Below are 72,089 nucleotides of genomic sequence, written 5' to 3'. Positions count from 1 at the left end.
ATATAAAGTGCAATTACAATCAGTGTCACAGGTTACATAGTTGGTAAAGGCGCGGATAATCTAAGCAAAAGTCTGGGCCCTCAGTGTGTACCCGGCCCAGATGTCACTGAGATCCAAAATCTCTCCTAGGAGTAATTTTTTATGACCGACCTCCAGTAAAACATTCCTTCCAGAGGCCACTATCATCTATCATGTCACGTGCGATCTTGAAGTCAGTTTTATCTGATGTCCTCAGGGGAGCGTAAACGTCAGCTCTGTTCAGGGACGGCGTGCAAGTAAATTGGTAACTGAAGGTGGAACAGCCAGAACTCCCATGATGTTCCACTTTAATGAAGAATCAGCATCCAGGTGACAGAAAAAAACACTTTCACTCTTTCCTGAAATATTCTCCAGTTCTTATTGTTTGATTTGGTTTGGTTTTTATTATTTTAATATTGTAATTATAGCATTCATGGTTATAAATAGATAATATTTAATGCTGGGCTGATATTTGCTGGCCATTACTCTCTTAAAAACCTAAATATGTTAGGGATTAATGAGAATAACAGTTGTTTCCCTGTGTGTGACTGACATGCTTGACAAAAGGGAATCCCCATTTTCTTTTTTTCTCTGTCAGAACACTTTGTCTTCACGTGCTGTTCTCTTCTCGCTCAGCTGAGTCCTGATAACCTCTCCATCATCAGAGCACTCTCAATTGTTTATTGTTCCCAAATGAATCAGATTCATTCAGCTTTAGTTCCGCTGCATGTTGTTCTCCAGCAGTGGCTCCAAACCCCCACTGACTGTGCTGTTCCTACAAAAACACAACGCCTCCAAGCCACGAATCCTGGAAATCATAATCTTTCCCTGTAAACTATTCGTATAATCCGGACATTCTGAACCAACCTCTTTCTTGAGACATCAACACTGATTCAAAGGGCTTTTGGGTCAGGGGAAGGTTACTGTGCACAAAGCAAGGCACTAATATTACCAAGGCTTGTTGGTTGAATTCACACTGAGTCAAAATCTTTTTAAGTCTTCCTCTCAAATGCTTCATGTTGAGCTCAAACTCTACCTATAGACCATGTCATGTTAAATCATATATATGGTGTGCTGTAAAACCCAACACACACGAGGTTTTAAACCCCAAATATAATGAAAGCCTGTCGCTGCAATGAGGAGTTGAGTAACTGTAATGTTAAATTCTCAGCACTGCACCACTGAGCTTCCAGCTGTCCAAAACAGAACCGAAAGAGGCAAACATCACAGTGAAAAGAGAGTTCACCCTCTGTCAATTACTAGAAAATAATCTAGTCCTTATTAGAGTTTGTAAAACTAACGATAACCCATGATCAAAATTTTGCACTGTAACCAACTTCAGTAGCAATAACTATGAAGTAATGCTTTTCTCTGTGACTCTATCAGTCTCCTCTTGTTGTGGAGGAATTTTAGTCCACTCTTCTTTACAGCAGGCTTGGGTTCATTGAGGTTTGCAGGCTTTTGTTTATGCACAGCTCTCTGAAGGTCCTGGCAAAGCATTTCAATCAAGTTGCGGTCTGGACTTTGACTGGGTAATTGCAGCACATTGATTCTCTTCTTTTTCTGCCATTCCGTTGGAGATTTTCTGCTGTGCCTGGGGTCACTGCCCTATGGCATGACCCAGTTTGGTCCAAGCTTTAGCTGTCGGACAGCTGAAGTTCAAGGTGGACTCAGTGACTTTGAGGTGGCCAGGTCCTTTATTACATCCTGGTATATAAAACCTTACAATAAAAATGCGGGTGTACTTTCTTTTTGCCACAACTGTATAATATATACCAGTGTCCACGGTCAGAGTGTTTATACACCTTAAAGTTGATATTTTTATACTTTCTCTGTGAAGTTTGTTTTTTAAAGTCATTATACAGTGTGATGTAAAATCATACTGTACATCTGTACAATCATTCCACCAAGAAAAACCAAAAATCAGTTCAAAGAAACCACGTAAAGCCCCAAACTGCCATAACATTCATGTTTATGATGAGTGTATGCGAACTTCTGACTCCAACTGTATATCTAGCCCTTCAGTAGATTTATCCACTGAAGCGCCATCATAAAGGGTCTCAGTGGAAACGTGGCTGTCAAGAAAACATTCTTAAGAACAGGAAGACAAACTGAGGACAGAGCTTTGGGAACGTTTTTGGATTTATTGCTGAAACTCCCAACTGTGTCCAAATTTCAACCACCTAGCTGTTGATCTGAAGTGAAATGGAAGAATTAGGAGGTGGTCTCATTATTCCATCCACTTTGTACAGTGTACCAGCACCTCTGGCAGCAAAACAACCCCAGAGCATGACTCTACCACCATCATGCTTGACAACTGATACAGTATCTTTACTCCTCCAAACAAACCTCTTAGCATTGTGGCCAGACAGCTCAGTCTTTGTCTCACATGACCATCAAACTTGTCTCAAGAAAGCATTTGACTTGCCCATGTGGACAGCTGCAAATTTCAGTCATGCTTGAAAGTGTTGATTTTTAAACAGGGGTTTCTTCCTTGGCCGGCACCCTCTCAGTCCATGGAGATATAAAACTAGCGGTTTCAAGTTCATAGCAGACTTGAGCCTTGGTGGTTCCTGAGTTGTTCCCGAACATGCTAACAAATTGTCTTACATCTAATGGTGACAGTTTGACCTTGGCAAACTAGTAACACATCAAAATAATTTGTACTTATGTGTAATTGTTGGAACTGGTGATCTTGGAATTTTCAGTTGTTTAGAAATCTTCAATTCTTCAGAGATCTTCACTGAGATCTTTGGAATTTCCCACTGTTCCGAGTATTGGTCAGTCCAGTGAGTGCTGTCAAAGATATCCTGCTTATTAACGAGAAGTTAATAAACACTGGACTTGTCAAGTTAAAAGACAATGTGGAATATTTAGCACCATTTACTAAAAGATTAAGTAAATGTACAAATTTATTGTACATATTTATGGAAATACAACGGTTCAAAGAACACATTAAAATCTTTAAAAATCATGACATTCATGGTCATGATGAATGAATGTAAACGTCTGACCACAATTAAACTTTGTTTTTATCCTGTTATTTTATTCTGCTTTCATATTTTCATCCAAATATTTTACAATATTCAAAAAGCTCCTTATTTCTGTTTTTACCTCTCGAATTTCCTGCAAAAATCAATCAAGTTATGTCAGAAAGCTTGTGAGCTAACTGCTAACATTTTTAAAAACCCAAAACACATTCTGGCTATCTATCTATTTGGCTTTGTGCAAGTTTGTTGCAAGCCTCACCTTCAGCCACCTATTGCTTGTTGCCTTGGACACAGTTGCAGGCAGTCAAGCATGACAAGTTTGATTATCTCTGAGTTAATTTTAGTTGAGTTTTATTTGTTTGAGGACACTTTGGTTTGTTTTTATTTTAAACACACACAGATTCCTTTGTAGATTATGCGGGACTCAAACCTGCGCTGTTGTGCACCGTCTCATTGCTTTGAAATACCACATGCTCCCATTAGACCAACTTCAGTGCTGGTCAGGAACACCTAGCTGAGAGACTGAAGCCTAGAGAGAGCTAGAGTGAAGCAGATGGTACAATATGTTCACACTCCCAAACAAATCATTAAAAAAAAACAAAAAAACAAACCAAATCATGGAGTCATATTCATTAAAAAATCTGATGAATTGGGTGGTTTTATTCCATAATTCTGTCAGTGAGCTGCTCCCTGTTCTACTGCCAGATTCTGAGTTAAATCTTCAGGAGCTGGTAAGATCGACGATGATGTCAAAGCCATGAAGCTCTTTAGGTACCGCATGATGTGAATACACAGCCCCACAGAGTGAGGCTGGGTCTGGGTCCAGACATTTAAACATTCACCAAATGGAAATAATCTCCCGATCAGTTGCTTCAACATTCATAGGGTTCCCATCCAGTTTTGGTTCTTTGTTTCCTTTGAGTTTCCCAATTGAAGGTTAACCTAAAGTTCGTCTGAGCAGCATGGGGCTACAAAAATTGTTCTTGGAGTGTAATTAGATAAAAATCTGCTCTTATGTAATAAAGTTCTGTCTGTCCCACAGTGCACTTGTTCCACAGTAGACTTCCAGAAAAAACAGCTTTCCTCTGCCTGGTCGAGCTGGGTCTGATTGTAGCTTGTTGTGCCAAACATGCCTCGAACTCTCTGTGAATAAAAGCAACCCATTACAGCCTGCCATTTTCTGGCCAAGACCAGGCTGCCAAAAACAAAACACTTCAGGTCTTCAGCCGGTCAGCAGTTCCTAGAATCCAATTTAATTTTGGACAACTGCCTAAATACAGACCTAGGCGCAACTGGCTGTTATGGTGTATGTCGGTCGGAGAGTTTCAGAGCTCCAGACTCTTCCAGAAGACTAGATCTTGATTAAAGAGGGTGATAAAACAACTGCTTGGAAGATTAGAGGAACGATCTAATGCTGAAACGGGGCCCCGAGACCAAAGAGAGCTGCTGGACATCATAAAGCATTTTATTCACTGGCTCAAATTGAAGATGATATTTATTTCTTCACCACACACTGTTTTACTGATACCAGCATCTTAAATAACAACACATCCCAAAGAATCTACAGACCAAGAATTACTCTTAACCATTACAGAAGTTGCCCTAACAGATATTTTAAAAAAGAAACACAATCCAAGACAGAATGCTTTCCTAAACCTCTTCAAGAGCTTTTCATGCCTCACTTGAAAAGCAGTTTTTAATGGCTAAACATAACCAAGTGGGATATTTGTAATTAGTAGCATATTTTTAAAAAAAAAAACAAGTGAAGGATTTATGGAAAAACTACAATGTGACTTGAACTTGGGTCACTGGTATTAAAGGTCAGGTGACTTATCCTCCAACAACCTTCCAACTGTCCTCCAACCTGCAAATGCAGAATTTCTCCTGATTTAAACACTTACCTAACCTCACTATTTTCAGTCTGTTTCAAGACAGTATTTTCAACACTTTGTCAAAGCATTGCTGAATCCTTGTCAAGCCAAAAGCTGGAAATGGCTCCTTTATGGCTTATATGAAAAAATACAAGTACATAAGTATATAATTCACAAGCATTGCCGGGAGTTTTCTGCTTTCAAATTAAAAGTATTTAAATTACTCAGTTTGTAATGTATCGTTGTTAGCTTCTCTGTATTTTCTTTCATTTTATGACAGATAATGATTTTCTGTAAAGAACAGCTGCAAAAACGAAGCAGAAGAATCACAGCTGTCACAGGCAATGAGCTTGGAAGGAGAGGATGTGATCCAGAGATTATTAATGATTATATGCAGGAGTCAAACTATTTCCTTCATTTTGCTCTAAAACAGATGTCAGAAACGAGGGTCATCTTACAATCAGGTCACTGTGTGGTTTGTTGCTGTGATTTTACAGGGAAAAGTGAGCAAACGAGGAAGCTCTGGTGTTACTCAAACTACCATCTTTCTTAACCACAGTTATGACTCAGTGTATGAACCACATAAATCCCTGTTTGTGGACTCCTAAATGAGACGCTGGGTGACTTTGAGAAATGCTTTAATGCTCTAACAGACATAAAGGTGTGCAGGAAGTTGGGCATTAAAACTGGTCGTAGAAAAAACCTAAAAGTCTGAAACCTTAGTTCCTGTGGAGGCCCAGAGAGGCAGAACAAGAACATTTCACACTGTCAAACAGGTAGCAATAATATTTATTGCTGGTGAACAGAACCATAGCTTCATGGTGGTCTGGTAAAATCCTCATTATTACACCAGTGTACTGCAAATTTTTAAAAGGAATTTAATGGCATAGAAGAGAAAAAAAAGGTATGGAAGCAGTAATATGTACTCGTCAATATGCTTTCATCATATCATGACAATAAAAGGTCCTTTGGAAACATAAAGACATGTTCTAAACATTACATCTGACGAAGGGTGGGCTAGACATGTTAAAAACTTGATTAAGCAAATGAAAAATGTGTCATTTTTATGTCATGGTTTACCTTAGAAATTTTTCTAATGCTTCAACTTAACCTGTGGACAGACATCAACCGGGCTTCCCTCACATCATCTCCTGAAAAATGAAGGCAACACAGAAACACCAAACCTAGTTCCTCCAATAGCCATTTAAGGCTGGCTTCAAATAAAGAGTAAAACACCACAGACTCCCATGTTAATGTTGGTCTTTGTTGATTTCCCCCTTCATGATCATCGGTTTGGATTTTGTTAAAGATTAAAGTTGGGGCTGTGGTCTCAGGTACTCTCAGTCCCGAGAGATCAGTAACTCCCAGCTTGTTGTTTGCCAGTGAGCATCATTACCTAAGCTCTTATCTTTTTCTAACCCTAATTATATAGTTTTAGGCACTGAAACCTACAACGTGAGTAGAAAAAAACAAAAATAGAACACAAAGGATCACAATGGGACACAAACCAGCGTCTCCTGACTGTGCCTCTGCTACAGCCACCTTGAGCATAATGGGGAGACACAGCAAGCATCTGATGAAACTGGATGTCTCATTAGCATGTATCTGTTAAGTGATAGCTTCCCACACCACCCTCGTGTCCAAATATGGTAAACTGTGGCTCCAGAAAATCAAGCTTGCAATCAGCATAAAGGTAAAAATATCCTGAAGTCACAGTGGCTGTGTTCAAGTACATTTTCTCCATGCTTTTGTCACATTTAAAGTGCTTAAATATGATGATGTGAGCCCCTATTTTTATCTTGCTTGAATTTAATAATGCTCTTTGTTTCTGGCAGTTTTCTTGTTCACTAACGCTCGGTCCGTTTTTCCATTTTTTCTGTTCCCAGCTGCTTTTCTTTACTTTCCTGCGTCTTTGTCCCAGTCCCACAAGTTTACTGAGCTGCGATGCTGCAACCAGATCAGCAGCTGCTATTGTCACCATTATCGATGGCACCATCTCGTGTGAGCACAGAGGAACTTTTCTGTCTTTTCACTGATAACAGGCTCGCTGGATGAGGTCTCAAAGAGCTGCAATCGGAGCAACCACTCTCATCCTTTTTATCCGATTTAATGAACCCTTTGATCAGCACTTGAGCATTCACCTAGCTGTTTTTATTTTTACATAATACACAAGCCAATTAAATTCAGTTTACACAATCAGATCATGACTTGGGATTTAACCTCCCAAATCCTCATGTATTTTCATGTGCATGCATACAGCGTCATTCTGCTTTTTTCTATAAAGTATGCACAAAATATTATGCTTAAAGCTTCAACTTTTATTCTGGAAGCACAAAAAAATAAAAATGAAAAGAGAAATAAAAGTTTTTGTGAAACATTGTTCACCCGACATCTGGACCACTCAGAGGCAATCCAGGGGTTTCCCATAGTGCTGAGTTGCCAAACCTTCTGGTGCCTTTGAAGTCTTTGGCATATGTTTGCATCATGTTGGGATCTTGTGTAACATGATTAATGGAAAGATTCTGGTAAAAACCTGCTCTGATCCATCTCACTTAGGATAGTGTAGCTCTCATATCTAGAAATATGTTTGTCATGGTATATCAGACAAACTGTTTGACACTTTGCTGGTTGCCTCCCCCAATAAAAAAGCTTACTTGTGCAATACAGTACTCATCGTTGAACCAGAATCAGAAAGATTAGCAAAAGCAGTTTGTTCTCAAAGGATATCCCACCAAAGATCAAGAACATGTTGTTCTCCTACACCCCCCAAACACCTCAAGACATGCAAAACTGGGTAAACTACCAGTGTAAACGCCTTTCTTTATCTCCAGTTTGTTTCTTCCGTATATAATTTGTCTCTTCCCACAGACAGTTAAACAGTGATGTCTGCCTCCAGTCAGAGAAACTCTGACTCACTGCAAGTGGAGACCTCTGAACTTCCATAACAGTGTAAGTGCTGCAGGTTGTCTTTTATCACAAATAGTTTTCAATCGATCGATCAAACAGGTTTTTCCTGATACTGTCTTGAACATCAGCCCCTCTGAGTATGTTCAAGTCAGAATCAATCAAAATTATTGAACCAGTCTCCTCAGCTTTGGACAGAATATAATTTGCATATTTGGTGGTTGTGACAGATGCCCACAGTCACCTACACCTACAAACCTTGCAACAGCTGCAGAAATCCTTAAACTTAGTTTGTGCAGCCTCGAGTAAAAATGACTAACTGATCAGTAAAAAAAGAGATGAAGTATCAATTTGTACTGACCTTTTAGATAACCCAAAGGCATCTTGCAGTGGAAGCTATGCAAAATGTAAATAAGGACAGAATGTAATGACTTGAAAATGTCATAAATCAATATTTTTTCTTCACAATAGTGCATAGAAAACATCAGTTCATGGCTCAGGAACACGTCCAGTCCATCGTGCCATTCTCAAATCCAAGTTAAAGCTTTATCATGCAAAGAAGAAGCCATTTGTGAAGACCTCATTTAAAATGAACTGAAGCAAAGTGAAAAACTGTTCTAAAATCAGACCATTTAAAGATCCTTTCAGAAAACATCCTCCAGACTAAAGAGGTGTGGAACCATGTGGTGCTCAGTCCTTAAGCCTGCGTCTCTGATGGTAAGGGCATGCCTCAGTGCCTATGGAACTGGAAATGCTGAAAGGTATATACAGTATATGTTTCAGAGCAACATAAGCTTCCATCCAAATGACATATTTTTCAGGGAAGGCCTTGCATATTTCACCAGGACAATGCTAAACTACATGGCTTCGTAAGTGCTGAGTTTGCCTGCCTGCTGTCCAGAACTTTCAGACATTTAGCAAACCAAGAAACCAAAAGAGGACTCAGGACTGTTGAGCAGCCAGAATCCTCTATCAGACAAAAATGGGACAAACGTCCTCGCCCAAAGGACAGGGAGCTAGTCTCCTCATTTCCCAGATGTTTATTGACAGTTTTTAGAAGAAGATGGGATGTTAAACAGTGGAGGCGTGTCCCTGTCCCAACAGGACATGCTGCTGCAATCAAACTGAAAATGAGCGATTATATTTTGTTTTTAAATGGTACATTTTCTCAGTTTACCATTTGATATGTTGCTCATGTTCTACTCTGGCTGAAATATGGGTTCATGAGATGTGCAAATCATTGCATTCAGTACTTATTTACATTTTTCACAGCATCCCAACTTTTTTCCAGTTGCGTTTTTGTTTTATAGCACTTTGAGTTCTGATATGCGTTTAATTGCTCAAGTAACTTTCATTTCTTTCAAAATTTGTCAGGTTGTTCACTGTGATTCCCCAAAGGTTGGACTCTCAATGAGGAGTTCTACTGTAATGCTCAGAGGCTGTACTGTAGGTGAGGGACCTACAGTACATACTGCAGCTATTAAAAACATCGTGGCTTTGGAAACATGGTCATGTGACCACCTGTAGAGCGTTAGGATGAAGCGGTGGGAGTTGGCCGGCCTCTGCTCTGGCCTACTTAGCAGCTAACAGTGAACAAAGGAGCTTCAGATTGAGGTCAGTGTGTCGCAGATCTCCTCAGGTGGCCCACACCAGCTGGTCGCCTTGGAAACCAACCGGTTCTATGGTGGAAAACCAAGACCTGAGGGCACTTCTTAGAGCAGCTAAGAAGCACCAGCAAGACCAGCTGCTAAGTGGTTACTGTACTATCTGAAAGGATAGGGAATGAAACCATGTGCACAAAGCTTTTCTTAACCTCTTAAGCCCCAACGCCCCCTGATACGGGGGCACAAGGCAGGAGATCAGTTAGGCTTGGGGCTTAAGAGGTTAAACCTCTTGAGGTTTCTTCCCAGTCAGACTGTCACCACCAACACCTAGTTTTTCCCAAGCAAACCAAATTTGTGTGCAGGTTTCACAGAAGACTCATATCTAGTTGTAGACAAGAAATGACTTACATTTCCACCACCTTGTGCAAATTTTCCAAGCACACAGCAGATACAAGGCTGTGCTGAATAAAAAAATGTGTTTGTGTAATGTTCCTCAATGTAAAATTGTAAAGACTTTGAATATCACATCATCTACAGGACATAATATCATCTAAAGATTTAGAGAATCTGGAGGAATCTCTGTGCACAAACAGCTGAAAATAAACACTGCCCTAAAAACAAGCCATGATTCTGTCAGGGAGATCACTGCACGAGCTCAGGAACATTTACACAAAATTCACTGTGCCATCCACAAATGCAGGTTAAGGCTCTGTCATGCAAACAAGAAACCACGTGGGAATATGATGTTATTCTGTCTTCTCTAAACCTCATTTAAAATTGACTGAACAAGTGGTAAACTTAGTTCCGTGATTAGATGAATCAGAATTTGGAAGTCGATTTGTAAGATATGTACTAAAGAGGCTTTTAATCAGCACTCAGTTCAAAATCCTGTGTCTCTGATGGTATGGGCATGCGTTAATCACTGTGGGATTTTCAGCCTGCACATCTGGAAAGGCACCATCAATGCTGAAAAGTATACACAGGTTTTAGAGGAACATGCACGCTCATCCCAATCAAGTCTTTTTCTGTGAACGTCTTGCATATTTCATCAAGAAAATGCTAAACTGCACAATGCATCTATTACAACAATGTGACATCATGAGACCAACTACAGAGCACTGAGAGCTGCTCTGGCCTACTTAGCAGCTTGTGGTGAACACAGGAGCTTCAGATTGAGGTCAGTGTGTCATAGATCTCCTCAGGTGGCCCACAATAGCTGATCACCCTGGACACCAGTGGGTTTTATGGTGGAAAACCAAGACCTGAGGGCAGTTCTTAGAGCAGCTAAGAAGCACCAACAGGACCAGCTGCTAAGTGATCACTGTACTATCTGAAAGGATAGGGAATAAACCTTGTGCAGGAAGCTTTTCTTAAACCAGGTTTATTCCCAGTCAGACTCCCTTTGGTGACTACATGTAACCAAAAAATGATTTAAAAAAGAAAGTAAAAACCAAATGAAATTTGTGTGTAGGACTCACAGAAGACTCATATCAGGTGAAAACCTGACAGACTTTTTTAAAGTCTGTCAGGGTTTTAAAGCCTAGCTAAACTGTTTTGTTTCTTGGGTTTTTGTGGGGCTACAGAGACATTTGGAGATTTAAATACTCAAATTTCCAGCAGGTTTTCAAACCCCTGTCAAACTGTTCTGATTACTTTGTGTAACATGGGTTGTACTCAGTGGTTGAGAGGAGCAGTAGTAACACTTAGCAGGACAGTCAGAAAAACTCTCGATCACACTGGTACTGGAAATTCCACAGTGCTTGTCCTTTAATGCACACTCTCTTCGTCAGCCTTACAAGGCCCCGTTGAACGGCTGCTGCGCATCATACATGAAGCAAAGTGTTTCTACAACCTGTAACATTGCAAAAAGTTAAAGAGTTGAAAGATATAAGGTCCGTCCGAGTATATACACTCACATGCAAGCACGTTGCGCTTATACACCACACAGAGGGCAGTGGCGCATACTAGTGACATCACTAACCCTTACCTTACATTGTCTTAAAGAGACACCACACCATTGTGACTGTTACATTTGACCTTGCAGTGTTTCTGTATTTCACCACAAGGATGGCCAGAGTACACGCTGGATCATTTGTACTTGCTGATGCTGAAGCAAGAAAAGTTGTGGACAAGACCTGTGTGTATGTGTTGTGGTAAATACCACCTGTATTTTGATTAGGTAATTTTAACCCTGGGTGCATAGACAACAGCATCTTTCTTTAAAAAAAAATAAATAAGAACAAGTTGTGTCTCGTTGCCCTGTATCTGCTTGTCATGTGGTTGAAACATGAGATTATTAAATGAATGCTGATATTTTCTATCTCACAGTGGAAAATATGTTTCTGGCTCATCACAGACACAAAGCGACATTCATTCTTCCCAGGAAAACAAACTCGTGTAACCAGGAAGCTAGGACAAAAGTGTTGTCTGCTCCTTTTCAGTACATTGAAGCAGTTGGTTGAAGTCGAGCCAATTCATCTGTTTCATAACCTTTGCGGACCATGAAGGAGCATCACATACAGAAAATCTGGGTTTAGAAAGAAGAAAGAGACCAATGCTGAATTGTTGGATGAAGGTCTGCATAAATAAGCATGTTAATGAGGATGCAATAGTTTCCCGGACATTGTTACAAACCAAAGCTCAGTTTGATGATAGAATTCAGACATCTTTACCTCTGTTAAGGAGGTTGTGATTTTGGTAGTGTTTGTGTGTTTTCATCAGTCTGTCACAGTGATAGGCAGTTACGCGCAATGCGTTACTGTAATCCAATTACTTTTTCAAGTAACAAGTAAGGGATTACTTTTGCAAACAAAGTAATTAGATTACTGTTACTTTCCCTTTAGCACGTTGCATTACTAAACCATGATTTTGTTTGCCAGTGTGTTTCTCATGACAATGACGTAAGCACGTGCGACGTTCGTGGCAGCAACTGACGTGTGTAAATCAACAATGGATAATATATAGAGTGTGGGGGAGAGTGTGGAAGTACTGACCTTACTTTGAGTTTGATTCTGTAAAAAGTGACAAAAACCTTAGCGTCTGCTGTACAGTCGTGCAGTGGGAAGAAAACTTCTTTTTACAGCGAAAACCCCCCAGTATACTTCTAAGCAAGCACTGAGCACGCTGCCACGGGAATGTGAAATTCACAGAGAAACCCCCGGATCCCCCCACTGACATGACCGCTGTGGCACCGGGCAAATCGCCACCTGCTCCACTCCTGCTAAACAGGTGAAAATGGATTTAGGAGCAACAGGACTCGGTGCCACTTAATCTTTGATTTTATTTATTTTCTGCTATGTTTTACTTGCATCTATTTGAAAGAGTGAGTGTAAGCACAAACAATTATTTTATTTTATATGCTGATAGGCTGTGTGGCAGGCAGGCAGGCAGGAGTGGTGGACCCAAAATTCAGGACTCTTGGAGATGGGACTTAAACTCAAAAAGCAGATTTTATTGCTGGAAAAAACTCCTGATAAATTACCAAAATTACTCACCAAAACAAAACCAAAAATCTGAACATAGGCATCACAGACTGAATTGGAATAGCAAAACTGAACAGGAGACCAAAACACAGCATGTAGAGGGTACAACACAACAGAGAACAAAGGAAAACACAGGGCTTATATACACAGGGGAGTAATCAGGGAATGGGAAACAGGAGGGAGACACAGCTGGGTGAAATTAGGGCTAACGAGACAGGGGGGAGTAAAACTGAACACACTGACATCAGTCATGAACCTTCAAAGTAAAACAGGAAACATGAAACAAAAAACAAAGATGCACACTTGACACTGAACTAAACCTACAATAATAATAATCAAAACTGCATCACTAAAGAATCAGAACATAAATCCTAATACAGAAAAAACACCAAAACATGAGAAACAGAAAAAGCTGGGTCAAAATGACCAGAACGGTGACAATAAGTTTAAATGTTAAACAAATTTGTCAAAGACTGTTGCATATAATTTAATTTTTGCTTAAAAAATAAAACAATTTTTAAAAAAGAGACGTTTTCATTTGATTACATTTTATATGATGGATTATGTAGAAAAAGTAGAATTGGGCTGAAAGGTCTGTTGCTTTATTACTATTATTATTATTCAGGGTGTGTATCATGTTTTTAAAAAGTAACTAAGGAACTAATTACTTTTGAAAATATGTAATCAGTAAAGTAACGATATTACGTTTTGGGAGAAGTAATCAGTAATTAGTTACTTTTTAAATAATTACTTTTTTAAAGTAACTTGACAAACACGGGTCTGGAAACATGATAAACTGAAAAGTTCTGAATGGATTCTGATAAAAGTGTGGAGGGGTGTAGAGTGAGGTCGTGTTAACAGTCAATTAAAATCTGGCTTAGATCCAACGAGGTCTTCAAGGTCAACTTCACAATTTATTGTCCAAAACTGACAAAAAGCCTGGAAAAATGGAAACTATGATTCTGACAAATGTGGTGTGTATTGTCAAAATAGTGGAAGTGTTGTATATAGACTTAAAATATCATGTCACATTTGACCATCTTCAAAATCAATCAATCAATCTGAAGCTCAACATGATAATATTGAGCATTCTAAATATCACTCTGACCTCTTCTACAAGGTCAAATAAGGTCAAACTTTCATATAAAATGTCTTTTATCTTTAAAACTTTACTGCCTCTATTTGTATTGGCAACATTAGGAATTGATATTGGTATATGAAAGTTCTAAATATCAAATTGTAGTTTGCGTCCAAATATCAGGTCTCATTTGACCTCTGACTAGGGATGGGTACCGGTGTCCGGTGCCATTATGGCACCGGTTCTGACATAAATGGTAGTAACCAGACCGAAAAGCAGCGCACATTTCGGTGCTTTATTTCGGTGCTTTTTTTCCCGGAGATGTCATACACTTTGGATTTTAGCCAAACATTTTACCTTTCCAAGCGTAGTAGGCGGGCCCAGGTACGTACGTCCTTTTAGAGCAGAGCTACAGATTAAAAATGCCCAAGGCGAAGCGGTCAAAAGTCTGGCTGTACTTCACAGCAAAAGATGCAAACTCAGCAGCCTGCAACAAGTGCTTTAAGGTGATACTGTGCAAAGGAGGTAACACCTCGAATCTGATGAAACACCTGGCGACGCATTTTTTTTAAAGCCGAGAAATGCACCGTATTTGATAGCTTGCTGCAAGACCTCACACCGAGCACATCTACTGCGGGTGTGGTGCCTGTTATTGGACCTGGAGTTAGCAACATCCCCCAAGAACCCGAAGAGGAGAGTCCTGGCCCCTAGCCCTGCCAGTGTAGCAGAAATGATGATGGATGATGATGGCAGCAGCAGCCGTTCTTCTCTGCGTGAGTAGCTTAATGTTGTTCGTGTGTAATTTACGTTGAGTAGGCTAACCACGTTATTACATTAATGCATGTAAGGTGAACTAGCAAACACCGTCGTAGTTACATGCGGCTGTCTTCTTGTTTGATGGCAGATACTCCCTTCACCCTGGCCAAAAAGGCTAAAATGACCAAAGAAAAAGTGGAAAACAGCTAAACATGAGAGGTTTTTGGACAAAGTTTGTGTTTTTTCCATTGGTTAAGCCAGTGGTTCCCAAACTTTTTTTGCCGGGCCCCCCATTGTTTACAAGAAAAATGCTCGCGCCCCCCCTCGCGCGCGCACATCCTCCAACCACACACACCCATATTTTGCTCCATTCCGGTTTATTTCATACCTCAAACATTTAGTAAAAAATTAAGCAAATACAAGTAATCTGCAATAAATTACAGGTAGTAATAAAATAAACTACTAACTCTTTCACGCTACGTCTACACCTACACGGGTATTTTTGAAAACGCAGCTGTTTCGTCCACACGTAAACGGCGTTTCGAATCACCGAAAACAGAGATTTTTTAAAACTCCTTTTTTGCGTTTACGTGTGGACGAGGAATACAGAGTTCATCACGCAACGTCAAAGGTGTGTGCCTTTTTTCACGTCACGCTGTGCGCCACGTTATTGTTTACATGAGATGAATTGCAGAATGGCAGATAGAGACACAATACTGTTAATCTGACTATCTGCAGGTTTTACACGCTTACATATACACGCAGTTACTGTCCCTCCATTTAGAAAGGCAGAGGCGTCACCGTGTGATTATTTTACATGTAGTTGTTTTTTTTTCCCTGTGTAATAATATTCAACATTGCTATCAATACATTTTTCAAAAAATGCCTCTCTGTGCAAAATGGGTTCAAAAACATAAACAGCTGTGGGATACTGTTTGTCCGTGATTTGGAGAGCCCAGCGCTGCTCCCGACACAGGGAAAACCAATTCTGCAGGGGAGACCTACCTCAGCACTTGTGCAGGTGAAACCAAAGGGAAGATATGCTTCACCATATTTTCTAGTCTTTGGCTTAGAATGAAGTCGGTTTGGAAACATATTCAGCGATGCTTCATCTCCTGCTTTGCGTTTCTGTGGCCGCCCCGTGCTAGCAGTGTCCAAGCGTTTTGTTCCCCCCCCCTCTTTCATGCCGCGCCCCCCCTGCAATGGCTCTGCGCCCCCCCTAGGGGGCGGGCTCCACACTTTGGGAAGGTCTGGGTTAAGCACTGCTTCCAGCCAGGAGTGATACCATATATGCCCTATAGCTGCAGAAAAGGCTAACATTGTTGTCTTTTCCAAAAAAACAGCTGAACATGAGAGGTTTTTGGACAAAGTGTGTGTTCTCCATTCTTTAAGCACTGGTTCGAGCACCGGTTCGAGCACCGTTTAAGCACCGGCACCATTTCAAAAGTACCGGTTTGGCACCGGTATCGGATAAAACCTAAACGATACCCATCCCTATAGTCCTGACCTCACTTTTATGTTTTGTCTCTGCTTTTCTTTCAAACTGCCCCAAAATGATTCTTGTTTTCTTATGAATTTTATCAATTAAGAAGATTTAAAATGTATATTACTGCAGGAATTTGCTGCTGGAGTCTTGGACTGCATGAACATGCATATCAATCAGATAAAACTTAATCAGGTGGTCCAGATTGTCTTGGTGTTAATATTGCCGATGTCATGGACATGAATTCTTGCGTTTATTGTTTGTTCAATGTGTTTTAGCAGCTGAGATCTATACATTGATTTTTTTTTGGGGGGGGGTGAAATATGAGAGAACATTATGTCCTTTAACATTTAACATTATGCTGTTTATCTCTTTGATGTTCTGTTTCTACATTTTTCTCCATGTGTCTGAGCCATAAACCGTGTGCAAAAGCTGGATCTAGCCTGCGTGACGTCTCCCGCTGTTTCTTTTTGGTCACCATCATGCTGGTTTGCTCAACTAGGTGCAACCGAATTTATACCAGAGATGGCAGTGCTAACAATCTCGGTTAGCAAGCCTCATCCATAAACTTTATGGGCACAATGCACAGTGTAACAGGCTAACACAATACTAAAATTTCACCAAAATGGAAGCTCAGATTTTTTTGGATAGGCTGTACTACAGAACACGTTATTAATCAGATGATTCCATTAAAAATGGTCTAAAAGGCACAAATGAAATGAAGACGTCTGGGAATTCAGTCGAGCTGAGGTGACCCCCAGCAGACCACAAGCGGATACGGTGTGCTGTCTCAGGACGCCTGTTGATCAAAGTGGCCCCTAACTTTTATCCCTGGATGTCGCAGCAGACTGCAAACGTATTTATTTCTGCTATTTAGTTGAATATTTTAGCACAGAAGTCTATATGGATTGACTTACTCAGTGAGCTAGCCTTAACTGACCATTAGAGGAAGTTCAGTTTTTGGTATTAAAGTGCTGAATCTATTTTTCAGTCCAAGAGGTCTGAAAAATAGAGCAACACAAACATATAAATATCAGCCAAGAAGTAGTTAGAAAAAGTGAGCAGCAAGCTGCTTTCTCTGGTGACTGTTAATCAAATTTCAGAACTTAACAGCAGCACCTCAAACTCTTGAGGTCAAATACCTCAAACCAAAGCCTCTAATTTGGTGTAAATCATAATGAGTTTATGTTACACACTTACAATTAAAGAGGATTATTATAATTCATCTTTTTGGAAAGAGCACAGCCTCCCTGTAGTTTGTGATCCATTTACAGTCCGATGGTGAGCTTTAGTGGCTCAGAAATGTATTATGTAACACACAGGCTCATTGGAATTTAGACAAGTTAAAATATCCAAAGGTCACAGTGTCCTTCAGGTGACTGCTGGCTTCGTATGGGGAACTCGAACAAAACTAAATTGAAAGCAAATCTAGACTGTCACGGCTGAGGCAGCAGTCGTGTGGTGGAGTTAAATGAGGAACCAAGATGCAGGAAATGGCTAGATGCAGGTGAACGTTTATTTACAAAGGGTGAAATATAAACAGAAACAAGGGTGGCGAGGACTGCACAAAGACACGGACCTAAACTGGGAAAAACTAATAAAACTGGAACACGCAACATGGAGAGGAACACGAGATAAGAACAGAGAGACACTACTGAGAAATACCAACTAACACAGAGTAATGCAGACAATGCGACAAGGAACATAGGCAGACACGCACTATAAATACACACAAGGTAATGAGTGGAAATAACACGCAGGGGTGGACACAGCTGCAACTAATGTGCATAACGAGACACAGACCTACAAAGTAAAACAGGAAACTCACAGACTGTTTTACAACACAAAACTCGGGGACACGAACAGAGCACAGAGGAAAGACACAGGTAGGGATGATAAAACACTAAACACCAAAACCAACCCTAAAAACAAATACAAAATCAGAATTAACACAAAACACAAAATGCTGGGTCAAAGTTACCCAGAACCATGACAGAGACTGTAATTCATTATGTTTATAACCTCTAATCACACCAGCAGTTCAGCTATTCACTGTAATGACACCCCAAAGGCATAGCTGCAGGCTGTAAAGAAATATTTAACGAGAAAATCCAGCCAATCAAAACTCTGTTTAACGAGGTGAAAGGGAGGAAAAGAAGCTACAGGGACGCCAAGGTTAAAACTTTTACAATTAACAAATGTGAGTGACCTTTTATTTCTTTATATTACGATTCCAAGGATCCAGACGGTCTTTGTACGTGACCAGGAGCATATTTCTTTTTGTTTGTTCCACTTAACACTGATCTCATTCAAGCATAAAAGGCTACACTGGTTCATAAAGGGATGAACAACACATATCAGATAACAGCCATGTTAAACTGTATCTTTAATCAGTTTATTAGTAGCAGTCTATCACAAAAACACATCATTTGTTCACTTTTCTTTAGTTGAATTTGGGAAAAATGCCAAAGATTCCAGTTTGACAGATGTAAAAGAGTATTTTTGCACCAACAAGGTGAGCTTTTAGCCAAAAACGTGGCTTGCACTGGACGTGAAACTGGAGAATCAGACCTAAAAAACTGTCTACAGCAGATGAACTGTATTTAAATGGCATGTCCCTAAGAAATACAACCTGATGCAGGAGATACATCTAGATCTTTAGCTGATCCATCTACAGTTCGAATCCTTATCAGAAGTGGTCTCAGTAGAAGGGTGGCTGACAAGAAACTATTCTTGTGAAATGCAAAACAGGGAGAAAAGGCAGTGGTATACCAAATTACATTGTACTAGAAGAATCAGTGGTTACAGGGTTTATGGAGTTATGAATCCAAATTTGAAATTGGAATATACAGAGGACGTCAGTGTCTGAAACGGTACAACATTTCAAACAGTGGTACTGAAAGTACTGACAAAATTGGTGGAATTGATTTCTTAAATTGTACAGTAAAGTACAATTAAAGTACACAAGAGACTTCAGGCAAAGGAATTTAAAGGAATGAGGCGTATCTATAGATTTTTTTCACAGTACTGTACTATAACTGATAGCAACATAATGTTATCTTCCTATATCATGCATAATGAAAGTTTGGTGGCTATAAAAGAGATAGTTTTGTTATGAAATTAAAGTAATGTAATGCTTTTATAGGTGCATTGACACTGCGGATGGGCCCTTTTTGCAGTGCTGATAGGTGGTTGCTGATAATCTCATAACATGATAATCTCATAAATACCCTATATTGATAAGAATCTTCAACATCCTAAAATGTACGTGTGTGTTGGTTTTGGTTGTATAGGCTGTTAATTTCCTTTTACTGTTTCTGTTAATTCATTTATTAAGAAGACAAAAGTGACAAGAAAATAAATTCTGCCACATGGACTTAAGCAACATTTCCAGAACCTCCAGAGTTCAGACTTTACAGAAAAGGGTCAAAAGAAAACACAACTGAAGTCTTGCTTTGTGTTAATATGAGCTGACAGTTTGATGTAGATAAGCAGCTTATAAAAGCATGGCATCTTAATTTTATGACAATAAGATCTATTTTATATCCACCAAACTTTCATTGTGCTGAATAAAATCATAGACCAAAGGACACTGTAGTGTGGGCATGCAGTAGTAATATAAATGTGATGAATGAGCCAGTGGAAGAAAAAATGATGAACAGTTAGAGGACTTGTGGCATCTCCTGTGAACATAATTTTACCATTTTACATTTTTACATTTTTATGACCCTGATTTTTCCTTGTTTTATGTTAAGCACTTTGGCATACCGTTGGTTTTTAAATGTGCTCTATAAATAAAGATTGTTGTTGTTGTTGTTGACCCATGATTAAGCCATGTGGAACCCCACATTTATCACATATTGTATCACGGTTAAGTTTACATACAAATACATACATAACAATAAGTGATGTTGATTTATTAACAGCGATTGCTGAATAGTAGTACATTGATTGGCCAGATAAAAAGGAGGTGGAACTAATTGCCCAGTCACCTGACTGAGTCGCAGACGCACCGGCTCCAAGCTCCCTCATTACCGAAAGTTCACAAATATAATTTGACTCACGCTCACTTTCACAGACCGTTTGTGGAATCAGAAACAGATTTAATTCCAGTGTTTGTTGAGACTAAAACGTAAGATGCATCAGTCAAATTGGATCGCTGCAATTAATCTTGAACAGTTAAGATACTTGGGAGCCTGTAATATTATCTTTTGCTAATATTTCAAGACCTGTGAATAAAACACTGAAGCCTGAAATGGAAAGGCAGCTCAGTCCCTTTCCCATGAAGAAGAGGATGAGGAAGACTCGGGTTAGAGGATCGCTGCTGGACTCCTGCTTGGCTGCGAACACTCTGACCTGTTTTCTTCATCGGGATTCGGAAATAACTCAGCTGAACATGTGAACGGAGATGATCGGGACAGTCGGCCCTCAGCTACAATGCAAAATCCCTATCCCACTGCGCTAGAAGAAGAATGCTCTCTTTGTGGAGCTGGAGGTGCTTCAGCAGGATATGTCTGTGGCAAAACTCTCATTAGAGGATCGCGTGACATGAGTACTTACATCATGGACACAGACTGATTCAGATGCTGTCAAAACACTCCATGTTCACAGTAAACAGGAACAGTAACAATACAATTCTGCATACGCCTCATTTAACAATTAGTGCTTCACCAGTAAACAACATACTGCCGTGTGAACTTTCATTTTTTTCATGTGAGCTCATGTTAATCTGAGTATGGATGCGATTGACATGATAGATGTCAGCTGGTCAGCAGTTGCGACCTTAGCTCCCATCAGGAGTGTGGGCCATGAGTACTTCTGACCCATGTTTCTTTATATTGGACTACATGCTGAAATGTCTCTGACTGCAACCTCAGGTCCACTGCCTCTCAGAAATAAATGATGTGTTCACACAAAAACAATTCATAAGCCTTTCCCCACACATAAATTGTTACTTATTATGGAAGTATGTGTGTTGTGACTGTGTGGACTTTGGACACATTTTAACAAGTGTAAACCAAGTCAAGCCTGATTTAGTGAAGACAAACAGGGACGGGAAGACAGGAAGAGTCTGCATTTCTTTTAAATGCATCTCCAAATGCACAATTTACCATTTACAACTTTCACTGGAAGGTTTTTGTATTTTTCTTCATCATTTCATCTTTTACTTTTATTTTTGATAATTGCAGGTACTATCATACACATCGCAGCAGCGATGCTTTTTACTTTCCTTGAGTAAACTGATGCCATTTTGATGCCTTTTTTTGGTAATACAAAAAAGGCATTTGTTCTTTTTTTTAATAATGATTTCCCTTTATTAAAGGTTGATGTCTACCTATCATTGAATATTTCTTCCCATACCTGTTCTTCTTCCAATACCTGGAAGAAGAATTCATTTTGTGTTATGTTATTTATGTTATTTAGGCTTAAAATTTTAGTGGAAATGAGGCTTATGCGCACGAGTACAATTAAACATTGAGATTTATAAATGAGAAATAAATCTGACAAAAAAGGCATGTCTATGCTTGTCTGTATTTGTGTGTTCACACAGTTTTAGTAGTAAATCCATGCTGGCCTTTTATGGCCTTCTGGATGGAGATGACACCTCCCTGGAGGCCCTTGGTTGACCACGATATTTGCTTTTCATTCTCATCATGTGCCTTTTGCTGCCTGATGGGCTCTCTTAGCATTCCTCTCTGTCCCTCAGCGCTAGTAACTGTCTCTGTGAGAGCTTAAATCACAATACAGTAAAATTATGTTTCATCTTTCGTGGAAAAATTATATAACAGAAAAACTAAGTATCACATAGTTCCAAAGCTTTTTACTTCATGCAGACTCCTCTAATAGTGACTACAGGATCTAGAGAAAGATAATGGTGGATTACATTCTGGTAACTGTAATTGGATCTGTGAGAGGTCACTGACACCGACTGAACTTGTTTGCTATTTTTCTGATTAGTTTGTTTGGTTAAAGTTCATGTGATGAGGACCTCTACAGTAACACATCACGCCTCGGTTTCCTATTATTGCTGTTGTTACATCTCTTGCCAGCATTATCTCACACAGACGCTTAATGATTAACAGATCGAGTAGCTTGTTGGAATGCACTTTCTTTTGTTCATACAGCCATGTTTAATGTTGCGCGATCATTTTTACTTTACAAATGTTCAAAACTTCAGAAGGTAGTCCTCTTTACAGTGCAACCTGAAGTCTTTCATTAATCTCCAAGGCAAAACCCCCTCCAGCTCTTCCTCCGCCTCCACCGGCTGCTCCCGCTGCTTTATGGCTCCTGGATCAACTCATCAGGGGTTAATGAATTAACGAGGGTTAAGTGAGGGCTTTTTTATGTTGTGTTGTTTGAGGGATAACGCTGTGACTTTTCTGACCTGCTGTCACCTAGCTAATACATCTGAAATCGTAACGAGCACACCTTTCAGACAGATCTGAGGGACAAGTCATTCTGAAATGACAGGGGCTGCAAAAATCTGGCTTCTTTATTACTCAACAGTTAATCTGTATAGTCACGAGCCTGCTGGCAGCAGCTGAGCCTCAAAGCTCCTGATCCCAAATCCACTGGTGTCCATGACCGAGACACTAATACCTGTCCCAAACCAAAATCTGTTCCTGGACCGCGTTGTTATTTGCTCTTCTTCTTCTTCTGCAGTTGCTTTTGTCATTCTTGCATGGAAAGGTCTAAGTTTGTCGTATAGTTTAATCTGCTCACTTTAGCTTGTACATTCACATGCACACACAAAAAGTTTTTTCCATGACATAATCATTATTATAAGCAACTCATTATGAACACATTTTCATAAGCAATGAACACAAATACATAAGAAAAACATAATCAAAGAAACATGTTTGGAGGAAGAAGGTGATGAAGCTGCCAATATTGTGTCCAAATGGACCTCCGGAGCAGGCCAGGAACGTGAGATGGAGAGAAGTTATTGCACAAGCAGTCTTCAACAGATTTCCAGATTACAATCAGAAATGTTCAGCATCTCCTTATGCAGTGAGACTGTCTGATCTTGGAAGTGAACCTATAGACACATTTTACACTTATGAGGTAAAAGAAAATAAAAATGTAGCCATCTTGAAAATAATCTACAAAGTAATGAGGAATAAAATTCTTCAACTTGAAGGATCGTACACCTGCTGTGTCCCTCAGAGATCAGTTTCTGTGACATCATTAAGCATATGACCAAATTCTTACTCATTGTCTGAACATGAGTCTGCTCATAGTGTTACTGGATTATGATTTTAGGGTGATTTTCGTGGTGCGTCTGTTGAATTTGCATGATACAGCCTTGAATTGCAGGTGGCCGTCTGCATCTGAGGTACTACAGATTGTTAGTTTCAAGTTTATATGTGAGATCAGACAGAGGAATGCCGTTAATCCCCCCAATGAAAAGCCATAAACAGCTTCATCAGTAATTCCTCTACTGTCACATCCACTCACTTTAACTTACTATAACCAGATGAAAACACATTTTCTCTTCTCAAAATCAAAGGTAATGACAAGTTTGTTGCACAAAAGTTGCATGAAAAGTCAAGACAAAAATATTTTTTGGTATATATAAAAGTATAAAAAACACAGCCGTTAAAGCAACAAGCTATTGAACTCAGTGTGAAAAAAACAAAACTATTATATATATATTTTTTATATATATATTATTTTTAATTTCTCTAAAAGAGTAATTCCTGTTTAAAGGAATTATAGAATTGAATTTTAGATGTTCAGTTATATTTTCTGCAAATTTGATTGATTGCAAATGTAATCAATCCAATTTTTGTTTTTTTTCTTCATAACGTCCTCCAGCTTTTTCTATTTCGAATGTTTACAATAATACAAAAACAAACAAACAAAGGAACAAACAAACAAACAAAAAACACACTAATCAAGCCAGTTTCTGTGGAGCTTAACATCCCAAATATACTGAATAAATGACATGTTCTCTTTAGTTGTTAGATCACAGACTTCCGGACATGTGTTTGATAACTTGAATGTGGTTTCTCTGCCAGCATGTCAGTTTCAGATTCTAATAAAATCATTTCATTCACTGACATCAGAGGAAACGCTGCATTTATTCAGTATTTAGTACATAACGTCCTCAGAGCAGAAACATGAAGCAAGTGCAGCAGGTGGTCAGTCCTTAAAACATGTGCTCATAAATGAAATGTTTCTCAAATAGCGACCATAAAGTGTGTTAAAACACCTGTTATTTATAATCTAGTGGGAACGCTTTATTCCATCATGCTCAACGCGTCCATGTTTTAAATACCTTTGATACTGCTGCAAAGGCCATTACGCCATGGATCCAGCTTCACCTGAGGTTTTTATCTTGCTGTGGTCACATCACATTACCCAGTGTTTTACTGCCTCAACCAGAGGAATGTTGCAAAAGTAGTGGTGTTGATTGGTTTGTTTATCAACTTTCAGGAATCAGTTTTGGATAATCTGTACTGTGAGACCAAGTGTTCTCAAACACTGAGAGATTAAAGGCCGGGACATCACGGCTATATAAAGAGCGGGCCGTTCTGGCATGTTGTTGTTGTCGTCTTGGACAGAGGTGTAAATACTACTTCTCGTGGTTTCTGTTCCAAACGTAATGTTCTTGATGGAGTGGGTGAGCTGATAAGCAGATTTGCAGTAGTAGCTTGCTGCAGAGAAATGGAGGTGGAGTTTAAAGATAGCAGACAGCTTTAGCGGGATTGAACGCGACTTTTCTAAAAGACACGTTGACCTAAACCTTTGCATTAAGATTGGATGAACCCACTGTGGAAAACAGAGCTCAGGCCACCGTGTTAGAGTACATCGTTATGTTAACTGGAAACGTGGCTTGGAGCTGCACATGTCAACGTGCTGCCGTTTTTGCATCCTGTTATGCAGCGTGGATTATTACAAATCGCACTTAATGTGCTACAGCAGCAAATAGCAGGTTGAGATGTTACAGCCTGCATGTGAAAGTGAAGACAAAACCCCAATCCCAGTTCCCACCTTGGACATATCCCTCGTGCGCCTGGACAGGATAGCGCTCTGTTTCTTTTGGAGATTGAACTTTATGTGTGACCTAATGCTAAAAATGACCATGCTCCATTTGGAAGCCTGGAAAAATGCAGGGGCTGTGCCACACAGGAAATTGGGATTGGGCATGAATCTGATGGAAACTTGTTAACACCAGAATATGCGCTTGTTTTGGAACCAGTAAGACAACGGAAATGCGTGAAAGCTGTCAGCAGAGCAGCACCCTGTAAGCAGGGTTAAAGGTCTTCTAATGTCACCTACAGGCACTGACGTTCCCTCCAAGACCCAATTTTAGCCTGGATTTGTTCACCTTTGGTCAAATTGATTAAAGGCAGTGGAATTATCTGTGAGCAGCTCCAGTCAGAGATATGTGCATTTATTTGTATCATTTGGCACCATAAGGAAACCAACACACAGCAGAATTCTCCGGTAAGTTCAACAAAGCATTTCCTCTGTCTTATAAGCAGATTTGTAGAGGTTTATGCGCTTCCTGTTTTGGTTTGCCCTGATGGCAGCTCTTCACTGTTACAGCAGAGATCCTGTAACCTTACCAAGTTTAGCATCCGGTCTGAACCACAAGAAATAAATCATACCTTATAATATTAATCCTCAACCACTAGCAGAATTCTTGGTATTTATCAGTGAGATAAAAAAAACCAAAAAACCAAAACAACACCTGGATTAAAAATCTGGAGAAAAATGCCAACTTATTCTGATGTTGTTAACCAATGTCTGATATGAATATAAATTTTTATTTAAATGAATACATGCAGCTGATTGAATATCTGTGTTGTGGGTAAAAGGAAACCCTGCTCACACTGTACACAAGGCCCTCTTCTACTTCTGGAATCTCAGGGAAACTTTCCAGTTCTTAAAAAAAGTCTCAAAAGCAGACGCTGGAACAGAGAAGCCGGGGCGCTGTCCTGTATTTTGGCCAGTACTTTAAAGCAGACCCTACTTTTCCAAAATGTATTCCCAGGAAATAAATAAATAAATATAACAGTGTGGTATTCCGGGTATTATAGCCTGAAGCTCGCACACACACACACACATACACTCACACACACTGGTTGTAAACTGATTAAATCAGTGGGAACATGCTGCTTTTCTCTCCTTAATTACTCAATTCTCTTAATGTGACCGATGTGTTTAGGCTGCCAGGAAAGACCAGATTAGCTAGTGTGTGTGTGTGTGTGTTTGTGTGTATTTGCATGTGCGTGTCTTTCTGTGTGTGTGTGGGTACGTCTGTGTGTACTTGTATTACTGCTGTTTTAGTGACTAAAGCGGTTCATTGTGGCGGGCTCATCTCCTTTTTGTGGGCATAAAGAAAGTCTCTGAGTTCTGAGGTGAATGCTGAGTTTAACACAAGCGTAAGATTAGGATAATGTTAGGTTAGGGGTACAGTAATGTCAGGGTAAGGTTAGGGAAAGCAGTGGTTATGGTTTTGCTGAGTCTCCTGGAAATGCATGTAGGTTATTGAAGTGCACTCTGAAGAGATGAGAGACTTTCATGACTGTGGGCATGAAACAAGAACACTGTGTCCTCCTGAACCAACCAATCAGAGCACATCCCATGTAGTTGAATGGGAGGTGTGGAGGAGGGGATTCTGACCCCATGTGAGTCAAAACCCCCTCCTCCTACTCCTCCGCCACCACCACCTCCTCCACAGGACTCTTACATCACGTGTCTGCGACAGTATGTCATGAAGATCATGTTATCTTTTCTCTTTTGGTCAGACTTACTCAACCTCTAAAGTTCTCTGTGAGCGACAATCGAACTGATCGGTGAGAGGAATATCTGGATGTCTCTATCACCACAAACTTAAGTACTCCTCAGTTTTTACTCTGACAGAACCTGAAAAGATATTTTATCTCTAACAGCCTCACAGGAGTTTTGAATCCTGAGGTCTTCTGATTCAATGTCCATCAAGTAAAATACTAATGTCAGGCACTCTGTTATCGCATGTTTTTTATGCGTTTAAAGTGTTAAAAATGTGTATTTTTCTTCTCATTTGTTGTCAGATTTGCATTCTGTAATATAGAAAACTGTGTGTCAGGTCTATTTTAGATCTAAACTCCCTTTTTACCCCCTTTTCTCACCTCTGTCTGCAGCAGCTGTCCAGTCCTGCCCTCTAACCCTGCTAATCCTTTTTCAAGACTGGCAAAGCTGGATGCCTCCTTTCTCCAGTGAAATTCCTTGGATATAGAATGGATGGGGTTTTGATATTTATGAGCTGAGTTAGGACATCCAACCCACATTCCTACAGGCTGCAGTCAGACAAAGTGTTTTATTTTCCCTGATATATGCTGCTGTCCAGGTAATGTAAATCTTGTCATCAGATGGTGCACACAGGGCTCTACGCTGACGTCCAGTCACCCTCCAGTTTGGTTCTAATGCTGAAAGGGGCATCAATTATGAATATATCGGATATGACTGCATTTGACTCCCATTCTAAAAATTTTTCTGTTTCTTAAAATCTGTGTGCTGGGTGTCATTTTGGAAATCAGTGCTTCATGTCATGACAACTTTTCTGTAAGATGGCAAGACTTCAGTTTGAGGTAGCCGGATATAATTCCAAACTCTGAAAATCAGCATGGCTGTAAATGTAAAAACATCAGTGATATCAGTGGGTCACACCTCACTGCCTCCTTCTCTGTGCTTTGTATTAGTACGTGTGCCATCTTAATAACTCAGTGTATCAGATGAGGTGTGTGACTTCTTGAACAGGCTTATAATCTTAGAGTCTTGTGACCTGATAGTAAAAGTAATTAAAAGGGAAGTGAAAGCTGTGATAAAAAGTACCGGGAATGCCGAGAGGGTAGATGGCTGTGGGAAAGGGAAGTAACTAAATGGAAATATCGGTTTTTATATCATATGTTGCTTTATCTGACAAACCTGACACTCAACAGGCCCCTTTATGTCACATTAGGATGTCAGTCTTTGAGTTTACAATCATCAAAGTAAGTATGCCTGGAAACAGATTTGGGTGCATTGTATTGTATTGATTTTAGTTTCCCATAGACTAACACAGGAACCATCACCTGTTGGTTTGATGACTTTCACTGTGAAGCCTTAATTGCCTTATCCTTTAAACCACATGTCACAAATTAGAGATAGATATGATTTAAAAACACAAAACATTGCACTCTCATATGGTTCTGGCTCAATCACATGCTGCTTTACTCTAATTCTGACCATATGATACCATAACGCTCTCAGCTGTGGCCTCACATGAGACTAACACGTGTCGGAGCTTTTTCCTCTTTATCACTGGCCAATCTAAAAACTCCAGCGACAGCTACTTTTGAGATTTAGGAGCGATTTGTCATCCAGCCTTGATTTTCTTTCAGACAGAACAGAATGTTCATTCCAGCCATCAGCAGGGGTTATGACATTTGGGGAATGGTGAAATAAATTAAATAGTTATAGCAGAAATGATCAGTCACACACAGTCTTTGGTTTGGACCCAGGAGGCCACCTTACTGCTAATCCCCTTTATTGATTCATTGACCAACTAGGAAACACTACTTGGTCTCCTAACATAACACAACATAACTCTCGTGTTCATCCCTCTACCTAACCACAACCCTGTGCTATCAGAAAATAGTCCTCCAAGGTCAGTGTTATCAGGGCGTAACGGTTCAGCTGGTGCATGTCAAAAAATGTTTTTACCAAAGAAGTCATTTTTTCAGGGTTTGTGTTATTTGTCATAAATATAGTCATAGATCTCACAGAGTAAACATTGCTAGGACCATTAGGGATGATTCAGTGGTGCTATAATGTGTTTCTGTGAGTGCAATGCAGACTTGAATGCTCGCACTGGATAAATTGAATCACATTTACAGAAAAAAATAGCTGAAGACAAATAAAAAATAAATAAAAATTATCATATTTTTCCTGGGTTTGTTACTCATTCTTAAGAAGTTACAGGTGTATCTATTTTCCTTTCATATTTCAGCTATGCACAGAAAAAGGCATAACCCAATGCAAGATGCTGGAGGCAGGAATAAAACTCAGATATGTCTTTAATTCAAGGAAATCTGAAGAATTTACAAAATCTGAAACCAACGAGCAAAACAGGGAATACCGAACCAGAGAGCTCAAGGTAGACTTGGAAATGGGAATGCAGAGGCTGGGAATACGCAGCAGCAGACAGCCTTCTCCTACACCGAACAGACAAAAGGACTTTACACACCGGACGTGCAATCTGCTGCAATAATTTATTTTCAGATCAGATTTTTGCATGCGAATAAACAAATCTGACCACTCAGACCACTGCAGTTGGCAAAGAGTGCACTTGTAGCTCGAAAACCTGCACCGGTACTGAGCGTACAGTGACATGGAAATATAAAGTAATCCTATTTTACCTCAGGCACACAGTAAGACACTGCTTCAGGTCAATTAGCTTTCAGAAATGATTTGTTCAAACTGCCTGAAAAATCGTGATACAGCTTCAGCTGGATCACACCATGAAATTTACCCTGCTGCTGCCTTCTCCTGATAATTTGGCATTGTTTTTATATCTGGTGTGCAATTAAAAAACACCTGATAACAAGGTGAGAAGTAACAGGTGTGATGCACGATTAGGCAAAACGGAATAACAACATGAATAACACAGAGAACAACAGTTAACAAAATAAAACAAGGCACAACTGAACGGGGAACGAGGGAGAAAAAAATGAAAACAAACAAGGCATCATGCAAAAAAAAACAATACATGTAAACACTAATAAATAACAGAAAGCTAAACTAAAGCAAAAAGTTCCAAACTAGACTAAACTCTAAACTCTGGTTCCAAAACCAGACGATCATGACATTTTTAAGTTTTAATGCTCTGAGTGATAGATCGATGTTCAGCCAGAACTCACCAGGAAATAGCTGTGAACAAGATTACATGATATTTATTAGGTTAGTTCTCCATCGTTAACACCGAGTTTCTCTGCATGTTTTATTGTCTGAGCTGCTGTCGGATGAGCCTGGAAAACGCTTCTGGCTCCTCCTCCTCCTCAATCCCTGAAACATAGACTGTCAGGTTTCGGTTATTTGGGGGTCAACTGAATTATTGGTATTTTATTTGGATGCAAGATAACCAACGAGTAAAAACGAGGAACGCCTCAAAGACAGAAGACCCTGGAGATTTTAATTTTCTTTTCTCTTTTGCATGCCTTTGTCTTTAAATAAAGTTAGAGCTTGACAAACTACATTTTAGAGATACATGATTCTAGAGGACTTGTTTTAATTAGCTTCCTTTGGTCTGGGCTGTGGCTGGGACATTTTCATTGTGACTCACTGACATTTATTGCAGTCATAAATAAAGTTTTTTAACTGCATAGGAAATTAAAAGCAACAGAGAATTGAATTGTGTGTCTGCTGTTCTCCGAAGGTCTCGGGTTAAATAATGCATGTAATGGTTCTTTTTAGTATAAAACTCTGGATGCAGCTCGGCTTTCATTATGACTGAGCCATGTGGGCCATAAAGTCAGTTTTACAGGGAAGTAAACTGTCTCCGTTTTCTAGGAACAAACAGATGAAGCACTGCTCTCCAATGTGAAGTTGGCCTTTCTTTTTTCACCATCATTCATGCCAAAACCTCCCGAGACCCAGGAATTGTTAATCAAATATACATGCAAGTGCTGCTGTTTGGCACCCAATACAAGATAGATGCATTTTGTTGGATTGTTTGATTTTTATAATCGTTTTGCACAGACCACTAACCCAAAGGGCAAGCAGTGAGCAGTTAATGTTGTAAAGTGAATGAGTTGACCACAAACAGATGTGAAAGGACTACAGAGACACTCAAAACAGCTGTACAAAGAAAAAAGGCAACCAAAAACTCTTGCAGACTTTAAACACTTTGTAGAGGATCGTGCTTCTTTGTGGGAGGAGCCGTATGAAGAACCAGGATCACTACACATCACTGAGCCTCCAGTGAAGGAACGAAACCCCTCAGCTGTCTGCGGCGTTTTCACGTGGAGCAACCACGTGTCATAAAAAATGGAAGGAGCCTGGAAGAGCGACAAACTGCACTTCCCGTTACAGACATTTAAGATTGGCTCATAAAGTGCATTAATCTCCATGGTCTCCTATGTTAAAATACCCAATTTCAACTCTGAATTTAGCATGTTTACAACCTGGTACCAAACAGCTTTTTGGGTTTCTGTGGATAGTTTTCCTTACTTCATCACAGCTGTATAGGTAGTGAGGGTGAGTGGCTTCTTCTTCTTAAATATCCCCTGTAATTTTTTTTTTATTACTCCTTAAAATTGGATCCATGGCCTCTTTGATTGAAAGGTGGGTGCTGGCATGCTGTTCTAGCTGGGCTTCACCTCAGCTAATTCTAACTGAACTGGATCTCTCCAATGGATTTATGCTATTTGATGAAATTAAAATGGCTTGTTGTTCAATTAACTTTACTAATAACCCCTCCAAGAGGTCTGATCCGGCTTTGGTGAGTGAAACTTTGAAATTTTATTAGTACGTTACAATATTTAGCATAATTAGCAGGACTCTGGACAGCATGATGGTATGGAAGCTGGTGGCTACGTCCATCTGTAACACAAGCTACTGTAGCAGTGTCAAACATAAGGTCCGGGGACCAGAATCAGCCTGACAAAAACTCCCATTCAACCCACTGAACAACTTTGGAAAAGGTGAAGAGAAATTTTTTAGTCCTAAATATATTTTAATAAGCTTTAGAACTTTCCCAATGACCCCCAAGATTATATCAGTGTAATTAAGTAAAAGATAAAGGTTTTAGTGTTTTATAATAACAGGGTAATTGAGACAATGAGCTACCAGAAGTTTTTCTGTAATTTCTCACGAAGAGTCGCACTGACACATTTCTGTCATTTTTGTACAGTGGCAGTTCTTTATCACGTGGGAAACGGAGACAAACTGCTGAAAATGCATTTCTTTTTTATATTAAGAAATCTCAGGGATTACATGTGTAGTTAAACTTCTTTTCGTTCACAGAAAAAGCCATTTGACTCGGTCCGCCCACTTAAGATCAAAGCTGTGTGTGGCTCATGATGTGAAATGAGTTTGATCTCCCTGGTCTACAGAAACTGCTTACCTCTGCATTGTTTGAACTTCATGGTTTGGGTGCTGACTTCACCAGACTCTGTTAAACAAATAAATATAATCTTCAAAGATTTTTAGTAGTTGCTGTGTCAGTTTATCTATGTGGTTACGTTCAGTTTGCAAACAGAGGACCAGAACAGGCTGAATGATATAGATTATCTGCCGGTCTGTTAGCTGAGGGGGGGTGTAGAGGCAGTTTCAGCTCATTAAGGAAAATGTTTCGGAGAACATGAGAATAAAGGTTCTAAGAATAAAGCAGATCGCAGGTTAAATATTGGAGGAAGAGCCTGGGTGTTTATTCCTGGTAGGTGTTTGAGGTCTCATTGTCTGCTTGTTAGTACGTTTTACAGGAGATTTCCATCTCATTCTTTACAGTTACTGCCTGGTTCTGTACTTTTGCCTACAGGCTATTTTAATGTGTGTTTACACCAACTCTGGTCCTGCCGCATTCCCTTTAGTGTGTTGAGGTGTTCGTTCTCTTGGCAGCGCTCCATTATTTACGGCAGCTGAAAATGTGACACAGATTTCTAGGACATGGTGTTCTGGAAGAATTGAACCCCTATGCTTGTGCGCTTGCGTGAGTGAAGCGCCAACCCAAACAAATCCAGTCTTTGTCCCAAAGCAGAGCGTGGAAGGGAGGATTATTGGGACTGGACACCTGTTGTTGGACAAGTTCAGATACAGTGTCAGAAAAGCACTGCCGAAAAATTATGGACAGCGAGATGCTACATCTGCAGAGAATGCTTTAAGAAAGTGTAACTCCAGAGAGTGCAGTTAGTGTGAAAACTGACGTTGCAGATACTTAAACACAGATTTCAGAGCTCAACCTGCAGCATCAGTCTTGTTGCACTTTGTCATTAGTCTTTGTAGAGTAAAGCTTTCTTTAGGGCATGTTTTACTGAGCTGCTGTGATCTATCAGGAAATGTCATACCTTTCCAGCTCAGCATATCATTGCATGTGTCATGAAAAAAATAAACTAAAGCTGACACATAACTGCATGCAGCGCAAAGAAAAAGTGCAGAATTTCTTTTGAACTGAGCTTTAATTAGAGGACAGAACACACGTGATGTGAGGGGCCCACATTTACTCTGTTAGATATTTATACCTGTAGTATCCAGTTCGCTAATGATGGTTAACCACTCCACCTATCAGGACAGTCAGATACAGAAAAGGAAGCAGGCAGTGTCCTTACTCACTTTATGCACTCACTTTGTGTTAACACACCACTCATTAATTATCATGAGTTATTATTAATTTCTGTCTCCCTCCCCTCACCCCCAACCACCCCTTGGTTCTGCCAGGAGTTTCTTCCTGTTAGAAGAAAGTTTTTCCCTCCCACTGTTACCAACCGCTTGCTCAAAGGTTGTTGGGATTTTCTCTGTATTTTTTTTAGGGTCTTTACCTTAAAATATAAACGCCTTGAAGTGACTGTTGTTGTGATTTGGACTTTCCCAGTTGTTCTCCCAACCCCCCTGTGCATTCACTTTGTTTGCACCTTTGGGCTCAGTAACACTGAGTGCCCACAGTCTGCATCAATTCAGGTTTATTAACCACATTCCTTTTCTCATATCAAATCAAATATAATATATGTAAACAAAAAAGCTAAAAACAGCTTCTACTAAAATAATTCTTATTTGTTCTTTTAACATTTTGTGATCCAGCTTTGACTCCTGATGTATCTGGATTTTCCTATAAAGCTCTTTGTACCTGTTTATTTTCATTCTAGTTAAATGCATAAATGTTTTAGTCTCTTATGTTGTGCTTATTTGAATGCACCTTATATAGATAACATGCATTTCCCATCAGGTCATGGCCACAATCCCAATACATCCGTATGATGACCAGAGCTTGCTGTAGCATTCCTAACCTACCCACTTAACTCAGACACCCTCCACAGCTGCGAAGCTGACTCCTCAGAGTTATAGTAAACCAGAGTAGGTGGGTGTGGAGGCGCAGAGTTGGAAGTGGGCTAAAGGTGACGAGGTTTTTCCAGTCAGGACATCTCAGCTCTGATCTCCCTGACTGACGATGGCAGACATGTCAAAACATGTCATTTTAGTCCAAGACATTTAATGTTCTTCGTTTTTCTTCCACCTTATTTATTCCTGCCCTTTATGTTGCAGTATTGAATGATTTAATTATTTATCATTTTAAAATTATCACGTAATTATAATTAATTATGTAAAGTTCATTATTTTGGAGCTAATATCAGGAGGGGGAAAAACTGATTTTGGTACTTTATCTGCCCAGTTCCCTAAAATGACTGGCTCTGTTTTTTTTAGATACATGATTCTGAGGCAAGCTGGGCAGAAACAGCCTAAAAGAAACAAAAATAATGAAAAAACCATAAACTTTATAAGGAAAAACACCCCCAAACCTTAAGGTATCCTACTGATTTCTATACTGTCTCATTTCCTGTTTTTTTTAAATGCCTCCTAATAAAAGACTAAATATTCCTACTGTCCCACTGAGTGGAAAATGGCTGCTGATGGCTTGTTATTGCTGGAGCTTTCAGACTTTTTCTCAATTTCTTTCGCCAGCTGAGTGTGTGGACTGTCCAGGGACCTTCATGTGCGGCTCATTTATCCATGGCAGCTCATTTCCTGAGTTTACATTCAAGGCACAGAGGCAGTCAGAGTGTCGGTCTCAGCTGGAGAGGCCCCCTGACAGCAACTAGATTAATGACAAGGTTGGATTGCAGACTGATGTTTATACTGAGAGCTCAATTTACAAAGTATGCTTCCCAATGAGTTTGAGTGTTTTTAATTTGTGCATAAAAAAGAAAAAATGCTATTACAGTATTTCTCAGTTTTTAATGCAGAAAGTGGCCAATGAGAAGAAAGCATGCTTTTAATGGATTGTGATTTTCAGAGTTGCAGCCTATAGATAATCTTAACCTTTGAATTTAGGTATTTTCAGTCCTATTGGTGCAGGTGCATAAAATCAAGCAGCTAGCCACGGAGTCTGCTTTTACAAACATTTGTGAAAGAATGGGTTGTTCTAAAGAGCTCGTTGAATTCGATTGAAATGTAAAATCAAATTTCTTGTTTCCTAGATCATCCACAATCAGCTGTCATTGGTATTATTGCAAAGTGGAAGCGTTTAGTAATCCATGCAAACTCAAACCATGCAAAGTTACAGAGTGGGGTTGCCGAGTTCGTAAAAGTCGCCAACGCTCTGCTGACTCAATAACTGCAGAGATCCAAACCTCCCCTGGCATTACAACAACTGTGGCTGAGCAGCTTCAGTGGGTGTGGAGAGTAGGTGGCCCAGTACTTTTGTCCATATAGTGTAAGTTTTCTGACTATTCTAGGTCATTGTGTGGAGAAAAAGTACAGGTCAAAACTCACTATGGTCCATTTCATAGGGCTCTAGTCCAGGCTGCAGCAGAAAAAAAATCTCAGTACAGATGCTCACACCTCCCTCCACCTATTCACTATCTACAACACTTCTCATGCGTTCCCAAACCACGCCCTGGTTCTGCCCGTGGTCTTTTCCCGGTTGGGCATGCCCAAAACACCTCACCAAAGAGGGATCAGGGAGGCAAACCATCCCCAGAGCAGCAGCTCGTATGGGGCCTACTTGTGAGTACCCACCACCTTCAGGAGCAGCTGCAGGGGCTTGATGCTTTGTGGATTGGAGACTGGGTGCCAATCAAATCCCTGTTTTGTATTTCCAATCTTAAGCAAAAGTTTTACAGCATTATTCAAACATTTACTTTGTTCGCCATGATAATTATGTTATGTATGATTTTAACAGTTTGGTTGTATTAAGTTTCAGTATATATTCAGTATATATTCAGTAGAATATAGTGGTATACAAGTAAACGGTGTGCACAGAGTGCTACATGGACATTCTAATGGAAGTATCCAAAAAAGAAGCGTTCTGCTTATCACTACAGTCTGAACACAAATGGGATGGGAAGAAAAATGTTTTGTTTAACTGAGAAATATCAGATTTACCAAGAAAAAAAAAAGTTTAATAATGTATATTTAAATGTTAGAGTAAAAACAGCCACACATGTAGAGTTTTAGTTTCAAGATCCATATGTAGACTTTAAAAAGTGTAAAATTGTATCAAACTCATTCTCGTTATTTACTGGAGACACTTAAATGTTCATATATCAGCTTTTTACCTGTAAATGTGACTTTCATGTTTTCAAGTTTCAGTTCAAGGACCTTCGCTGATTTTGTTGAATAACATCATTAAAAATTCACACTAAATGTTCCGACCTGCGTATGACAGATCACGAGTTATCACGAGGACTCGCACTATAGACCTCTTATGGGCTGTAATCCTGATCATAATGTGCTAATTGTTCCCAAATGTTCAGCTGAAGGAGGAGGAGGAGGAGGAAGTGAGCAGGATTCTGGAACTGACCCAAAAACACATCACAATGCAGTTTAAACACATTACTAAAACATTTAGGGGAAAATAATCTTTAAGCCTTTTATGGTCAGCCTGCAGGAGGTTTACCTCAGATGACTTTCAGATGAAGCAAAAGAAAGAACAATGAATCCCCCCAAAAGAGAAAAGCTATTTGTCTCTGGACTTGTCCTGCCTCGTCTTGTTATAAATAAAGGTTTATATTTACAAAAACACACACTGCATACGGTAAGGCACTATTTATACATCTACATACATCTTGTTGTAATCATGTGTCCTTAATGGTTAAAGATGTTTTAATTCACTTTTGTCTAAGCAGCATTTCTTTTCACTGGTGAAGTTCTGTTTTCTTGTAAGTTTAAAGCTTATAATCGCTACTAAAATCGCCTGTTTTACAGGATAACAGGGGGCTGCACAAAAGGACAGCATAAGAAATTAGGATTTTTTTCAGCTGTTAATCATTCAAAGTTACTTTAATGGAGTTCAAGAATAGAAGCTGGAAATGAACATAATAAGCCCTCTTTAAAACGGTCCCTCCAGACAAAAAAGTCTGCTGTTTTTCTCAGAGGATTTTCTGGTTGTTCTTTGATAAAGCCTTTGCTTAAACATTGCACAACAAAAATTGCTGTAATGTGCTGGAAAAAATTAGGGATCTATTTCTGGATTTTAGGATCAGATGCTATCTTTTGTACATTAAACAACATGCCATTGCCAACACAGATTGTTTTTTAACGCAAAGCTATTTTCATCACGAACCCTGTTTTGTTTGTCTAGGTGTGTATTATCTAAATCGTTCTGCTTCAGTTCTTGAGGTCTGTGGGGTCCTTGTCTTTAATGCTGGCATGTAGTTTCGTGTTAGAGGAGGTTGAGTCAGTTCATAGGACCTGAACATAAATCGTCAATCTGCCAGAAAAGTCTGAGTCAGGGTTAAAGATACCTCGGTCTGATTAGCACGGAAACAGCTAAAGAAACAGAGACATGATGTTGGGATTCTGTTATGAAAGTCATGTGAACTTTGGCCTATAATTTTGCATTTTAGTGTCATCTTATCTTGCTCATCAAAGATTCACTACTTTGAAAAGAAAATAAAGGAATGAGAGGACTGTGCAGTGGAAACTTGTCAGCCTGTCTGAAATTTTGGCTGCAGGAATGTTTTTTTTTTCTAGAAGTACTTTGTAAACCTTGATGAACCATTTAGACACAGCAATGAATGAACCTGTGTTAATAAAGAACGCATGATGATTTCTAACAAAACTCGTCACTGGTGTAGAACAGCTTGTCTAACTGCAGCAGGGAATAATGTTTTCATCGGGGGCTGTCGTTACCTCAGGGTCAAAGGCTGTTTCATAACCAAAAGAAGACCAAGCTTGCCCTGAAAACCCAAACAACAGCAGAGATAAGAAGACAGGTTTCTATTTTCAGCTGCACTCCAGATAATTCACCAAGATTCCCGGCAGCACATCAGATCAATCCACAGCTCATAGGGAAGGTGAGTGGCAGGAGTACAGACGGATCTCTCTGCTCATGAGGGTAAAAGAAAAACATTTAAACTTGGATTGATTGAAATCTTCAGAGTGCATTCAGAATTACTCACTCTACTGAGATGCTTGAGTAAATAGATGAGATTTCAAACATGTCAGGAAATTCCAGGAAGGTAATGGGTAGTGGACTTCAAGGCTGGGAACCTCACTGTCAGTTCTAAGCTTGGTCAGCCTGGGTAGGTAGTAGCTGGAAATTTCTACATTAGAGCCATTACGGAGGCAGCATATTTACGAATCCTAGGTTGGGTACCTGACTGGGTGCAGATTTAAAAATCCCTGAAAGATAATTGGAAACGACCTTCCCCTGTGTTGGAGTACCAGTTTGGGGACACTGTGCAATAATTTCTGTTTATCAGTTGGCATGGTACATCTTAACTGACTGCAAAACAAGCTGTACATGTTTTTATCAAGGACTGAGGCTAAATGTGGATAAGAGACTGTTTCATAACCAAAAAGAAGCCAAAACTTGTCCTGAAAATGCACGAGGCATATAAGATGTGAAGATAAGTTTCCATTTTCATCTGCACTGCAGATAAGAGGCCCAGGTGCATCTCTGTGGACAGGTGATTGACAGGAGAACAGACAGATTTTTCTGTTACGGAAGATAAAGAAAAAACATCTGTACTTCAGTTGGTTCAGAGATTTTTCAAATCGGCTGTGACTTTTGATGCTTACATAAATAGATTAAAGAGATTGAGGTGGGTGGGGAACTTCCAGTTATGTAGGTGCAGGAATTATTGTGTCTGTCTCTGATTACAAAAGATCTTGACCTTACTCTGCATGTGTCCTAAAATGACCTGGTGTCTTTTACTTTAAAAGTTGTTTAAATTATTTTGAACAACTGCAGTTACCTGGTTCCTCTTGGTTTGGAACCAGGTAAAGGTACTATGCTGATGATTTGGAAGATACCACTACTGGAAGTCCCAAATAAGCAGCATGTGTCAGATTTCTATAGTAGAACACCTTGATGCATTCTCAATCATCCAGGAAAGTAAATCTCCAAAACGCTACGTCCAGATGAACAGAATCAACTTTTGGAGATATAGTAGAACACCTTTGTTGTGTAAGAAATTGGGAATCCTCAGGTAGATAGTAGGCGGAGGACTTGTAGGTTAGTAACTTCTAGGTTGGGTACCAGGCTGGGGACCACATGGAGGTAATAGATTTGACATTTTTAGGTTGGGTAACAGTGGGGAACCTCTCATAGGTAGTATGTTTGAGACTTATAGATTGAATACCAGGTTAGGGACCCTGAGATAGCTAAGTTAAGCTGGAAGTTTCTTAATTGGTGTCTTGCAGGACAGAGACCACCAGGTATATTGTAAATTGAGCACATGTAGGTACCAGATTTGCTTTTGATTTTACCAATCAAGTGGAAGCCTGTTGTTTTCTGTTTATGGTTTTAGACATTTTGAAATGTTATGCCAACACTGATTTTACGAATTAACATTTTGATCATCTGTACGCAGTATGTTATCATAAATTCTGCTACAGTGACGCCAAGCAGGGATCACTGAACCACAAGTGGGGACCAGTCAGACAGTCTTTGTGCATGCATCTTTGTTAAGGCAACATTGTGAATCTGGTGCTTGCAACATTGTTTTCTAACCTCCCACCCAGCATGTGTTTTTGAAAAGGACTGCAGTTCATTATTGTTCAGTTCACTTTTAACACAGTGGACTGTTTTATGCATGTTATGTGATTCTATGTCAGAACTGACCAAAAACCAACCTAAAATTGCTGCTTTTATCTGTTGCAAGAAAGATTTCTATCAGCAGTTGGGTCAGCAAGGTCCCTGGAGACAAGCTCATTCCTGTAAAGAAACTCAAAGAGCAATGGGTTTAAAACACATCTGAACAACCTGATTATGTATCACTCAGGAAGTGTGAAAACAGCTTCATGTAATTTGTTCTCCAACCACATCTGAAGGATACATTTTAAAGATGTTCAGAGCAGCCACACAAAAAACCAGCAATTGAGAGAGAGGTGGAAAATCATATTAATGTGGTTTACAGCACACATTTTCAGACTGTGCCTCAGTTCAACTTAGTTCTTCACAACAAAAATGACTGGAATAGTTGTGGTAAGTATGAAAAAAGAGAAGTTAAAAAAGTTGCTCCATACAGCTCACTGTGTGAGGTGGCTGTGATTGATGTGTATATCTTTGGGAACAGTGTCAGATGCATTATGATCTGATCCACTTTTTACAAGTTCATCAATATTATCTATTTTTCCCCCAATACACAACAGAGAAAAGAGCTATATGATTACATCAGGCTTCATATAGATGTGTGTGAGACATGAGATATACAGCATATTGTCTACTAATCAGCATGTTGCCGGTTCAAACCCCAGCTACTCCAATCTTCATGTAACCTTGAGCATAATACTGAACCCCAAGTTACCCTTGCAATCATTGGAGTGTGAGTGTGTGAGTGAATGTCTAATGTTAAAAAAGTGCTGGTATGAATGCGGTTGTAATTAGATGAATGAGGTGTAAAATAAAAAGGTTCAGTTAGAGTACAAAAGCGCTACATAAGCACCAGAGCATTTACATCTATTGTAAAACTGGGAATAAGTAGAAAACAGGTTTTCTACTGAAATCCTGGCAGCTGCACAACCTGGAGCAACTTAGGTCACAGAGACCGAGACCCCCCCAAAGAAAAATGTGCATTCCCCAACCAGTTGGCTAAAGGTTGCTGGTTGTTGCTGGGTGAAAATGGATGCAAATGCAGCAAAAACATCATTGTAATTGCTTTGGTTGCTCACAGATTGCAGCAGTCAACGATAGTTTGCGTGGAAGATGCTAACTTGTCTACTAACACTTATTAACAAGCTACCAAGCAGTAGTAAAACACAAAACTTGAAGTGCAGCTAATAATAGAACAAAGGAATGTTCACCTTCAGAGTAAAAGCTGTACTTTGCTGCTAACACATTTCAAAAAATGCCATTTTTACTTTGAAGGTTGAAAGCCTTTGGTAAGTCGGTAAGCTTGCACGAAACCTGGTGTAGTTGATGAGTGTTTGCAGACAAGTCGGCATCTTCCATACAAACTACAGGCGAGCAAAGCAAACAGTCAAAGTTGTCACGAGGAGTTTTTTGTTGAAGCACTGTTTGTCTATTTGTGACCAGCTTCACCAAGCAGCAGCCACAAACCTCCTGCAACCATTTCCCAACCGGCTGGGGGGAACTGATATTTTCCAGGCGGCCACCAACGACACCGCAGAGTTGTATTTCTTTGATATTAATGCATTTTTTGTTGAGGTGGATGACATGGCTTTAAAGTTATGAAGTAGATGAAGGAGCTGCTGTACCTTAAAAGAAAACAGACCTACTATTTCATATGTCATAACACCACTTGTTTGAGTACCTGTACAAACTCTAATTATATTAAACTGTCTTATAAAGGTGGAGAAAGTATTCAGATTTAGTAAATGTACTTATAAATGAATCTAAAATGCTCAATTACAAGGAGTCTACTTAGGTATTAGTTTGCTTTTAGCAGCTTAAATTTGACTGTTTTGATCATAAATGATTGATTCTGTATGACAGAGGATTAATAGTAAAGCCTCAGTGTGTGAGTGGACACTGGGTTTGGATTATCTGTGCACGTTCTAATTGTGTGAATGTTGCATTGTTATATTTTGTTATAAACTAGTTTCACACAAACAATAAAAGCTACTTTCCGCTGTTCCCTCATCGCCACGCTGGGTGGCCAAACATATTTGATTTGGTAGATTTTATCTAGGATGCTTTCCCTGATGAAAACCCAAGGGACTTCCGTCTCCTCGGAGGAGTGACTCACGGATCTTTGGTTTGTTAGGCAAATGCATAAGCCACTGCACTTTGGAGCCACACCAACAATAACAAGTCAATAACTAATCTGCAGCATTGTTCAGCGTTAGAGATCCCAAAATGCTTCAGCATAAGAACATGAAACTACGTGCTGTGTCTAAGCAAGGCTTTGTGAATGTGATCATATCTGGACACAAACTAGGACATGCGTTGTAGCATTGAGCAGCGCATGTGAACTAATCAGGGCTCAGACTTTGGAGTGAAACTGCAGACAAAAGTGACCGGAAGTTAAAAGGTTTGTTCTGAACACAGATGACCAGACAAGTTGGAAACAAACCAACAGTACACACAACTACGACTACAGAGCTGAAGCAGGAAGCGTGTCTGCAAACTGTGAGGACGGGGTGTAATTACACGTACATCACGTAGGTGCTGTGCCATTAAAAAGCCACATGAATGCAGGCTTCAAATCCAGACTTCAGATTATAACCCCATTATAAGTTATAGCTGTGATTATTAGAGTTTCATTTTTCTCACCAGCCTGGCTGGTGGAGATTTCAATGTGTTTTACAGATTTAGGGATTAGCACAGTGTTGATGCCAACAAGCCCTCTCTCCTCTCCTGCTCCTTTTCTGTCCGAGTCACAGTGACCTCGCAGTGAAACAGAAGTGCTCTGTCAGAGACCCTCTGTCCCTGCCTCAGCCGATGCCTGATGTATTTCTAAGTGACAAAAAAGAAGACAACAGCTCGACTGAGGAATGGAGGTTTCTGTTTTCTCATGCTTGGGGGATCTTCCCCTGAAGTGCAGCATTTGGTTTTGCTTAGTGTTCCTCTTCACGTTACACATCGAACCAAAGAAAACAAACTGTTTGTTTTCACTCTTCAGTTGTTGTCAGGCAGGAGACATGTGGGTTTGTGTCACGCTGAATAAAGAGGAATGTTGTACAGTTTTTTACATGACTCGCCCAGCACTGTTTGCTACGGTTTATCCTTACATTTACTTACACTTGAAATGTGCCACAGGACTTGATACACAGCCAGTGATGACAGGTACATAGAAACAAAATATAAACACACAAAACCTGACCCTTAGGCTGGTCACACCTTCAGTCACCTGTCTGAACAAGTGGCGGATGTGTTGCTGCAGCTTTCACCTGTGCAATGGTCATTGGTTGTGACTGATGTAGACCCAGCATGTCTCAGGCATGTTCAACAAGACGCATATCAGTAATAAATGCTGGCCAAGGAATGCTGAAGGCCTGTGCTACTCTGACACTGTGTGCGTGGGCATTGCCCTGCTTAAACAGCTGCAGGGTGGGGTGTTTTTGCAAGAATAGCATAATTACAGGTCAGATCACCTCATTTTAGTACCTCTATCTGAGAGGTTACATCCTGAGGCATGAGAACAATGTAAACTGAACCAGTTCTGAGCTATACAAATTAGTTCATTTGTGTTCAGTGAAGAAATTACAATTCCAGTCAGAACCGAAAACCACCAGAGTATGTTTGGGTTTTCTAAGAGTTAAATGATGGACTGAGATTAAAGATTAAAAATTTATTTTATGACTTACAACCTGCATACCTGTTTTAATAAAGGACACTTAATATTGAGCAATCATTTCTATTATTTTTAACATTTTAATAAAAAATGTTGTTAACACTTCATACACTTCTGCCATCTGAAGTGATCTGTCCAGTAGGAGGTTTTGCTTTAACCGCATTTTCCAGAACTAGAAGATGTTGCATTTAAAATGAAGTCCAATTCCAGCTTTTTTGGATTACAGTTTTATGTCAAGGACCTGGGTCTGGGGACCCAGGGTTCATGAGCAGTGTGGACTTGTTTATTTTGGATGGCCGTATGTGTGTATTGTGCTGCTGTCCCTTGTTTCCCTTTGTTCTGGTATGTGTGTGAAACCAAAACTTACGGAGTGACATGCAAAGGAACACAGGAAGGACCACGGAGGAAACACAGGGAGACTCGGGGAAGACATCACAGACGAACCAGCAACCAGCAAGAGAAAACACAGGGCTTATATATTCACAGGGGCAATCAGGGAACGAGAGACAGGAGGGAAACACAGCTGGGAGAAATCAGAACTGACGAGAAAGGAAGCAAAGCAGAATACACTTACATGAGACACAGACCTTCAAAGTAAAAGAGGAAGTACACAGAGATGGCCTGGGGGGAGAAAGAGAACATTGAGGAGCACATGACGGGATGAGGAAACACAGAACACAAGAAGTGGGAACAAAGCACGATACTCACATCACTATATCCACACAGAGGGAGACACAGGGGTCAACTACACAGAGGGAAGATTACTAAACAAGGAACACAATAAACTAGACCCTATAGAATAACTAAAGACTAACACTGAGGACTTCATACATAATTCAAAATGACAAAAACACAGGAAACTCAAAACACTAGGTTGAAAAAACCCAGGGCCCTGACAGTGTGTGTGTGTGTGTGTGTGTGTGGTGTCCTGGTTTTCCTGGGACACCAGGCCTGGAGGGTTGCTCCTGCTGTGGGGACCTGGAGGCATAATCACACACCTGCAGCTGCAAATCTACCAAATCAAATATGTTTGGCCACCCAGCGTGGCGATGAGGGAACAGTGGAAAGTAGCTTTTATTGTTTGTGTGAAACTAGTTTATAACAAAATATAACAATGCAACATTCACACAATTAGAACGTGCACAGATAAGCCAAACCCAGTGTCCACTCACACACTGAGGCTTTACTATTAATCCTCTGTCATACAGAATCAATCATTTATGATCAAAACAGTCAAATTTAAGCTGCTAAAAGCAAACTAATACCTAAGTAGACTCCTCTAGCCTCGTTGAGGGAGCTACCGAGCAGTGTGGCTGAGCCCCCATCGACACTAGATTGTTGTGTGAGACTCCCTGTCAGTTTCCCAGGTAGTCATAAACCAGTGGTTCCCAAACTTTTTTTGCTGGGCCCCCCTTTGTTTTACAAGAAAATGTTCGCGCCCCCCCCCCCCCCTTTCTCGCGCGTCCTCCAACCACACACAGCCATATTTTGCTCCATTGCGGTTTATTTCACACCTCAAACATTTATTAAACAATTAAGCAAATACGAGTAATCTGCAATAAATTACAGGTAGTAATAAAATAAACTACTAACTCTTTTACGCTACGTCCACACCTACACGGGTATTTTTGAAAACGCAGCTGTTTCGTCCACACGTAAACGGCGTTTCGAATCACCGAAAACGGAGATTTTTTTTAAAACTCCTTTTTTGCGTTTACGTGTGGACGAGGAATACAGAGTTCGTCATGCAACGTCAAAGGTGTGTGCCTTTTTTCACGTCACGCTGTGCGCCATGTTATTGTTTACATGAGATGAATTGCAGAATGGCAGATAGAGACAAAATACTGTTAATCTGACTATCTGCAGGTTTTACACGCTTACATATACACGCAGTTACTGTCCCTCCATTTAGAAAGGCAGAGGCGTCACCGTGTGATTATTTTACATGTAGTTGTTTTTTTTTCCTGTGTAATAATATTCAACATTGCTATCAATACATTTTTCAAAAAATGCCTCTCTGTGCAAAATGGGTTCAAAAACATAAACAGCTGTGGGATACTGTTTGTCCGTGATTTGAACCGGGGGAACAAATCGTGGCAGGATCAGCCTGATATTATTTGTATCCCACTGTAACTTTACTGTATAAAGAGCTAACATCTCCAAAATTTCAGGAGTAGTTAGTCATTACAACAAGTGTTTGTAAACTAAAAATCAAGATTGTGGGATACTGTTTGTCCGTGATTTGGAGAGCCCAGCGCGTGCTCCCCACGCAGGGAAAACCAATTATGCAGGGGAGACCTACCTCGGCACTTGTGCAGGTGAAACCAAAGGGAAGATATGCTTCACCATATTTTCTAGTCTTTGGCTTAGAATGAAGTTGGTTTGGAAACATATTCAGCGATGCTTCATCTCCTGCTTTGCGTTTGTGTGGGAGCCCTGTGCTAGCAGTGTCCAAGTGTTGTTTTTTTTGTTTTTGTTTTTTTTCCCGCTTTTCATACCCCCCCTGCAATGGCTCTGCGCCCCCCCTAGGGGGCGGGCCCCACACTTTGGGAAGGTCTGTCATAGACTATGTGCACGTTAGCATATACTACTTCCGGTGTGGAAACTTCTGTGGGGAGCTTTGTTTCCGGTGTCCTATTCGCGCCCTGTTTATGGTCCAAAACAAGTTAAGCAAATGAATGAATCAAGCGGCGATTTACATTTCTATAGATGTCTTGGGCATTTACCCAATATATCTGTAAATGATGTTCATCGACTTGTCGATATTTTTCCCCCAGCGCCTCTCTTTTTCTCAAAAGAGAAAAGGGATTCAAATGTTATATTTCTCAGTATCTGTAAACAGCGGTCCCTCGTTTATCGCGGGTGTTATGTTCTAAAAATAACCAGCGACAGGTAAAATCAACTAGCCAATTTTATTTTTTGACGGTGCAAAACGTTTCGTCGACATACAGTGCTGCACTTCAGAGTCACACTGCTAGCGATCCATGCGGCGATTCTGTACTGTACAGGAGAGACGTCACGGAGGAGATCGTCTGCAGCGATCAGGACGCATGACACAATGTGATGTAAAAAAAAAAAAAAACATGCAAACTTGCACTAAAAAATCCATGAAACAGCGAGGTGAAAGGTGAACCGCGTTATAGCGAGGGACCACTGTAATTTTGAAGGTAAGTCACAACATACCCTTCGTAAATACCAGTGGCGGTCCTAGCCTGTTTGGCGCCCCGGGCGAACACGCCCTCTGGTGCCCCCCCCCCCACACACACACACACACACACATATATGACCCTATATATGAAGAGAGAGAGAGTATGCATAGTATGCAAACGGCTACCAAACAGCCATCATAATTCGTCATACAATGGGAACAGGACAAATCAACAATTGACACTGACTAATTAATATTATATTATTGTATATATTGTTTGGAGTTTAGTCTGTTACTGTTACTATTGTTACCATTTCTTCTTGGAGGAACTGTAACCCACATAATTTCCTTAGGGATTAAGAAAGTATTCTGATTCTTAATGTTTTAGGATACATGACCTGCCATTATCCAATGACACATCTGCTTACCTGTATCTTTTGCTCGTTTCTCCTTGTAGGAGCCATAATTAAATGTATTGAATTTTAATGATCACTGGGTTTTCATTTGTTTGGTTGCTATGGTGATGTGTAACGGGAGTCACGTGGGTGCTAGCGGTGACATTAAGAGGGCGTTGTCAGTCTGTCTTTCACTGGTTTGATTTTGACAGAGAGGAGGGCTGGGTAGCCGTAGTTTTTGTTGACCGCAGCACAACGAGTTTCCCCTTGTTGCATTAGAGCTGTGATGTTTTAAGAGTTTGAATCGCGAGTCGATCACATTGCTCTGTAAACTTTTCAAGCACTTTAATAAACAAGCAAGCAATTCCACCTCTCGCATTATTGCGTACAGTTGACAGCGCGTCAGGCAAATAGGCAGGCTCCATCCCCGGCCTCTAGCGACTGTGGAAGTCGCTACACTCCTCCTCTTCTTTCTCTTTTTTTAAACTTTAAAAACGGGTTTTGTGTGAGACTTTAAATCAACAAAATATAAAATATACATTTTAAATTGTTATTGATCCCTTTACCCCTGGTCCTAAAGTGTATATTTATTTTCTTACTCTTCTTATATTTATTGTTTGTTTACTTGCACTGCTGTAACTGGAGCCTCGTCGTCTCGTCTGTCTATATACTGGACTGTATGTAGCGGAGATGACAATAAAGTTTACTTTACTTCAGCAGCGAGCAGGCGCACTGAGGGCTCTCGCGCTCACTTTTCCCGTATAGAATTTTGAAAAACCATCGGTGCAAATTATAAGTCTGTATCATGATGTCTGGTGTTTTCGTGTTGTTGGTTTGTTTTTATTTTGTTTTATTTTGCGAGTTGGTTATTAGATGCTGCTCCAGCCAGCCAGAGAATCCCCCGCCGCCCTGCCCTCTCCTCCATGTGCCGCAAGCAGCAGGCGCACCTCGCAAACGGAGGGCGCCCTTACTCCCAGCAAATGGGCGATAGAAAACCGATCGGTGCCTATGCCATTCCCAATATGCGCTGGCATGATGTCGGGGCATCATGCCAGCGTAGAGCATTTTTTTTTTTTTTGCCGATGCCCGTGATGCCGCCCCCCACCACTATGCCGCCCCGGGCAACCGCCCGTGTCGCCCGTATCTAAAACCGCTACTGGTAAATACTAATGTATAGAAACCCTTACCAGCAATCATTCATTTTTTGTGTGGCTTTTTTTCACGGTTTGTTAACATGTCGTGTAGGTGTGTACTTGACTAGCTGATATTGACATAACGGGGGAAACATCTGGTTTGACTATTCTTCACCTGAATGCTGAACATTTGCCTGTCATAAGACCAGTCACTATACAGAGATGTGCTTCTGAATGTGGACGATGTGTCTTCTGATTCTGTAATGCAGTTCTGCTTGTGTTGAGTGACGTAAACAACCGATCGATCTAAACGCTTTAAACCTCAAAATTGATCATTAGATTTTTTATGACACAACAGTGGTGAGTGTTCCCACCTTCTGCTCTTTGTAACTTAACGCGATCTTTCCGTTTTCGAGTTTTGGACATGATTTTGGAGTATATCTTCGCAGTAGCGATTGACCGCAAAGTAAAGCTACCGGAAATGTACAACCCCGCATCCGGTCTCAAACCAGGAAGTTAGCATTTTCTCGTGCACAGGGTCTATTCAGTGCGTGTGAGCGTACCGCATTGGGAGTGTCTAAGGTCTGCCTCTGTGATTTCGGGCGACACACCCGCCGGGGGTCAAACTCTGGTAATTGGTGATTCTGTTCTCAGACATGTGAAGCTAGAGACACCGGCAACCATAGTCAATTGTCTTCCAGGGGCCAGAGCAGGCGACATTGAAGGAAATTTAAAACTGCTGGCTAAGGGTAAACGTAAATACAGTAAGATCATAATTCACGTCGGCAGTAATGACACCCGGTTACGCCAATCGGAGGTCACTAAAATCAATATTGAATCGGTGTGTAACTTTGCCAAAACAATGTCGGACTCTGTAGTTTTCTCTGGTCCCCTCCCCAATCAGACCAGGAGTGACATGTTTAGCCGCATGTTCTCCTTAAATTGCTGGCTGTCTGAGTGGTGTCCCAGAAACGATGTGGGCTTCATAGATAATTGGCAAACCTTCTGGAGGAAACCTGGTCTTGTTAGGAGAGACGGCATCCATCCCACTTTGGATGGAGCAGCTCTCATTTCTAGAAATATGGACCAATTTATTAAACCCCCCAAAATCTGACTATCCAGAGTTGGGACCAGGAAGCAGAGTTGCAGTCTTACACGCCTCTCTGCAGCTTCTCTCCTCCTGCTACCCCCCCAAAAACCCATCTCCATTGAGACTGTGTCAGCTCCCAAACAGACAAAAAACAAACCAAAAACCAGCAATAAAAAACTTAAACATAAAAAATCACAAAGAAAGAACAATACAGAATCCACATCTGAACCAAAGAGTAAAACAGTGAAATGTGGATTATTAAATATTTGGTCTCTCTCCTCCAAGTCTCTGTTAGTACATGACTTAATAATTGATCAACAAATCGATTTACTCTGCCTTACAGAAACCTGGTTGCAGCAGGATGATTATGTTAGTTTAAATGAATCAACACCCCCGAGTCATTCTAACTACCAGAAACCTCGAAGCACAGGCCGAGGGGGCGGTGTGGCAGCAATTTTTCACACCAGTCTATTAATTAACGAAAGACCAAGACAGACTTTTAATTCATTTGAAAGCCTGATGCTTAGCCTTGTCCACCCCAGCTGTAAAACTCAGAAACCAGTCTTACTTGTTATCATCTACCGTCCACCTGGGCCTTACACAGAGTTTCTCTCTGATTTCTCAGACTTTTTATCTGATTTAGTGCTCAGCTCAGATAAAATAATTATTGTGGGTGATTTTAACATCCATGTAGATGCTAAAAATGACAGCCTCAACATGGCATTTAATCTGTTATTAGACTCAATTGGCTTCTCTCAAAATGTAAAAGAACCCACCCACCACTTTAATCACACTCTAGATCTTGTTTTAACATATGGCTTAGAAACTGAACATTTAACAGTGTTTCCTGAAAACCCTCTGCTGTCTGATCATTTCCTGATAACATTTACATTTACAATAATTGATTACACAGCAGTGGAGAGTAGACTTTATCAAAGTAGATGTCTTTCTGAAAGTGCTGTAACTAAGTTTAAGAATATAATCCACCCACTGTTATCATCTTCAATGCCCTGTACCAACATAGAGCAGGGCAGCTACCTGAACGCTACTCCAACAGAGGTCGATTATCTTGTTAATAATTTTACCTCCTCACTACGTACGACTCTGGATACTGTAGCTCCAGTGAAAACTAAAGTCTCAAATCAGAAGTACCTGACTCCGTGGTATAATTCTCAAACACGTAGCCTAAAGCAGATAACTCGTAAGCTGGAGAGGAAATGGCGTGTCACAAATTTAGAGGATCATCATTTAGCCTGGAGAAATAGTTTGTTGCTTTATAAGAAAGCCCTCCGCAAAGCCAGAACATCTTACTATTCGTCACTGATTGAAGAAAATAAGAACAACCCCAGGTTTCTCTTCAGCACTGTAGCCAGGCTGACAAAAAGTCAGAGCTCTACTGAGCCAACAATCCCTTTAACGTTAACTAGTAATGACTTCATGAACTTCTTCAGAAATAAAATTTTTATCATTAGAGAAAAAATTACCAATAATCATCCCACAGATGTAATATCGTCTACAGCTACTTTTAGTACCATTGATGTTAAGTTAGACTCTTTTTCTCCAATTGATCTTTCTGAGTTAACTTCAATAATTACTTCCTCTAAACCATCAACGTGTCTTTTAGACCCCATTCCTACAAAACTGCTCAAAGAAGTCCTGCCATTAATTAATTCTTCAATCTTAAATATGATCAATCTATCTCTAATAATCGGCTATGTACCACAGGCCTTCAAGCTGGCTGTAGTTAAACCTTTACTCAAAAAGCATCTCTAGACCCAGCTGTCTTAGCTAATTATAGGCCAATATCCAACCTTCCTTTCATATCAAAAATCCTTGAAAGAGTAGTTGTCAAACAGCTAACAGATCATCTGCAGAGGAATGGCTTATTTGAAGAGTTTCAGTCAGGTTTCAGAGCTCATCACAGCACAGAAACAGCTTTAGTGAAGGTTACAAATGATCTTCTTATGGCCTCTGACAGTGGACTCATCTCTGTGCTTGTCCTGCTAGACCTCAGTGCAGCGTTCGATACTGTTGACCATAATATCTTATTAGAGCGATTAGAACATGCTGTAGGTATTACAGGTACTGCACTGCAGTGGTTTGTATCATATCTATCTAATAGACTCCAATTTGTTCAAGTAAATGGAGAGTCCTCTTCACCCACTAAGGTCAATTATGGTGTTCCACAGGGTTCAGTGCTAGGACCAATTCTATTTACATTATACATGCTTCCCCTGGGCAGCATCATTAGAAGACATAGCATAAATTTTCACTGCTATGCAGATGATACGCAGCTCTATCTATCCATGAAGCCAGGTAACACACACCAATTAGTTAAACTGCAGGAATGTCTTAAAGACATAAAGACCTGGATGGCCGCTAACTTCCTGCTTCTTAATTCAGATAAAACTGAGGTTATTGTACTTGGTCCTGAAAATCTTAGAAATATGGTATCTAAGCAGATCCTTACTATGGATGGCATTACCTTGGCCTCCAGTAATGCTGTGAGGAACCTTGGAGTCATTTTTGACCAGGACATGTCCTTCAAGGCACATATTAAACAAATATGTAAGACCGCTTTCTTCCATTTGCGCAACATCTCTAAAATTAGAAATATCCTGTCTCAGAGTGACGCTGAAAAACTAGTTCATGCCTTCATTACTTCCAGGCTGGACTACTGTAATTCGTTATTATCAGGATGTCCTAAAAACTCGCTGAAAAGTCTTCAGTTAATCCAAAATGCTGCAGCAAGAGTACTGACAGGGACTAGAAAGAGAGAGCATATTTCTCCTGTTTTGGCTTCCCTTCATTGGCTTCCTGTTAAATCCAGAATTGAATTCAAAATCCTGCTCCTCACTTACAAGGTCTTAAATAATCAGGCCCCATCTTATCTTAATGACCTTGTAGTACCATATCACCCTATTAGAGCACTTCGCTCTCGCTCTGCAGGCTTACTTGCTGTTCCTAGAGTATTTAAAAGTAGAATGGGAGGGAGAGCCTTCAGTTTTCAGGCCCCTCTTCTGTGGAACCAGCTTCCAGTTTGGATTCGGGAGACAGACACTATCTCTACTTTTAAGATTAGGCTTAAAACTTTCCTTTTTGCTAAAGCATATAGTTAGGGCTGGACCAGGTGACCCTGAATCCTCCCTTAGTTATGCTGCAATAGACGTAGGCTGCCGGGGATTCCCATGATGCATTGAGTTTTTCCTTTCCAGTCACCTTCTCACTCACTATGTGTTAATAGACCTCTCTGCATTGAATCATATCTGTTATTAATCTCTGTCTCTCGTCCACAGCATGTCTTTCATCCTGTTTTCCTTCTTTCACCCCAACCGGTCGCAGCAGATGGCCGCCCCTCCCTGAGCCTGGTTCTGCCGGAGGTTTCTTCCTGTTAAAAGGGAGTTTTTCCTTCCCACTGTCGCCAAAGTGCTTGCTCATAGGGGGTCATATGATATGATTGTTGGGTTTTTCTCTGTATTTATTATTGTGCGATCTACTGTACAATATAAAGCGCCTTGAGGCGACTTTTGTTGTGATTTGGCGCTGTATAAATAAAATTGAATTGAATTGAATTGAATTTCCCAGGAGGAGTGCAGGAACGAGAGGGCAGCGAGCACGGGGTGCACAGACACTGGGAGAAAGACACAGCAAGGGCTTCGGGGGCACACAGGGATTTATTGTGTGATTATTTGCTACACTGTAAATAAAGGCCATGCTTTCATTGCACAGAGTCATGCGTTTGGGTCCTCTGTCCCCACATCCCCACATACCTTGACAGTTAAAAGCTGTTTTAAGCAAGCAAAAATTCAATAAAGAGGGTAACTTTAACCAAGCCATACCCCTAACCCATTCAGGGTTAGGGGTACAGTGTAAGAGAGGACTTTAATACGGTGGCTGGGAAGTGCAAATCACATTTACAACATCAACAACAAAATAACATTTCTGAAAACACTTTTACATAAAAAAAAAACAAATAAAAAATTGACAACAAAATAACATTTAAGAAAACACTTTAACAAGTCCGCAACAAATTAACAAGTGGCTCTTGACGGAAAGGGATTGTCTGAAATACCGGAAGTGACTCAACGATTAGGCTTACTCCATATTTGTAGTACAGAAAAGTGATTTGTAGTCAGCTAAACGAGGGCTTTTCAGAGAAGTAGTGTTCAGTTAATGTTTGAAGAGATTTTACAAAAGAGTATGGGTGAGATAATGAGGTTCAGATTTTTAAATGTCACGGGGATTTTTTTAAGAAAATATCCAGGCCTTAAAACCGTCATGGTCCACACTCCAGCCCAGCAGGTGGCGGTAAAGCGCCTTTAAATTAGCGGCAGAAGAAGCAGCAGCAGCTAAACGCGGGATGTCAACAAACGTCTAGAAACTAACTCCTCACAGCGCTTCGTTACATTTATTACCCTGACGGTGCTCGCTGCACTACATAGATAAATGGAAAATGTTTTGCCCGTTTTGTGGCGTTAGCTTCAGCCTCTTTACTCCTTTTTGTGCATCCCGCGTTTAGCTGCTGCTTCTTCTTCTGCCGCTAATTCAAAGACATTTAAAAATCGGAACATCATTATCTCACCCATACTCTTTTGTAAAATCTCTTCAAACATTAACTGAACACTACTTCTCTGAACAGCCCTTGTTTAGCTGACTACAAATCACTTTTCTGTACTACAAATATGGAGAAAGCCTAATCGTTGAGTCACTTCCGATATTTCAGACAATCCCTTCCATCAAGAGCCACTTGTTAATTTGTTGCGGACTTGTTAAAGTGTTTTCTTAAATGTTATTTTGTTGTCATTTTTATTATTTGGTTTTTTTATGTAAAAATGTTATTTTGTTGTTGATGTTGTAAATGTGATTTGCACTTCCCAGCCACCGTACTTTAAGCATAAACATGAGAACCACAAACTGAGTGCTGAAGTGGAAAAAAGTGAATGAATCCCATTGGCCAGCAACATACTTGTCCTCAGATCCAAAGTTCAGCCACACTACTGCTGCGAACACTCAGTTAAACTGTAGGGGTCCAGTGGTTTTGCAGCAAAATTCAGTCAGTTTAATATTTCACAACAACTTCATGGAAAGGAGAACAGCTGAAGCTCTGGAGAACAGTTTAATAGACGTTAAGTAGATTTAACAGCTTCCAGCTGCAGGTCACTGATCAGACACTTTGAAGACAGCCACTGCATTTTTGAGAATCATCTCCAGTACACATATTAAAGGGACATAATTTGTGCCATAGACAACAGGATGTTCTAAGCCTTTATTTATGACAGGTTACTGACCGGACCTGCAGCATGTGATGATCCTAACAGATGCTGATCTGACATTTGATTAGATTCAAACAGTTGAGAGGATTTGTTTTCCATATGGGTGCCAGCAGCATGGAAAACTGTTGCAAATGAGGCTTCATTATATTAACTTAACATTATATATATATATATATTAGGGGTGCAACGATACACAAAATTCACGGTTCGGTTCGGTTCGATACTTTGGTGTCACGGTTCGATATTTTTTCGATACAAAAAAATGTTCATGCTTTTTTAATTTGTCATTTATTAAAATTATAAATATATATTTTAACTCAAAAGTACAGTTTTTAAATTTAATGTTGCTGAAACGACAAAGTAATAAAAAAATAAATATCTCATGGAAAAATCCCTCATCTTTGGAAAAGAGAGTTTATTACAGAAAAATGGCTCTTTCCAAAATAAAAGCTATACTATACGCTTCTTCTGGGGTATACTCTCTGCAGCATATTAAACATATCAGATCCCCATAAGGAGAATCATGTGCTAACGGCTGTCTAAATGACTCGGGTAAAGTTTGTAGCATGCGTGCTTGTTGTTTTTGTCTGCTTCCACTTGTCTTTGCACTAGGATGATGTCGGAGTAAATGTGCAGTCATATTCATTGTGTTCCCACTAGTGCTGTCAGCGTTAATCTGAAATGACGTTAACGCCACAACAAGGCAAATCTCCGTTAACGAGCTACCGCGGATCGCCCCGTGCGTGGGGCTGGACGGCGTCAACACGTTAACGAGCAAACTGCGCTAACGCAGTAGTTCCCAACCATGTAATTGAGCATTGCGTGGCACATCCGACATGCTGTTTTACTTTTGTCCATGATGCGCTTACCTTCAGGGTCATACTTCACATGAAGACCAAAATAGTTCCAAAGGCCAGATCTGAATGAGGGTGGGGGAGGTTCAATTTGCCATGTTGCAATGAGCTAAGCTTCTGTCTTGCTAGCTTGCGCTGTGCTCAGTGGATCTGCGCTCGACAGTGCAGCCTAGGCGGAGTAGTCGAACGCAGATCCACAGCATCGTCAGAAGAAAAGTTTTGTATTGTTCGATACACATGCGTACCGAACCGAAAGCACTGTATCGAACGGTTCAATATCGATACGAGTATCGTTGCACCCCTAATATATATATATATATATATATATATATTAACATTATATTAACATATAATGTTAATATATTAACATACACAAGAAATTGTGTATGTTACCTAATGTCCACCTACTGTTACTCATTTATATTAAGATTTAAACATCTAGTCGGTATTGGTATGGCGAGTAACCTTCAGTAATAGTAATAAATCACATTCATGTAGTTGTAAAAAGCATGATAATATATTATGTAATCCAAAGTATTAAGAATACGTTACTCTCATTGAGTAACGTAACGGAATACGTTACAAAATACATTTTGGGGCATGTATTCTGTAATCTGTAGTGGAATACATTTTAAAAGTAACCTAAAAGTAATATAAGGCTTATATGATTTACTCATGAAAGTGGCCACGTTTTCATTACTTTCATATATTGTTTTTGTCACGGATCCGGCTCTGGGGACTCGGGGTCCGTGGGCAGTGGGGACTATGACTATTTTTGTTATTAGTATTATCATTATTATTATTATTATTATTATTATTGTTATTATTTTTGTCATTACTATTATTATTTGGTGTGTTCTCTGCACTGCCCCTGTGCGCATCTGTTTGTAGGCAGGTATGTGTGTGTGTGTTGCCTTTCTTCTGTGGCCAAGTTACAGGCACCTTCAGCCCTGGGGGCGTGGCCTGACTTGAGGGCTGGCCACACCCGAGGTCCTTGCCGCACACCTGCTCCTCATCTGGGCTCGTCGGGGAAGCTATTTAGATGAGCGATGGAGCTTCCACCGACGCTGGATTATTGCGGTTGACTACACGTCAGTCTTCAAGCACAGTCAAGTGTGAGTGTATGCCTGCTGGAATAAGTGTGTAATGGCTGTCTCTATTGTTGTCCCCTCAGGAGGAGTGTGGGACGAGAAGGAGCAGTGAGCACGAGGAGTGCAGGGACACTGGGGCAGAGAGCACTACACGGAGACTTTTGGGAAGAAGACACTACACGGGAGTCTGGGAAACTGGGGATTTACTGTTGTTTACTTCACCACCTTGTAAATAAACACTGCTGCACTGTAGAGTCCGGCGTTTGGGTCCTATTTCCCCATCTCCCCACGGTCTGCCTACACAGACCCTGACAGTTTTAATAAGTATCCAAAACATACAAGTTTCATTTATATAATTTTTCAAGGGATCTTATATCTGTTTTCACTCTTGTATGCTTTTCATACAAGTTTCACACAAGACAGATACAAACTTTATAAGATTTATAGATATCTCTTTTCCATATGGGTTGAGTCAACTGTCCAATTACTTTTGGTCCTTATAGAAAGAACGTGGCACATGTTAAGGACTCTTCATCCAATTTGAATGTGGATACCCTCAAATGAAAGCTGAGAGTCTACACATTATGTCTATGTCTGTTATATAACTATAATTGGAATATGTTTCAGTAAAAAAATAAACAAACAAACAAAAAACTTGTTTGAGGTTTGAGTGCTCCAAATGTATATTTGCCCCTAGCTTGGGGGGTCACTGCACCGAGCGCTCCACACCCTCCACGTGATAGACGCAGCGATACCGAATGACAGCAACATCAGGACGAAGGAACACAAGAAGCTGGAGAAGTACCAAGGGCTCATAGGAGAGCTCGAGAAGATGTGGAGGGTAAAGGTAACAGTGGTCCCAGTGGTAATCGGAGTGCCTGGTGCCGTGACTTCCAAGCTAGGCAAGTGGCTCCAGGATGTCCCAGGAACTACATCGGAGATCTCTGTCCAGAAAAGTGCAGTCCTAGGAACAGCAAAGATACTGCACAGGACCCTCAAGCTCCCAGGCCTCTGGTAGCTCTTGCCGGCAGGGGCGAGAGGGGATATATATATATGTATACATATACATATTGATATATTTGGTTAATTAGACAAAGATTCTGAGAAGTGCCCCTAACCTGCTCCACAATGGGAGAAATATGGGATTGTTAACAGTTATGAAACAACCATCATGTCATTGCACAATCCTGCTCTCATTACGTCTTCTGCCATCTGAGGTTACAGCTTTCTGCTGTTTGTTCAGAGCGATTCTTGAGTTTCACGCTGCATTAAATCTGCACCAAGCAATCAGACCTGCAGAGGAGTGAGAGCCAAGCAGCCAGCCAGAGGACACGCATCTGTTAACACTCAGCACCGTGTGTGTGCGCATATGCGCGTGTGTGTGTGCATGCTTTACTCCTGTTGTGGGAATCTGAATGTGATCACACCTTCACATTGTGCTGAGTCACTGCTCCACGGGGGACAAAAGACACAAGCTTCCCATGATGTAAATTATTAACATTTTTATTTCAGTCTGAGGTCAATGTAATGTAGTGCAGAAAGGTGAAGCAGTATCTGTGTGTGTGCGTGCGTGTGTGTACAGGTGTGCAGGCAGGACTCGTTGATGCAGTAAAACAGAAGGAAACATAGGTCTCTGACTTTAAAACAAAAGTGACTGCTCTTTCTGCACTTTGCTCTTTCAGTCATTTTAAAAACATTTCAAAGCATGAATACATTTTCATACTCCGCAGCCATCAGCCCAGCTTCAGGTTTAAGCAAAACGCATCTCCTGAGACCCGGAGTGTCAGAAACACAAGTAGATGAAAAGTGGTGGTAACCCAGCACTGGGGTTCATGTGCTCCCTTCTCTGTAATCACTGAGGACAAAGCTGGAAATCAGTTGTGTGTTGAAAAATACTTAATCTGTAGTCCTACTGAAAAGTTCTCCGGAGATACGAGTGGTCCAATAACAACACTGTCCTCATCTGGCCTGCATTTTCAGTCAGACACGATGATTTTCTCTGGACAAGGTTCGATTACTGGTAAACAAAACTAAGCACTGAAATTATCCAGAATTTATTCATATTTGTCTCTATTTGATCTGATTAATGATACACTTGTTGTAAATTTGCACCACTGAAGAGTAAAATCAACATTCAAAGCTTCTCTATGCTTGTCCTTGGCTCTTGCTTGGCTCTGTCAAAGCCTGGCGTTAAGACAGCTTTAGCTTAAACTGACCTTAAACCAGCATGTCCAGCGATTTAGCTGAAAACATCGAAAGAGCCGTTTTGTCAGCCATCCAAAGGTTCAGCAGTAGTGCACCCTCAGCAGCTGCAGTCTCCACTTCACAACCGCCGCAGCACATGTCCAGCTAAATCGCTGGACATGCTGGTTGGCAAGAAGTGAAGCAGCTCATGGCATTGAGAAGTGACTGTCAGGGGAAAGCACACACAACCAATGTTCCCTCTAACGTGCGCAATTGCGCACTGCTGGCACGGTCTCTGCGCACAGAAAATCTGTGTTGCGCACAAAAAAAAATCTAACCTGATTTGAAATTGAAATTAATACTTTAACAATTCTGTTTTGCAGTGTTAGTCAGTAAGTGACTGGCTGCTCCTGTATGGGATTAGAACGATTCCACCTTATCCCATAGTCCAGCCAATGATGCGATTTACATTCGTATATACGCAGCTAATCAACGTGGTTGACAGGCTATGACAGCGTACTTATGTGCCGACACCGGTGTTTTAGCGAGCAAAGCGGCGTGGCTGATGCGGAGTGAAGCCACATTAATGACAACGTGTACAACCATTGGAGATGTGAGCAGGACAGATGGAACAATTACGGAAAAAGTGTGGACTTTATACCAGTTTTTAAATTGTTTTGATAGGCCACGTAAAACCAGAGTTATGATTAAAAATATCTGCAATGTTTGGTTTTCTTCCTGAATACTATCGTTGTTTATTTACTGTGGGAAGAAACGGTAAAACGGCGTTTTATAAGGAAAACGCTCGAAAGCGCTCTCCACCTGTGAGCAAAAACAAACTCCTCCCACCTTTCCTATTCGTCCAAAAAAGTACCATGTCGACCAATCAAAAAATGATATGGCAACGTGGCATCTAGTTGTTACGAAACTGGGGGAAGTTTTAGGAGTGACGGCGGTGCTTTGAGATGTGAGTGATTTGAGACGTTTAGCGCAAATCTTGTGTAGTTAGTGTGTAGTGTAGTCAATAGTTTTGTTGTGTGTGTCAGAACAATGAGGCGACTGCTGAATGTTACAGGTGTTACAGGAGTGATACATCTGCTGTTGTCAGGCCTGCAGGTATCAGGCTGTTGTTCTCCTTTATCTCATAGTGGACAGAAATTATTTTTTGGAGTGGCACAAATAATTTGTGTGGCATCAGATTTGATGCAGAACAGCTGATTGTTCTGTAAATAGTTTGAAATGTTTATTTAAAAATGCCTTGGCTGCATTTAAAAAAAAATAGCTGCAAAAAAACTTTGTTGTTTGCCAAACTGAGTTACTTTTTTAAAGAAGTAACTATATAATTAATTGCCCAGCATTGGTCATTATATACTGTATTTTGCAGACAGAGAGCTACAGACTCTCTCCCAGACCACAGACTCATAATGCAAGTCAGAGCTTTTTTTAAAAAGAAAGAAAGTTGTGTTTTCAAAATTGGAGTTCAAGTTATTTTTACTTCCAATAGTGTTAACATACTACACAGGTCATGAACAAGATTTTTTTTTTTTTACATTTTCATTGTAAGTGGGCTAAAGCAGTTAATTAAAAGTAGTCTAACATAAATGTAAATGCTGTAATTTGATTATCTTAATAAACCATGTAACTTGGATGGATTCAGTGCTGGCGTGACCACATTGCACACGTCTGATGTCGCTCACAGTGGTCCAAGGGATCGCTCAGGGAGTTTGTGTGTTCGCTCAGACACGTGAAAAATTAGAGGGAACATTGCACACAACATTACCACTACTGGCACACTTTAGCACCGGAGGTTTTCGTAAAGCTTTTATTTTGGTATTTCCGTTGACCCGTACAATAAATTTGCATGTTAGCTCAACATTTATATTTAACATTTAACATTTACATTTAAAATTGTGTTTTAAATATAAAAAGTTGCAAATATTTTAGTAAATGTTGTAAAAAAATGACTCGAAAAAACATGTTTTAGAGCTAAATGTGGAAAAATGTTGCTGTTAATTTCAACGTGTTTCAGTTTACAAATGGCGCCCCATATAAACTGACAAATAAGTAAAGATCAGCCATCGTTGCAAACTAGCCATCATCAGATTCATGTGGCCTGTAAGTTTACATGTAGTTTTCTTGCTTGTTAACTTTACTTCTTGAAAAATCTCATTATCAACAACAACTGCCTGTGCAGCTGTGATCTTGTATGCATTGCACATTTATTTCCGGATTCCTTAACTGAATGTGTTTCACATGCAGTTTTGGCTCCAATACATTTGAAGGCAGATAACTGGATATAAGCCAACGTGTTGCATGGTCAACATTTCTTTGAGTTTAATCACCACTTTGTCAGTGCTGGATTTTCTCTTTTACCAAACAAATAAGTATCTTTGTAAGGAAATAAAGGCCACTGATCAAAGACCATTGATCAGTGGCCATGAGTACTATTCACAGAGAGTTGGGTAATGGCTGCAATCACAGCATTGTAAGATGGCGAAAGATGTACCCTTAGGCTCCCTCCTCGATTCAGAGAAGGTCTTTCCTTTTTCACAGTCCTTCCCTTCAAGTCACTTGGATGAGTGACAAAACATTGAAAACGCTACGTCCAGATGAACAGAATCAGTGTTTTGGGACAAAGCAGTTAAGATTATTCTGAGAGTCTTTAGAGGTTTAAACTTTGATTAGCCTTTGGTAACATGCGTTCATGTCATGGTCCTGGGCCACATTGGCCCAGTATTCTTAGTTTTTGTGCATTTTGTATTTTGCTCTTTATTTAGGCATTGGTTCCTGGGTCGTTCAGTTAAGATGTTCCTTATTTGGTTACCCTCTGTGTGCCCCTCTGTATCTGTGAACCCCCGTGTCCCCTCCTTGTGTTTTATTCCATGTTTCCCCAGCCCGTTATGTCTGAACCTCTGTGCACTTCCTGTTTTACTTTGACAGTCCCTCGTCAGTATGCGTCACGTTGTGTTCACTCCTGCCATGTCTCGTTATGATTATCTGTGTCACCTGTGTTCCCCGTGTGTCCCCACTTCCCTCGTTAACCCTCTGTGTATTTATGTGCATGTCTCTCTCTGTTCAGTGTCGCGTCGTCAATGTCTCCTCCCCGAACCTGTGTGTCTCTCTGTGTTCCCTCGGTCCTCAGTTTAGTTTTGTTACTTTGTAAGTCCTGCAATAAAGCAGCGTTTTTGAGTTCCACTTCTGTCTCTGAGAGTTTTGCGTTTGGGTCCTCATCTGCCTCCACACAGCGTGTTCATGACACGTTCATATCTATTGAGCGACAGTGGGGAAGACGAAGCTGGATATTGAAGGGGTGATGCTGAATGCTGTCAGTGTGCATGCTAGAAACCTTGGATATCAGAGAAAAAGGAATTCTTTTTAATGCAAAGTGGATAGACTGGTAGAGAGCGTAGCCACTGGGGAGTGACTGGTTGAGTTGTTGAAGTTTAGTTAAGAGAGTTGGTGATCAATGAGGTGGAGTATGGCTTCATGCTGAGAAAGAGCACTACAGATGTGATGTTTGCTTTGAGTGTGTTAATGTAAAGGATAAGTCTTTGTTGATGTAAAGAAAGCATATGATAAGCTGCTGAGAGAGGAACAGTGGTTCTGCATTCACAATAATTGATGGTGCATGAAGAAAGAAATAAAGCAAAATGTGACTGCTGATTTCTTCAGTTTGATTTCCTTTGGTTAAGACAGCGATGTTGGTTTATAAAGATTAGAAAATGAAATTATAGAGAAAAAACCTGTGGTTAGGTTTAAAACCTGCAAAGTAGACACACAGATAGCTCGGTGAATGTTATTTTATCACACTGACTGAGTGTGAATGGATGAGGACTCAGAATGCCTGCTGTCACGTTCATATGCATGTTGCCAGCATACGAGACAAGCCTCCTGCAGAGCTTTATTGTACCAATAGGAACACAACGGATCTGGATCTGGTTCTGAAGTATTCCTTTTTAAAGATTCTTCCGGGAAACTGTTTGTTAACAGAGTTTGATTCACTCATAATACTGTCAGAAACTTATGGCCTCCTGGCTGCAAACATGAGACATGAACAGCTGAGGACAATTATGGGGTTTAATTTAATGTTTCTGATTTCGGAAAACAGCTGCTAAAGCTGTTAGAGGAATTAAGTAAAGAGTTTTCTTTTATCTTTTTATCCCACTGGAACACACTGCATTTTAAGCCAAACAGTGTGGTGCACAACTGCTTTTGTGAAGCCTGCACGGTGTAGACCTCTGGTTCCTAACACTCTGAAAAGATGACAGGACAGAAAAGCACACCAAAAACCAAATCAAATTAGGTTCATGAAACCTGCTTTAATCTTAGCCAGGACTGGATTATGAACTAAGCGCAGCAGGCATCTGCCTGAGGGGCCGGGCCTGGACTCCAGTTACGCACAAAGCTTTTGCCATCATCATTATTTTTCTGTTTTTCTCTCCAAAAAGTTGTAAAGCTTATGTAACACCAGCAGAAAGTGATCTGAGCCAGAGAACAGGCAAATCTTTGGTAATAATATTAGCAGGGCCACAACTGGAGCTCAGCCTGAGTGAGACAACGATGGGAAATGTGCCACAAAACCAAAACTAGGAGCTAAAAGAAGTTAAAAAGCAGCAGCAGCGTTGGATAAAAAATATCTCAGACCTATGTTAGAAGTATTTTGTAATGCGTGTAATTTCGGGTGACAACGTGAGGGCAAACATGTTGTTGTGCTTACTCCAGTCTGACCTCCAGCAGGCAGCCTGGTTTACTAGCAGACAGGGAGGAGGTGTGGTTATGTGATGCCCTCCAGATTTTGTCCCAGTGAGTTCTGGGAAGTGGGAATCCACAGGCCCCCTGGAAGGTCCCCTCTTTGTCCCAGCATTCGTTATCACACAGCGGAGACCTCTGCCCCAGATATTTGTCCCATCACTCTGACCAGAACAAGAAATCCACCTCCTCACAGGAGTAAACAGTAACCACTGACTGGTTGATATTCACTATTAGTTCAGCAGTTGGTGGCTCATTGAACATCTGGAACTAGCAGTGTATTCTTTCACACGGTCAATTGTTAAATTACACTTCTTGGGTTTTTATAACGACGTTCATCCCTTTTATCAGTTTATACTTGAAGTCTTTCAGTTTTGATGGAGCCACTGATTAATCAGGAATGTTGGATTACATTTCCCACCAGCTCTTTGCAGACTACAATTACAGGATCAGAGTTCACCAGAGCTGGTCTGAACTGGACCGACCTCCTTCCTGAGGAAACCACAACATTGCTGTTTGTTTGAGTCCCTCAGCTCTCACATTTTCCTTCCTCCATGCTCACTTGATGTCTGAGAATAGACAAGGTATCAGGTTTAATAAAGTCAGTAAGACTGTGCCATGATGAATCAGTATCGCACAGCACAAAAATACTGTCACAAGTAAACACACATCGGCGCTTTAATTTGACATTTTGTGAACTTTATCCTAAAAATCCTCAACAAACAACCAAGCAAATAAACAAACCATCCAAAATATCTCACAAGTTTGGGACGACTCAGAGATAATACAGGATGTGCTTTTCTTTGAAAACATTTCCTTTTCAATTAAGCTAGCATTATACAGCAGAAATTATATAACGATAACAAAGGAAATCATTAATACATTTTTAAATGAATATCTCCCAAAGTAGATTCTTGTATTCCCGATCACAAAAGAATTCCTGGGAAAGACTAGCAACTTGTCTAGGATGTACTCTACCCCTGCACAATGGCAGGTGGGGTATGCTCCACCCCTCATTACCCTTCGATAGGCTGGAGAAAAGGAATAGATAGATGGAAAAAAGCTCTTTCAGCCTTGTTAGCACAGCTGAAAACTGTTGTACAGACCAACAAAGCAATGCAGTTTGGGTAGTTAAGTGTAAGGAGCAGCAACTTTTGTGGCTTCTGCTATAGTTTCAAAAGACCCAGCAAAAATACTTTTGTTAGGAAATTGTATGAGTAATATCATAAGGGGGAAAAAAGGCAACTGAGTGATGGATCCTACCAAAAAACATAATATCGTATATAACAGTGTGTGGGGCTTCCTTCTCAGAATGGTACAAACGGGCTGTAACTAGAACAAAAAGAGAAGTGTGTAAGAGACCCAATTTTACACTTAAGCACATTTATGTAGCCCGGCATAATAGTTGCCACATAGGACACAATAACTGAGGTTCTTGCAGCGATTTAATGGCATAGAGATAAGATTCAAACAGGAAAAAAACACAAAATATCAAATGAAAAAATATGCACAAAAACATATGGCAGTGGCTCTGGCTACATACAAACAAACAAAAGAACAAATTTATCGCCAAGCCGAAACCACCAAATCATTGCAAATTGCCTACAAGCACTTACACTTCAAGGCAGTTTCTCTAACTTCACATTTAGACACACTGGAACTGCAGACTCTGCATCTTACTACACACGTAAAGACTCGTGTTGCAGATACCGATTGCTAACAATGGCTACAACATATACACAGTGTTGTTAAAATATTGCCTTATAACGTTTTAAAATCATTGACACAATAAAGTCCAGAGCTGGTAAAAGTACAAAGATTCTGTACTTAAATAGAAGTAAAAATACTACTGTTCAAAACTACTCCAGTAAAAGGACAGGCCCTGAAATGTACTCAAAGCAAGAAAGTAAATAGTAGCTGTTTGGGGGACATTTCTATTTTTGTGCAAGCTAACTGAACCTTGGGCTGTGTTAACATAATGATAAAATATTATCAGTAGACAGGAATAAAAACGTTAGTCTAACATCTTTTATTCTAGTTACACTCAGCTTGAGTCTGAAGAAAAAGAAGGAAAATAAAAAATATATCTATATTCTGTTGTCTCCATTGTAGAGGGTAACTTTTCCTCTAAACAGGAAAATGTGTACAGTCAGGTGTTAAAGTGGATTCAGCAGGTGGGGGAACACTAAACTGGTTGTAATGGCTCAGTGTGGGGAACAGAATCAAACTCACAATAATTTCTATTGACAGCTCGAGGAGATTTTCTTAGTGTACAGGCTGTGATCAGCTGACCTGCTGCTCTTTGTGGATGCACACAACTGAATTCAACCAGATGTGAGCAGATGTTTGATGAGTTGTCCTGGCTGATTTCCATCCTCTACACTGACAGTGCAACGTTTATGCTGTCTGTTTTCTAGATGGTATAAAGTTGGTATGAATGTGGAATTCAGTCAATGAATCTAAGCATCATTCACACCGTTCCTTTACTTTAAATCCAGACAGACCCAATATCTGATTTAAAAACATGCAGACTTACATGTAAACTTTAAATGAGCAGTTCCTTCCCTTTAAATCTAAGCTCTCTTCTTCCTCTCCTGTCCTGTCTTTCTTATCTATCTCCATCTCTGAGTGAAGTTAGCTCTCCCTTTCTTTTCTCTCCCTGTGAAATACAGCAGCTGGACCTTTAGCTAGCAACACACTGTGAGACAAACTGCACACAGTTTGTGTGTTTGCTGATGTTTGTTGAGCTGATAGTAACGCTGCATTTGAAATTACCTGAGACTTAAAAAATAAAGTCACTCCCTTTATGTTCGCTCCTCTTCTGTAGAGCTAGCTAGATGCTAAAGTACCAGGGACTTACAGACACCTGCAGCTGTTCTGGTGTTGTTACAACCCCTCCCCCATAAAAACTAAAAAACACCGTCCCACTTTTAACCCCTGACTTTGTCACATGTGATCTCTTTTTATGCAACATCCTCTGGCGATTAATAAACAAATTGTGTGTTTCTGTTTTTCTGTTTAGAATCAAATCATTTTGAAGTTTGAAGGCTCACACTGATGAAATAATAACTGACCAAAATGTGTTAAAGCAAAAGTAATGAGCATGTTTTGAACATGTAAGAAGTAGAAAGTGAGTTTGGCTTCCCTTCCTAACTGTATGTGTTATTTCTAATTTTTTTTTCAAAAAGTTACCTTGTGGTTATCAGCTCATTTGGTTATGAATCAAAACCAGCCCTCCTCCTCGTGGCTCTTTCATGCTCATTAACTTGGTTGTTTTACTTTGGGATAAAAATGAACCAGTGCTGTTGCTAAGAAATGCTATGCCAGATTTTCAAAATAAAAGTTCTTTGCTTCTTTAACATTTTTACAGAAGCTCTGTGTGTTTTTTTTTAAATTGTTTATTTATTTTATTTTATTTCAGAAGTAACACATAAGCTCTGTGTTACTTTGAATCCCAGTGACACAGATTTCTCTCTTTCATGTCACACTGTTTCCTGCTGGACTGAGAAATAGACAAGAGACAAAAAAAAGCATGCAACTCTTGGCAGTATGAACTGAAAGGTCAAAGGTCAAGAACTTCAGAAATCAGAGCTGATTCAGAAAGAACGTGTTGCACAGCCACAGTTTCAGCTGAGTGTAACCCGAACCGGCGCTGAGGACTCAGCATGAGGACACAGGCTGCTTCCAAAACACCTGCTGCTTTTCTTCTGCACTACAGTGTCCTTTTTCTACATTTAGATGTCAGGAAAAACACGCTGACGTGCTCGCCCGCACACCTATGTTTGCCTGACTGAGCAGCTTTAAGAAGAAAACAATAAATGGGACAAGAAGACGTCAGTGAAGCAAGAGCTTCTTTATTTCTGTTCAACCTGCTACAATCATCACTCGATGATAATCCAATAATAAATAATGGTTTCGTGGTTAATGTGTCAGCAGGGTGAACATGTCCTGTACATGTCCTCTGAATCATCTCCTTTACAGTTAATGTTTCTGAGGATAGCAGCAGGTGATGTAATGAGTTCATGAGCACATGAGCTCACGCTGTCCTATATTCACCCTGAGCCAAGAGTATGGTGTCAGCACATGAAGAAAAAGAAATGACTCTGACTCTTTGTTAGAGATGAACTGAGCGACCCTCATGGACAGCTCATTAAACTGTCACATCTCATTAATACGCCAATAAGTCTTCAGTTTCAGTCAGTCCCATACTTGCGACCGTCTCAGAGTCATTTCTTTTTTATAAGAACAATTAACTCCTGTCCGCTTCCACACTCTCACAGGGGCCGCGGCATTTTTAGCATAACTTAGAACAAAGACTGGAAGCAGGAGGAGACTGTAGGACAGCCACAAGTAGGGATACAGTCAAAAAGTCATGGGTCATCCTTTATGTTGCAAAGAACACGCACTGATTGGAAGATGACCCAATTTTCCAACATATGTTTAACACAAAAAGCTTTTTTGAGAACTGAGAAAAAAACTGTCTCCAGTTGGACATTTCATTAATCCGAGAGAAACAGGAGAGTCATCTTCACTGGATTTTTTTCTCTCTGCTAGGAGTGAAACGTGTAACACATCCATACGTGAGTTCCCCAGTATGAGTGCAACCTAACAAACCAGCTTTTCCACAGAGGCTGAGCTCACACGGTCCTGACCTCAGGCTTCACTTTGTCTCTTTTACGCTCCATATTTTACCCCATGGCTCCTCTGCCTGGCTCTCAGCAACTCCTCCCTCTCTTTATAATATTTATAGATGTACTGATTATTTAACACAGTTTGCTGCCAGTGCTGACACAGTATTGTACTTCTGTTCCCCCTAGATACTGTATGTGCTGCTTGCAAACCCACCTGTGCAGCAATCAAACTGGAGGTCAGACACTGCACAGGTCACCTCGTGGCAGACTCTCAACGCCTCTAATCATTTCCCTCTTCTTGCCTTTTTTAGCTCACTGTCTGTGACAGATGTGTTTCTGCTTCATTTCTCTTTCAGTAAAGACATCAGGAGCATATGCTGATTAGCACATATGCTCATAGACATCATGATGTTAGTCAGTGGTTAGTAGACTTCTGTTGAGAGTGTTTTCACAATCACCATCTTACTAGTTTGTAACTGGATATGATGACACTGCATGCTCACATGGCAGTTACTAGTCAATCGCAGGGAAGGCCCATCTGGTATAACACTCTGCTTTATTGTCCATTTGGACTCTAACAGGGATCATACGTTGCAAAATAAACACCATGTTGTATTAAATAAGGCTTAGAAGTTGCAATTAAGCCTGCAGAGCAGGAGAAGTTGATAGATAAACAAACGTGTCTCTCCAGACTTCATTCTGCAGGTTTGAGGCTTTTCTGCATTGGCTTTACTTTTCAGATCCCAGAAGTCATTTAAATTCATCATGAATGTGCTTAAAGGACACCAAATTTCCCCACTGTTTTAAGAGAAAAGGATTCAGAGTCAATTTCTCTAAATTCCAGAAATTTCTTATAAACTCTTTGCTGGTCGAAGAAAAGCTGGCCTGCTCCTCGAGTCAGAAAATTGCTGATGTAGGTTCATCCACAGCTGGAGCTCAAACAGGCCAAGAGAGGAGAAAAGTCTGTGTTTTAGGAGGGGCATATCATTAGAAGGGGGGATAATAATAAATTGCTCTGTGGGGATTTGCGTTCCTTTCTTTGCACAGTGAGAATTAAACTCGGTGACTTTGCGACGCAGCCAGCTGGTATCCCACAGAGCTTTGAACAATGGGAGTTATTTCCATCACTTGGCTCAGGGCTACTGCTGCTTCTGCTGGAGGTGGTGGGCGTGGGGGTGGGGGGATCGTCCGACCACATATTTTAATCAAGAGGAACATTTGAGGTCGTCTCCCCCTCTGTGCTGATGGAAACGAGCTGGATTTCCTCCACTGCTATTCTGCCAGAGTAAACGCTTACATACACGGCGGCCAAGCTGCGTGGAAACACCGACTGTTGCTCCCAGCATGTACTGCGTTTGCACTGTCCAGTAAACTGCTGCTTCATCTCAGTGGAAACAAGCAGCTGCCAGCAGCTCAACCCACTGACCTAGCTAATTCTGGACCAGATCCACTGCAAAACATCTGAGGACATGAACCGGACTGGAACTTTCTACAAACCGAATAACAAACACCATTTAATCCTAAACTTGACCTATTTTGTTTTCCCCCTATTTTCTGTCATATACATGCTGTTACAGTGGTACTCATATTAAACATGGCCAGAGTTTCAAATCATGAGGTTATCATGCACGCAAGTAATTCCTTTAAGGATGTAAGTGATCCTTGTGATGCCAGTGAGAGTGAAGATTATGGAGATGGTAATCTTGGGCACACAGCTCTCCCTCTTATTGGCACGTAACCCTTGTGTTGTCCTCGGGTCTAAAATGGGCCCTAGGTGAATGGCAAACAAGTATATGGGAATCCCGAGGACAACACAAGGTTAATAACCTCAAACCTTATTTTATAGCCACAATCAGAAAGTCTAAGACTCATCTCAATGAATACAACATCTAAAGAGGACGCCACACCCATGTTTTGGTTACTAGAAGAAGTTTCTTCCTCTAAACATTAAAATAAACTAAAGGTCGAAAAGAAACAAAAAAGTGGAAGAAGCCTGAGCCAGCCAGGCAACCCAGAACTTCCCTCTCTAAACAAATGAGGTAAGAAAACTGAAGCAACAAATAAAGCAGCAGAAAACAGGCTACATCCATCTGAGAAGTAAAGAAAATGAATTCCCACAAAGAAGCAGGGATCTGAGGATGCAGCTTGGTCAGTTTTCCCAGCATGCTTTGAACATGGGCAGGGCAGTCGTCGATCACTCCACCTGGCACACCTGAGAAAAAGAGACGAGGTGAGTATAAAGCAGAAAAGAAGAAGCAAAGAGGAAGCAAACACCTTACATTATATGTGTCATTTCGTTGAGATGCTTGCCAAACCGTCTCCCACGAGCTGATTGGTTCGATGGCCACTTCTTGCGCAACGTACAGTGGAGCTGTTCCCACATCTTAGTAGGGAGATCCAGTAACCGTGGTAACCTAATTACCCATAACCTCATTACATATAGAATACCAACTGCCTGCTGCAAAGTTGGGAGCCGTGGTTTGTCTCATTGTCCTGTTGTAAGAGGAAACTGGTTCCAGTAAAGTGAACTCAGATTAAGGGTATGGTGTTCCAAAACAAACAGCATCTCTCATTCAAGGTCCCTTCATCCGGTGCAAACCTCCCACTTTACTACAACAAAAGTAACCCAACGCTATCAAATTACAAGCTTTTTTAAATCAAATTCTGGCTTCAGTGCTCCTGCAGCATCTTTTCAATTGTTGAGTCTCACAAACGTACTTTTTTTTTTTTTTGAAACTCAGAGCCTTCAAACTTAAAGTTGTCCTTTGCTCATGCTCAGCCAGTGCGCTTTTCTTTCCAGCTCTGCTAAAAATGTCAGCTCCAGATTTATCCAAGGGCATCTTGGTCTATGGTTTTGTCATGTTTAACAACACCAGAACAGCTACAGGTGTCTCTAAGTTCCTGGTACTTCAGCATCTAGCTCGCTCTACTGTACAGGAGCGAACATAAAGGGAGTGACCTTTTTTTTAAGTGTCAGGTAATATCAAATGCAGCGTTACTATCAGCTCAACAAACATCAGCAAACACACAAACTGTTTGTGTGCAGTTTGCCTCACAGTGTGGCAGCTGAGCTAACTTCACTCAGAGATCGAGAAAGATAAGAAAGACATTACAGGAGAGGAAGAAGAGAGCTTAGATTTAAAGGGAAGGAACTGCTCATTTAAAGTTTACATGCAAGTCCTCGTGTTTTTAAATCAGATATTGGGTCTGTACATGTGACAATATGTTTTTTCATATTGTGAAACATGCTGCAAAACAAGCTGAGGTAGACTAACTGTGTTGTTTAAAGACTGCATGAGAATCCTCTGCAGGTTAGTGCAGGATGAACAGGTTCGTTTGGTGTACTGTGATGGATTTAAAGTAAAGAACCGTGTGTGACTGGTGCACAGTGGCGTTGTTTTAATGCTCAGATGAAGTGTAGCAGAGATTCATATGAATTTTAGCTGATGATGCCGAGATCCACTGACTGAATTCCACATTCATATCAACTTCATAAACGTTGCACTGTCAGTGTAGAGGATGGAAATCAGCCAGGACAACTCATCAACCATCTGCTCACATCTGGTTGAATTCAGTTGTGTGCATCCACAAAGAGCAGCAGGTCAGCTGATCACAGCCTGTACACTAAGAAAATCTCCTCGAGCTGTCAATAGAAATTATTGTGAGTTTGATTCTGTTTCCCACACTGAGCCATTACAGCCAGTTTAGTGTTCCCCCACCTGCTGAATCCACTTTAACACCTGACTGTACACATTTTCCTGTTTAGAGGAAAAGTTACCCTCTACAATGGAGACAACAGAATATAGATATATTTTTTATTTTCCTTCTTTTTCTTCAGATTCAAGCTGAGTGTAACTAGATTTTTTTTTTTACTTAGACTAACGTTTTTATTCCTGTCTACTGATAATATTTTATCATTATGTTAACACAGCCCAAGGTTCAGTTAGCTTGCACAAAAATAGAAATGTC

The 72,089-nt window shown here is 40.4% G+C and overlaps 2 long non-coding RNA genes across 2 annotated transcripts; both read left to right on the top strand.

Moving 5' to 3' along the window:
- The first annotated feature begins 25,008 nt into the window (after positions 1-25,008).
- Positions 25,009-32,361, top strand: LOC134631916 (uncharacterized). Its single transcript, XR_010094423.1, has 3 exons — positions 25,009-25,639; positions 26,947-26,994; positions 27,322-32,361. It is a non-coding gene; the product is annotated as an uncharacterized LOC134631916 (long non-coding RNA).
- A 21,809-nt stretch (positions 32,362-54,170) lies between these two features.
- On the top strand, positions 54,171-56,808 carry LOC134623931 (uncharacterized). The gene is made up of 2 exons (XR_010093447.1): positions 54,171-56,556; positions 56,640-56,808. It is a non-coding gene; the product is annotated as an uncharacterized LOC134623931 (long non-coding RNA).
- The last annotated feature ends 15,281 nt before the right edge of the window (positions 56,809-72,089 follow it).

Source organism: Pelmatolapia mariae, linkage group LG1 (genome assembly GCF_036321145.2).
Source record: "Pelmatolapia mariae isolate MD_Pm_ZW linkage group LG1, Pm_UMD_F_2, whole genome shotgun sequence".
NCBI lineage: Eukaryota > Metazoa > Chordata > Actinopteri > Cichliformes > Cichlidae > Pelmatolapia > Pelmatolapia mariae.
This window is presented reverse-complemented; position numbering and strand designations above follow the sequence as displayed.